Source organism: Ciconia boyciana, chromosome 2 (genome assembly GCF_034638445.1).
Source record: "Ciconia boyciana chromosome 2, ASM3463844v1, whole genome shotgun sequence".
NCBI classification, from domain to species: Eukaryota; Metazoa; Chordata; class Aves; order Ciconiiformes; family Ciconiidae; genus Ciconia; species Ciconia boyciana.
Window position 1 is genome coordinate 34,981,620 of NC_132935.1, and position 72,089 is coordinate 35,053,708.

General features: G+C 38.4%; 1 protein-coding gene across 4 annotated transcripts; it reads right to left on the minus strand.

Annotated features, from left to right (window-relative positions):
* Positions 1 to 4,047: 4,047 nt before the first annotated feature.
* On the minus strand, positions 4,048 to 51,590 carry CRISPLD1 (cysteine rich secretory protein LCCL domain containing 1). 4 transcript variants are annotated; one of them, XM_072852315.1, is made up of 15 exons: positions 51,314 to 51,590; positions 50,014 to 50,336; positions 27,559 to 27,677; positions 27,304 to 27,436; positions 25,668 to 25,783; positions 24,956 to 25,056; positions 23,712 to 23,891; positions 23,559 to 23,619; positions 23,367 to 23,433; positions 22,581 to 22,711; positions 19,341 to 19,384; positions 19,175 to 19,247; positions 16,905 to 16,980; positions 7,312 to 7,442; positions 4,050 to 5,589 (listed from the first exon to the last, which is right to left on the minus strand). In XM_072852315.1, the coding sequence occupies exons 2-15, from the start codon at positions 50,269 to 50,271 to the stop codon at positions 5,538 to 5,540; spliced, it is 1,542 nt and encodes a 513-aa protein (XP_072708416.1). In that variant the 5' UTR covers positions 50,272 to 50,336; positions 51,314 to 51,590; the 3' UTR covers positions 4,050 to 5,537. The 4 variants fall into 4 exon arrangements, with proteins under 4 accessions (XP_072708419.1, XP_072708418.1, XP_072708416.1 ...); XM_072852317.1 differs by lacking the exon at positions 51,314 to 51,590 and having other exon boundaries at positions 4,049 to 5,589; positions 50,142 to 50,285; XM_072852316.1 differs by lacking the exons at positions 4,050 to 5,589; positions 7,312 to 7,442 and adding an exon at positions 16,554 to 16,766.
* Between the last annotated feature and the right edge of the window lie 20,499 nt (positions 51,591 to 72,089).

A 72,089-nucleotide genomic window follows, 5' to 3' on the forward strand; every position in this document is an offset into this window, starting at 1 on the left:
TTATTGCCACTGGCAACTGAAGTCTTTTGTGTGCCTATTAAAAGATATAGTATTACAAACTTATGTTGTTTGGCCAGTGTATCTCAGTTCTTAACCAACAACTTTGCTGCTAGCCTTCAGACACTCACCCCATTGTTAGCTAAGACAAAACCAATACTGGATACAGCACTGGGGGCAGATACTGAATTGAATAACTAGGGTGATTATAGCAGAAATCAATGTGGATAGTAAGACATGGAGCATCATGACTGGCTGTTTTGGTTGCATGTTCTTTACTTTCCTCCTTCAGTCTCCTATTTTCCTGTGCCATATTATATTGAGCCGGTGTGGCTGGGGGGGCTTTTGCTAGCTTCTGAAAATTTAAGACTCATTATTAGTACTTTTTGCAATGTGCTATGATGGTTTAATGATGTAGGCATCTGTCTCCTAGCAAGCAGGCTAAGATGAACAAGACATTTAACACGGATCATTGAACAGCTGATGGCAAATTTCAGGTCTCACATTATCATCGTATGTTAACATGGAGCAGGAATCACATTTTATTGTATTTTCACAGCCCCCTAGTACATGACAAGGACTTCTCATTTAATAACAATAATATCAATAGTGACCATATTTAAAATACTATTTATTTCCATCATTTATTCCTGACATCAAAGACAGGCTAAAGCTAAGGCTGACAGCATGGCTTCTTTTCCCATATGCACAATGTTTGTCTTTATAACATCATATGCAATTTTCTGAATACTAATGTATGCTATCATTTGTATATCTAAAACCCTGTAAGATGCATATTATACACTGAATGAAACAAAACTCTTCAGGCTTTTCATGCCTTGTATAATTCCCTAGAGTTCCACAGATGCTATAAAAAGCCTTAAGACATAGAAGTGTGACAGTACAGTATTTCATACAGTATTTATATAAATTTTCGAACAGAATATTGCACTGTATGAATAATCTTTGTAACTTCCAAATATTTACATTTCTAAATCTGACCCTTTGTATGACTACAGAAATTGCAGGAAATAAACCTTCCCTTGTGTATTCACAGGAAGCTGGGTTATCTGAGTTTTAAGCCAAATTCAAAACATACTTCAAAAGCAATTGCCACACAGAAGACACTGTTTATGTGAGTATCTTGGTTACATCTCCGTCATATGAAGTAAACTGTTGTGCATTTTCCTGAGCATATGTATCAAAGCACACAAAAAAGCTGATGTTACTTTTCTTCTTTGAAATCCGGTGAGAATCCAAAGACAGCTGACAGTCTGACATTCACATGAAACTTGAAACCAAGTACTTAATCAGTTAAAAACTTGCAAAGTTATCCCAACCTGTGTTTCAGGCTTGGTTCCAAAAATACTTTATGTATGATTTCTAGATGAGACTGTCCCCTATGCAGAAATCAGACACAAGGAAGTCTGTAAACTCTCTAAAATTCCTCAGTATCCACAAAGTTTAGGAAATGTTTCTGTTTCCTTAGTTTATGTCCAGCTAGTACTCTGAGCTGCCTGCTGACGTGAGTATGGGTCCCAAGTTCCCTAGAACAAACGTATTCTCATACAGCTATCAACATGGTGAAAGACTGTTAAAGACTTATCTGTTTGGGTCTGACCACTTTCTTTCATACTAACTCTTGTTTAGTTATGAAATCAGTTATTCCAGCTGGAAGGGATGCAGCGTAGCAGAGAAATGCCTCAATTGATCCTTACTGAAAAGCTCACCAGGCAAGTGAACTATGCTTGACAAATACTTGACTCCTCTCCAAATGATTCCTACACTTTTCTTTTGAAAAGATTCCTCATGGAGCAAGTTGTAATGAGAAATACCACAGGATCATGGGAAAAGGTTAATATTTATTCTTCCCTGCTTCACGTACACTTTCAAGGGCCTACTGCATTTAGTGGGCTTACATTTGTTGATATTTTAGCCCTTTAAAAATTACAAATGGCAGATAACATACTAAAACAGCTTTTTTTTATTTTGTGGTTTGATTTTTTTTTTGGCAGACGATTGTTATGTATCAGTTGAAATAATTCTTGTTGGCTACTTATAGGTCTTTCCTGGGAGGCAAGCTAAATATTATGAATAGCATGAATTAAACTTTACTTTCTTTTTTACTTCAAGTTGAGAACATAATTTTGTACCTGTTTGGTTAACCAAACAATTCTTCAGAATTTAAAATTTGACTTCTATATTTTTTCATTAGGCTACAACAATTTTTCTGATACTGCTAGTTACTCACTGGGGCTTTCTGTGAATTAGTTGTGACCATCTGGCATACAGTTGCTTCTGGTGCAGATAAAAATACCAATGTGTAGCTCTCAGTCTACAACTGCCTGGAAATGTCTACTCATTGACTCATTACTTACAGTAAATATAGAAGAGAATTTCTCAAAAAGCCGATGTTAGCTGGAATATTTATAATAGGACAGAATCATTGCATGTGGAAGAGCAACAGGACTCTAAAATTTGTGCAACAGAAGATGTGAGGAGAGAGAGTTACTCACCTCCATATCTTGTCACTGTGTTGATTAGTAGAGCTGCTCACAGCAACCATACATACACATTGCAGGTAGCCTCCACTTCTCCTCCCACCAAGCACTAACTTTGTTGTTACGGCACCAAGGGGCCACCCCTGCCCCCTTGCACAGAAACTCCCAGCAAATGTAGGTAGGACTTTACAGATGAGAGAGAGGAGAGGAAGCAAAGATACGCAGCAGAACAAAAAAGATGTCAGGAACAAATGGAGAAAAAAGGCAGAAATTAGGTGTGGTAACTGTGTTTCCACATGGGACTCCAATCACCCATCTACCCAAAGTGAGGAAGTTGTGGTTATGACTGAAGGTGTGACTGTCTTGTTTTTTCCCTCAGCCCAGGCTCTGCTCTGCCCAAAGAAAGCGGTGCACCCTACTGCCTGGTCAGCATAGCAGGGAGCTAGCTCACCGCCCAGGCTCTGCAGCACCCAACAGGCTTCCCATGGGCTCCTGAGGCAACTGCTGGGGACCACGGGCCAGGCAAGGGGACATGGAGAGCTGCTGGGTGGCAAGGCCAGGCTGCAAGAAAGTGTCCCACCTGTGTGGAAGGGGACACTACAGTTGCATTCACACCATTTTGTTTCAAATGTCTCCCTCAGCAGTTCTGCGTGCCCTTAATTTCAGAAGTGGCCTTACTCCACTTTACATTCTGATAACCCCAACTATAGGTATCGCAAGGCCTTTCTGTGTTACTGCTTTGGTGCTTTTAAGGAAAGGCAGTGCAAGTCTATCTCAAGCCTTTGAGTGACTTGGAGTCCCGTCATAGTAAAAGTCTACTTGCACTTTGGTTTCAATTCTGAAAAATGGTTAATGCCAGTATTGCAAAATCTATATAAAGCTTTTTTCAATACCCCCCTGCCACCACCTGCAAAAAAAAGGGGTTATATATTAAAGACTGTTTGTCATTAATATTTAATTAATACCTATTAATCACTATTTAATTAATCACTATTTAATTAATCCCTCATCAATTAAATAGATTTCCCAACTGGAACTCCCAAGCTGACCATTATTCTCATGAGGCAAAAAAAGTATGTGTAATGTAAAAACCTGCTTGTTCCCAACAAATGTAGCTAGGAACATTTGCACTAGAAACATTTACCGCAACAGCAAAGAGCTGGACTGAATAAAAGGTGGTGGCTTTTTTATAACTACTTCTTGACACAGAGTTCCCCATTAAAATGAGAAAGCAATCTGTTCCCCAAGACCCTGGTCAAAACTTGAAAAAATGACCAGAGATTTATCCATAAAATTCCCAATGCAATTAATGGAAGTTTTGTGCCTAAATTGCCTTTACAGCTCTTAGAACCTCAGACTATGTGTACTGCTTGGTTGTACACTTGCAATGTTTAGGTCAGGAAAAAAAAGTAAGTTTTGGGTAGCTGTTGTTTTTTTTCTTCTAGAGGCAGGACAAACAATCCAAAATAAAGGCTGTCAAAGGTACTCTTACTATGTAAATTAATTTTATTCAAAACAGATTAAAAAAACTTACAAAGCTTGCCTAACTACATGAGGTAGTACATGTAGCAAAACAGAAGGCAGAATATAGTATTCTGAAATACAAAGAATACAAATAAGTTTACAAGTTGGAAGGTAATAAATTCAACAACAGAAACAAAAAATACCAAAAATAAAGTTTAACAGCTTTTCAGTCTTAAAGCACCAATACACTTTTCATAGAAAGAAACATAGTATCACCACTACATGTTCTTCATATACCATAATATGGTAAAATTAATGCACAAGGTTGTTCACCATAGATGAATTTTTAAAAATGGTGAAGCAACAAATGACATAATCGTCACTGGGCTCCGTACCACTATACTTCCTGGCCTGCAGGAGTATTTGCCAGGTCATGAGGAGCAAGGTTAGCCTTTGTTACCATTTTCTTTAAGATTTTCTTGAACATTTATCCTCATATTAATGTATAGTATACGGATACCATGCACAGCTTAAGGCCTCAAGCTTGCAAGTTTTTATGTATGTGTACAATCCTACGTTTTTGCTGAAACTCAATTTAGGTAAATTGAAGGAGTCACATGGTAAAAATAAAGCATGTATGTGTGCAGAGCTGCATTGCAGAACTGATGGCTTATTCCTTAATTTCAGGTTACTCCACTTCTCAATATGAAAATTTTCTCAGATTCTTCAAGGTTATATATGTCTATCTCTCACTCACACATCCCAAGATAGCTGAATATCTGTGAAGTCTGTGAAGGACTGGGCCATAATGAATTGCTTATTCGAACTAAAGAGCTTAGCAGCATCCAATAAACATTTTATTTATTAACATATTTAAGAAATAATAAACATGAATGGCCCAGTCTCTTAAAAATATTTCTTTAGAGGAAAACAAGCTAATATGAGCCAGGACTTCCCTATATTTTACATTTTCCTTTTTACTTCAAAATAGGTATTTGTACTTATGATTAGTGTGAAATTGAAAACAGTCTAGCTCTTCATTTATGCTTGCATGGCTAATGCTACTGTAAATCATCAAAAAGTTATATATATTTTTATTTTACTTTAAGGCATGATTTATTATATTGAATTATTGGGATGGCTTCTTTTATGTACATTGGAAATAAAAACTCAGGCCTCCCTATGGTATAGTTTTAAGGTTACTGTTAGTGGCATATATAAAGCACCATACAATAATATATTCAGATGAAGAAAACAAAGAACATTTATGAGCTTTGAATTAACTGTATAGGAGTAACTGCTAAGAAAATATAGCAATATTTAACACAGGATTCAAAATAATGTTATATATCATTATAGATTTTCAAATTAATTTTTCTCCCATGTTTACTTTTACAGATTTTTTTCATTAAGATATATATGTAATTTAAACTTTTTGGTGGAAAGCAGTATACATCTTCTGTACAATAATGTTACAGCTTTATACAAACTTCAGTAATTATAAGAAATGGCCTTTATTATTCTCTTCCAAGTGCTCTGTTTTCACTTGCTTGTTTTACATTTTACTTGCTAGACTCAAACAACAGCAAATACTCTGAACGCCTTGCTTCCTGGAGGATTCTGTAAACTGAAACATAAAAACATTTCTGATGTTACTTTTAAGACTGCAACACTCCAATGACTCAAATTTTCAAATTGTAAAATACAGTTCTAGGATCCTGCGACTCTTCCTGTGACTACTCATAACTTTAACTATCTAAGAATTTTTTTTAAAGCTGTTACAAATAAAAATTACATAAATTTCAGATTAATTTTTCTTCCAAGCGGCTTATTAGGAACAAATCATAACACAAAAAAATTCAAGTAATCGTTTGTGATGAGGGATTCTCGTTTAAAGGATAAAGCTCTATTGAAGCAAAATACTAAAAAATGTTTTTAGGAAAAAGAGAAAGCATGTATCTTATGCTCACTATTCTAGTAACTATATTCGGATAGAACTTGCAGACCTAGGACATCACTTGTTTGTTAGTTGCTTATATTTAATTGTCCCATTGTTTTCTCTTTTGCAAAGCCTGTTTGAGGCATATCAGGGAATGAAAGGGAAATGGAGGTGAAAGTAAGGAAGGGCACAATGAAACAGGTTGCCTGCAATGGCATTACAATCCATCTTCTTCTGCTTTACAGAAAACTTGCATGGGACTGTTTTCCAAACCGCTGACCTTCCAAACTTTACCAAGACGGTAAAGTACAAATAATGATTAAATTTGCAACACTTTTCCTGGCTACATCTCTACTCAATGAGGAGATTGAGATGGAGAACAAAAGTGTCAGTAAGGAAGCACTCTTTCTGAGGGAACTGGATGGTCATGTGGAAAGGCCAAAAAATGTGTAAATTAAGTCACCCACTAAGCAAAGGAAATCTGTATTTTACAAGTTTTCAGGTTTGTTGAAAGGTTTGAGGGAAAGATGCAGGACATCCCCCCACCCCCAATTAAAAATAAGAAAAAAATATCTTTTCCTACTTCCAAGTTCTCTACAGAAACTTTTGGAGGTTTTTTCCCACACAAATTTCGTGGAAAGCCTGTAGTTTTACAGGTTACAATCATTCTTAGCTTTACAGGACTAAAAGAGTGGTACAAGGTTTTTTTTAAGGTAATTTCTCTTTCGTCCTTTAGAACCTGGAGAACTCTTTCCGGGATTAAATTTAATCTGCAACATGTAGCCATGCGTTATCATCATAGAACACATGAATACACTGAATACAGCTAAATGAACTTTCACAGCATCTCCACATCTTTCAGAAAAACACTGTTAAAAACAGTCAAATCATTAAAAAAAAAGAATTAAAAAATATGTTTTAATGATTGTGAATTTTAGTGTTTGTGAATATTATTTATGAACCAGGCTCACTGGTTCAATACCATGTAAATCAGTAATGAACATTTCATCATGAACTTGCATCAGCTACTAGTCTATTGCAGATCCTCTAACTTGGACAGAATAAATCACTAATATTAATTTTAAAAAAATCCCAAAGAAAGCAAAGGCAATTTTCTTATCAAATATTTTGTTAGTTGCAACAGAACCAGGAAAGTAAACAAGAGGGTCATTTTATTTCACAAGCAGCTTTTTAGAGTAATGATATATGAGCTTAGAGGAGGCAGGCAGCTCTGGTACCACAGCTTCTCCAAAGTCACCACAGCTGTTACAAAAGCTCTGTAAATCATCCACGTTGGCCTGTTTGTTTGGTTTCTAGCACTGCCCCAGGTACAAACAGACACAATGCAAGACTTTGTAAATCTTATCGAGGTGAAGGGTAAAGCGTAATCTTTGAAACTGGGCTCTGTACCTTTCTGAATATATCCCATTTTGAAAGGAAGCAACGTACACCTTTCTTTTGTCTACTGGCATAACATCAACATAACCGCCCTGGTTGCGGACTACACCAGCATGTACTGCTGCCCGGCAGATACTGGATATCTAAGAAAGAATGAGGAGAAGATTAGTTTTCATTCATCCTTTTGTTTCAAAATTGTTTAGAAGAAAACTAATAAAGACATTTAAACCAAGTTCTAGGAAACATAAAATAATTATATTTATTGCATGACTAATTTTATTAATCTTACAGTATTTAAATCCGTTTCATAGCAATTGCCATTACCGAAACTTGGTTGGATGAATCCCATGACTGGAGTGTGGCTATTGATGGCTACAGGCTGTTCAGAAGGGACAGGTGTGGAAGGAGTGTGAAGGGAGGGACAGTTCAGAAGGGACATCAGGAAATGGATGGAGTGTGAAGAGCTGTCTCTGAAGAATAGCCACGAGCAGGTTGAAAGCTTATGGGTAAGAATTAGAGACTGAGGCAACAAAGGGAACCTTGTGGTTGGTGTCTACTACAGGCCACCTGATCAAGGGGAGCCTATTGATGAAGTCTTCTTACTCCAGCTACAGGATGCATCACACTCGCAGGCTCTCATCCTGATGGGGAACTTCAACCACCCCAACATCTGCTGGAAAAGTAGCATGGCAAGCTGTAAGCAATCCAGGAGACTCCTGGAGTGCATTGAGGATAACTTCTTAAGCCAGACAGTAGACAGCCCCACCAGAGGGGATGCGATACTGCACCTGATGGTCACCAAGGCAAGTGAGCTAACTGGTGACGTCAAGACTGGAGGCAGCCTGGGCTGCAGTGATCACGCACTGGTGGAGTTCACAGTCCTGAGGGATATGGGCCAGGCGAAGAGTAATGTCAGGACCCTGAGTTTTAGGAAAGCAAACTTCCAGCTCTCCAAGGAGTTAGTCAATAGGACCCCCTGGGAAACTGCCCTCAGGGACAAGGGAGCAGAACAGAGCTGGCAGACCTTTAAGGATGCTTTCCACACAGCACAAGAGCTCTTGATACCCAGGTGTAAGAAATCAGGAAAGGAAGGCAAGAGAGTGGCATGGCTGAGTCAAGACCTGCTGGTCAAACTAAAGGACAAGAAGGAACTGCACAGACAGTGGAAGCAGGGACAAGTGTCCTGGGAAGAGTAGAGGGACACTGCCCGGTTGTGCAGGGTTGGGGTCAGGAAGGCCAAGGCACAGCTGGAGCTGAACTTGGCAAGGGATGTAAAGAATAATAAGAAGGGCTTCTACAGGTATGTCAGCCAGAAAAGGAAGGTCAAAGAAAGCATACACCCTCCCCCCTCCCCACCAATGAGCAAGACTGGCAAACTGGTAACAACAGGTGAGGAGAAGGCTGAGGTACTCAACAACCTTTTTGCTTCAGTCTTCACTGGCAACCCCTCTTCCCACACCTCTCAAGTGGATAGACCACAAGAGAGGGATTAGGGGAGGAAAGTCCCTCCCGCTGTAAGAGAAGATCAGGTTCGTGACTATCTAAGGAACCTGAACATACATAAGACTATGGGACCTGAGGAGTTGCATCCCAGAGTCCTGAGGGAATTGGCTGATGTAGCTGCCAAGACACTCTCCATGATATCTGAAAAGTCATGGCAGTCAGGTGAAGTCCCTGGTGACTGGAAGAAGGGAAACATTACACCCACCTTTAAAAAGAGTAGAAAGGATGACCCTGGGAACTACCAACCTGTCAGCTTCACCTCTGTGCCTGCGAAGATCATGGAACAGATCCTCCTAGAAGCTATGCTAAGGCACATGGAGAACAGGGAGGTGATTTGAGACAGCCAGCATGGCTTCACCAAGGGCAAGTCCTGCCTGACCAACCTAGTGGCCTTCTATGATGGAGTGACTACATCAGTGGGCAAGGGAAGAGCTACGGATGTCATCTATCTGGACTTCTGTAAGGCCTTTGACACGGTCCCCCACAACATCCTTCTCTCTAACTTGGAGAGATATGGATTTGATGGATGGACTGTTCGGTGGATGAGGAATTGGTTGGATGGTCACATCCAGAGGGTAATGGTCAATGGCTCAATGTCCAGATGGAGGTTGGTGACAAGTGGTGTTGCTCAGGGGTCCATACTGGGACCAGCGCTGTTCAAAATTTTCATCAATGACATTGATAGTGGGATCGAGTGCATCCCCAGCAAGTTTGCAGATGACACCAAGCTAAGTGGTGCCGCTGACACACGTGAGGGATGGGATGCCATCCAGAGGGACCTGAACAAGGCCCATGGGCCCATGTGAATCTCAGAGGTTCAACAAGGCCAAGTGCAGGGTCCTGCACCTGGGTCGGGGCAATCCTCAATATCAATACAGGCTGGGGGATGAAGGGATTGAAAGCAGCCCTGCTGAGAAAGGCTTGGGGATACCAGTGGATGAAAAGCTGGACATGAGCCAACAATGTGTGCTCACAGCCCAGAAAGCCAACCGTATCCTGGGCTGCATCAAAAGAAGCGTGACCAGCAGGTCGAGGGGGGTGATTCTGCCCCTCTGCTCTGCTCTGGTGAGACCCCACCTGGAGTGCTGCATCCAGCTCTGGAGCCCTCAGCACAGGAAAGACATGGACCTGCTGGAGCGGGTCCAGAGGAGGGCCACAAAAATGATCAGAGGGATGGAACACCTCTCCTATGAGAAAAAGCTGAGAGAGTTGAGGTTGTTTAGCCTGGAGAAGAGAAGGCTGTGGGGACACCTTATTGCAGCCTTTCAATACTTAAAAGGGGGCTTATAAGAAAGATGGGGACAAACTTTTTAGCAGGGCCTGTTGCGATAGGACAAGGGGTAATGGTTTTAAGGGAGGGCAGATTTAGACTGGATTTAAGAAAGAAATTTTTTACAGTGAGGGTGGTGAAACACTGGAACCAGTTGCCCAGAGAGGTGGTGGATGCCCCATCCCTGGAAACATTCAAGCTCAGGTTGGATGGGGCTCTGAGCAACCTGATCTAGTTGAAGATGTTCCTGCTCATTGCAGGGGCGTTGGACTAGATGACCTTTAAAGGTCCCTTCCAACCCAAACCATTCTATGATTCTATGATTCTATGAATTATGCCAATTTATAGCAGTACAGACACTTCCTCTTCAAAGATCTCCTGCAGCATGACCCCAAAATCATTTATTTCAGGCTGTATCAGTTCAAGGATGAGGAACGTGTTTGAATTCTTGAACCTTTCAAAATGAAAGGCTCTATCAGCCTTCACTTCAGCAGCAGAGAGGGAGTAAAACTCAAACCTTAGTCCCATTAATTATTAGAGAACAGGAGATTCAGTTTAACCTCCAGCCACAGCCAAACAGGGGAACTGTAGAACAGCAAAGGCACGTTGCAGTCATGTTTCTAGGAGGATGTCCTACCCCAAAGGTGAGAGATAGACTGCAATAATTCCATCTCTAGGTGCAAAACCTCAAACAGCAGTGAAATGATCCATATTCGAAGGGTACACCACAATTTCCTATCCAGGCATGGGCAGATATTAAAAGCTAATTAGATTAAAGGTATAATCTGAGCATCAAATAGAAGATAGAGGTCTAAAATCATCCCTTAGCTATGACAGTTGATTAAGGGCAGACTAATGGCTTTAGCTCCTTAATTCTGAGTGAGGAAATAGAGTCAGGAGGTAAAGACTTCAAAATTGCTTCAAAAGAAGAATTTTTAAATCAGGGACTAATTCCACAAACTTTACACAGGCAAAATTCTCTGTGAAGTTAACAGCATTTTTATCTGAGTGAACCTACATTCTCTGGTCACTAATTCCTCTCATGAACCTATGTAGCATAAATAACATCCACACAGGATTGCTCAGTGACAATCTTGATAATGTTCATTTAAATAATTGATTTAAACTTGCAGTCCTCTACTACTCTTTCAACATTTCAAAAATTAGTCACCAGAAGAATAAAACTTCTTAGACACTGCAGAATGTAGGTCCCAATCTTCAATACACAGCACAGCAAAGTGTAGTGCCAGCTACAGTGAATCTCCACTTGAAGCCAAGTTGTTTTGTGGAAAAAGTCTTCAATACAATAGGTCTCTCCTCAACCAACCTTAAAAACTTAGCCAATATAAATATGAATAGCTAGTCACCCAGACCACTATTTAAACAAGAATTGCATTTCTTCCAGTTGTATCTGTTACCGTAGCCATTTTGTAATCTCAATGCTCTATAAAATCAGGAATTTAAAATAGCAGTGATTTTCCTACTCTCATTCCAAGCACAGAACTTGCCAGTTTCACTGTTATATAGTTTGTCTTTTAATGTTATAGTATTTCTAGGAGGAAAGATTTGAAATTGTTTATGCAAAGAATCTTTTGCAAAGATGCTTTAGAATTTTTCTCTTCACACTGCTGGCTGCAGTTTTTGAAAATGCCAGAAGGGATGTCGTTTATACTCCTCTGTACTTTTTTCTCCTCCTCCCAGGGCTACAAGACTTTTGTTATATCCTGAACACCAGTAGTCAGCTTATTTTTAGGATTATAGCATCCTTTATGTACTCCTACTATGGGAGTAAGTTAAGATCAGATTGATCATGTGCAATTTCAAATATACAGGGGGAAAAATGGCCTCTGCAATACAGGATTACAGTCTAAAGAAACAAAAGATGAGATTTACAAGCAATTAACTATGGTGAAGAACTAGGACACTATTAATTACTAGTACTATAATACAGTAGTAACTTTGTTTTCAGTTCACATTGGAGATATTAAAAAAGCTAGAGCTACAATTGGGGAAAAGAAAGATCAAAGTTTGTCACCTTTGTAATAGTAACCAAAAGGCTACACTTTATGTAAGTCATTAGATAGGTAAATACCTTCATAATTACGTTTGAGGGTAGCTAAGATCCTGGCTGTTCCAATGTTATTTGGAAGTTTCTAGTCGAGTAAAAAAGAAAGGAAAAGTCAAGGGATGGAGATTTTGACAGAAGAGTCTGACTGTTTTTTGGAAACTATTTCCAGTAAAGGATGGGGTCATTGTTAGCATTGGTACCACAACTGGTTCCTGGATCAATGAAGTACAGCTAGGCTAATGCACAACATTTTAAAGCTAAAGGGAAGACGCTTATATGGGATATGTGAAAAAGGAGAGGTCAGAAGAATGGTGTTCATGAGGCCAGCTCAGAGGCTATTATCAGATGAAAAATAAACTGCTATTCTGATGCTGCCTTCCAGATGAGATTGGAGAATAAATGTGCATACTTTTTGAATAGATGAACAATTAAATGAGTATAAATTCATAATTATGAATTAGGTCATAAGAATACAGATGAATAAATGCATGTAGTTTTATCAATATATATATAATATAATTTTTTTGAGAAAGTATTATCTGCTTTGAGCTTTCAAGAACTTCTCATTGGCTTGGCAATCTTCATCTAAATGAAATCAGATTCCAGTACTGATGCCATAATATTTCCTGTACTTAATAATATTATGTCATCCTGATCACACTTCCTTGAACTGTTAAGGTGAACCTCCTGTTAATTTAAGCGGAGCAGGATTTCACACTTAGGTCTATCACAACTTTCAGCATATTATTGGTATTTTACATTAGCAGCCTTATGTCACTTTCTGGAAGTCTTCATCAGAGATTTGGGTTTGGTTCTTTAATTTTGATGAACTCACTCCAAAGAATATATAAGGCAGTATTTTTAAGTTAACATAAACAATTCATATAGCATTATATGACCTTGCTTTATTGCTGTGCTGTGAACCCTCTGAAATTTGTTAGTATTTAACAGGTCATAGAATCTGAATACCAAGCTGCTTAATTATTTTCCTTCTTCAGCTACTCAGCAAAATACCAAATATCTACCTCAGCATAGCAGTACTCTGCAAAGGCATTTTAACCACAAGCATCTCTCCCTCACCATCACAGGACTATAGAACTATTTAATAGCTTTTTTACATCATATTGTTTATAGTTCACCACGGCAGAGAATTATGAATACTTTTACACAAGTATTAGGGAAATATTTCCATATATGGTTACTGAAACAAAAATTAATATTGCCAAAGTTCTCAGATGGTATGAAATTATACAACTCCATCAAATTCTTTAGATAAAAGACCTTTGTTGATCTCTAGCCCCCAGAAGGAGGCTGAATTTTTTTGTAGAACTGCTCAATCAACACCCATAATGTAGAGTCACTACTGGTAAGAGATTGTCTTTGGGAAAATGTTGCCTCCTCTGAAAACAACAGGATAAATACAAACCTTAATCTCTTTAGAAATTCTTATAAGGCAACTGCAATGTGGTTAAGAATTTCTACCATATACATATCTAAGGTGTGTCCATTGAAATAAAATTTTACCAAAAAAATCTGCAAGTGAAGGAATTTTCAACTGAACTGTTGTAGCCTCCCCTTCTCTCTGTGAAAATGTTTGTTATTTTGGTACCTTGATGATCCAGGGACTAACAGCAACAACAAAGGACAATCTCTGTACAGGCAGGCGCTGCAAGATCATCTCCAACAGAGTTCAGACAATCACATCGGGCCTGACATGATTCAGTTCTTGGGAAGTTTTTTATTTTATTTTACAAATGAGGTTATATTGAATAGTGCTTTAAAAATACAGATATTTTTTAAATGCTTGTGAACATGACACGATTCTGAAATTCCAGAAATAAGAGGCAAAAAGTTTTAGACAAAATGGATTAACCAGAGTTGAAAAGTGGAACCAACTCTTCAGCACAAGATAGGAGGAAACTTTCTTTTTTTCCAGGTCTCCCAACAAGGCAAAGCATTGCCATGTGGAAACCCTTAGCAGTGGGACCAGCAGAGACACAAAGCACAAAGGTGGCAATGTGTTTGGGCCATATGCAGAATGAGAAATTTGTGCTTCTGTCTGCTGAGAATGACCCATACTACAGTTCTTATTCATACCATAATAGGTCTATTCAGAAAATAAACTAATTGTACCATACATGCAGAATAAGAGATATTTTTGTTTTAAAGAGCTTGCAGCCTACCTCAAGACAAGAGAAACAAAGGGAGATCAACTAAAAAAATAGAAGGTATAGAGCACAGGGGGATGGGTATTACAAGAAAACTCCCCACACACATAAGTTTAGAGATGCTGGCTATATGAACCATGGCTGTGATTTATCTGCCACAGACAAAGAGACAAGAGCTAGCAGACTGGGAGAATGGAGGATTAAATAATGGGGGGTTTTGTTTCAACTGAGTTAGGGACAGTCATTGCAACGTCAAAGGAAAAAAAGAATGGGAAGAAAAAGGTAAAAATTCTGTGGGGCACTACTGATAAACCAGAGAACAACCCTTCTCAGGAACAGGGAGGAAAAAAAAGTCACTGTAAAATATGAAATGAGTTTAAGAATGAATGTCTGATCAGACCAAAGCCAGAAAAGAAGTTTAACTAGATTCTCATGAATACTACAAAAATGGTCTTGTAAACATCTTTTTGCATTAGTGACATCTATTAAAGTTATTTTCTTTTTATCTTAATATCTCTGCAAGATCTTCTTCATTTACTGAATGCAAGTGGCCTAAGCACTAGTGCAAATAAATAGTCATGTGCATATATGCATACATCCATACACATATATATGCATTTTTGAAACAAAAGAATTTGCAGGAATGTCACAAAAAAAAATCTGTTTGTGGAATCAACCAAGTAGATCATGGACTGCAATTTCAAATACATTTGCTATAAGTGGGCAACTGAATTCTCTATATCTATGAACAAAACTGTCTGTGAATACATGAGAAACTGCAAAAGAGATTATTAAAACTGTAAAATAGATTATTCTCTATAAATACTTCACCTGGAACTAGTTCAATAATAAATTATAATACACAAAATAATCATATTATTTAGTGAAAATTTCAATAAGAAGTAACTTTAAAATAATTTAAATGTTAGCAACAAAGGAACATTGTAGAAAATTTCATAATGCTGATACCATCGATGGGATAATCTATACAAATATAGGTAAGACACATCTGTCTATATCTAAGCTAGGTGCCCTAGGACCCTTCTGTAAGAAATGGAGAGGAATAGATGTCTCTATTAGGCAATTCATCTCATACTGAGGTAGACGCTCTGAAAAGGTCAAATGAATTCTGTTATGCAGATGCCTATTTATCTCCTTTACCACTATACTGTATGTGCTACAAACTACTATAAACAGAACCTAGAATAGCACCTTTGGTGTAGATAACTACCCTGACAGCATCTGAAGTTGATAAGAAGACTCCCATCCCTAGTTTCTTACCTGTATTTATGTCCATTTTTTCCTAAAAGCAGTATGGCTGCACACATTTCTATACAACGGAGATGAATAATGAGATAGTACATCTAGAATAATTTTAAAGCATAACTCTATAATACTAATTGAAGTAATCTGGGACTTCTCCAACCAAAGCAAATACATATTCTGAGATGTTCTCCTATGTAAGTTAAACAGAAATGGGTCTTCTTTCTCCCACAACAAGTTACAAATCCTAACCCTACAAGTCTTTTCTAACTTTGGCTGTAACCTTTGATTGCAACCACAGGACTGAAAGAAAATTGTTTTCCACAAAATGAACTATCACTGCATCTATTTTCAGTGCCCCTCTTAAACGCTTTAAGGACCCAGTTCCACATGCACAAATCAATTTACTTCCTGAATTGGAAGTACTTTTCACACATGTAACACTACTCACAGACAAGAGTGTTTTCGGGACAAGTTACTCAGGTAATCTAATGGACATTAGTTAGTTTCAAAATAATGATGAATAAATATTTGCATATTATTTTCACACATTTCAAAGTGCTGGAAAGTAGTGAAAATCATCATGTGACCCAGCTGGTTGCCATACCATTCCTTACGACAGCTAAAAGAGTTAAAACAAACCGTTGACTGGCAAAAATGTGAACTGCTCTCTCTGCCACTACATCCTGGCTTCTCCATAGAGAGATGACAAAGGAGAGGCATAAAAAAGAACTTTCTTTTCATTATTTCTACCCACTTCAGAACTAAACACTATGTAGAAAAGTCAGGGAAAAAAAAGTTGTCTAGGAAACAGAACGACCAAAAAAAAAATCGCTCTGTTAAAATAATATGACGTGAGATACTGTACACAAATATATCAAAATCTTGCTGCAAATATTTAGCTATCTAGACAGATAAGAAATATCCAAAATAATGAGACTGTGGACATTTATTTTCAGAATAATTTTTTTTGGCTAGTTTAATTTGACAGAAGTTATGGTTGCATCAGGGTCTAAAGAGCCAGGGTTTAAATGAGTATACACTGCCAATACTGAACAAATCAGTGGGAATTTTGATAAAAAATTGAAAATATGGGTCCAGAGACTACTGCAGTCTACGCTGAGTCTTCAAATAACTTTCCGTTATCTTCAGCAGCTGAGTACTACTAACTTAAATGGGAGCCTCTGAAAAAGAACTTCCAAAAAAACTGTGTAAAAAATCAGCATATGGAGGAAAACTGGATATCTTTATTATATCTTATTATCTTTACATTATAGCTTTTCATAGGATTTTATATTTTATTATGTAATGCAATGTAAATCACTATACTTACATCGGAATAAATTTGTGTTCCAATTACACGAGCATAGTGTGGATTTGCCTGCATACAGTTGCGAGGACAATACACCCTGAAATATCAAAAATTAACCACACAGAGTTAGGAAGAACGATATCAGAGTATTACTATATCATATTCAACATCAACATTATTGAGTATAAATCAATTTGATGATGCATACATATGTGTCCATGCTGATAGTAAAAGGCTGTCAGTTCTTGAGGCTTTGACAATATGTGTGAAAGCATTGCTGATGTACGTTGTGGTTCATAAGAAAGTGCTTGAAAACATACTTCAAGAGGTCTGGTCTTCTTCCTTTTGGATAAGCAGATGGTGTTGTTCAACATATGTGAGGCCAGTAGAAAAGCCAGTGAGAAGAGAGACTGTTCAGTCTTATATTATTATCTGTTTCTACAGCATGCTATACAAACTGTACAGTTGAATACCTTCACAGGAGAGGCATATCTGAATGAGGACCTGCTATGATGCTGGTGACCTGGTGATGCAAGCCAATTTAGCAGCTTATAATGAGGGTGAGCACCTGGCATCTGTGGCTAAAATGAAAAACTTTGGAAGGTAATGAGATTCCTAGCTGATTCTAGGAGATCAGAAAGCTACTGAAACAAAGACTGTCTTTATTCAACTGCGTTCTGTTAACCTTTGAGAAAAACTCTCTCTGTGATTTCTGCCTGCTGTAGCTCCAAAATGCACAGGAAAAGCATGTGGGAAGCTAACAATAGTATAGAAGGTATCAAGCATCTTGTTTGGCAATTGTGATATGCCACAAGGAAGAAGTACCAGTCAGCTCCAGATCTACTCTGAGCTGTTTCATTTAAAAAATGGGTCATGCCCTAATGGCTTTGGAGCCACCCTACACGGGGCAGCCCAGGGCAAGCGTTCTTCTCCAGGACCGTATCCATGCTCTAATTGATATTCGGCACGTCACACCACTTGGGCATGCTACAGTCTTACCAGATGAGCAATTAAAACAGGCTGATGCAGCTAGGAAAGAGATTTTCGTCCGAAGGAAGCAAGATGTCAAAGAGGCCTTTGATTTATGAAGACCTGCTGATTTATGATTAGGGCATGAGAGGGAAAAATGAGGTTGTGCAATCAATGCCATAGCTGATTACTGCTTTTAACTCCTGAGACTACATTTTCAGAATTAAGTTAAGAGCATGCACAGAATCTTGAATGAATTGCTGCTCTTGTGAAGTTCCTTAAGTTGATGCATCAGAATTAATCAGTCATTTTAACCTTATTTTTATTTTTAAATTTTCTTGAAGATAGACCCTATTTTCCTCTTAATGAAGCTAGTTTTAGTTTTAATAATGAAGAAAAAAAGAAAAATATAGAAATATGACATTGTACCCATCCATTCCTGCATTCCACTCCTTTGCTTACTTCTCCACATCTTCCAGCTAGAAAGCCAGGACTCATAGCCAAACACCAAAAAAGTCTACGGACCCAAGTGCTACACGACGGGATGTTTTCCTAGCAGTTCTGGCTTTGTACTTGCTTCCTGTATTGGCTGTAGGATTGCTATGAAAGTAATCCTGTGGATATCTCCAGCTTAGTTTGCGGTAATTCATGCTACAGTGTATTTACCTTTGACTCATCTATGGCTTTAAGAACTGTTACCAATTTCCTTCCTCAAAATACTGCGGCACAGGCTCCTTTCAAAGAGTTAAAAATGTAGGCTTCAAATAAATGGTGCATATTCTTAAAGCTGTTAACTGACCTGCAGACCACACCTTACCTTAACAACACGTATTTCAATTTTTTTGCAAACATATCTGCTCACTCTATCCTCCAAAACTCACAAACGAGTTGATAACTTCTATGATAAATATATGTATCTACGATAAATATCTGTATCATATCCTTTTATTGTATCTATTTTACAGGCAAATAAACTGAAATAAAGTGTATTTTGCCCAAGGTGCATAGATTTAATAGCGGACAATGAAAAAGAAAAATGCATCTTACTTCACACTCTGGTTTAACCAACAACAATTTCACTAAGATTTGCCAAGGGACCAAAGAAAGATCTTTATGGGCAAAAGAAAGTGAGATTCTCCTAATGAAAAAGCCTGTAGATCATCTTTGCTTATCTTAGACCAAAGACTAAAATATCAGTAAAACATTTCTGGCTTCACTTTTACAGCCACTGTTGTCACCTTTATCAATGACAACTATAGATAATTAGTAACTGACAGAAAATATGACAGCACTTTGAATTAATAAGACTCAAAGAATTTTACCTTGGGCAGTGTGAGGCTGGTTTTTGAAATGGGCACAATTGTTCCACTGTTGTTTCACAGGTGATAGCTTGAACTGAAGAAAGTAAAACAGAAATGAATAAATGTGTGCCATTTAGAAAAAACATAACTCAAAGTAGTACTGAGTTTACAAGAAATAAATGCTAACCTGTTACTTTAGAGACAGTGAAGGAGTTAGCAGACTGGTATTTTCTGAAAAAGAAGTAATAGACTTAGTCAGTAAATAACATCTCTCAATGATTTCTTCTAGCGAGAATTGTTATTAGAGAATCTAGAAAAAAACTCAAGACATTGTCCCCAGTCAATTTTAACTCACTGCACCCCCTCTCCCCAGTTGTGAATCTATTTAATGCAATGACACTTTACTTTGTATTCCCAGTGAGTCTGTCTGAAAACCAGGAATGCATGTTAAACTCTTTCAGTAATTTAATTTGCTAAGAGAATAAGTGTGCTAGGAACAAATTACGCAATCTATTTGTCCCTCAAAATGTAGCAACCAAAATCTGTCGCTGAGAATTGCTCACAACCATCCACCTACCAGAAGAGATCATTCGTTCCCCCCCAAAGGTTCATTCCTACAAACAGCTCCAACACTGGGAGTTTCTCCTGGCAGCCTTTTTGAAAAATTTCATTAAATTTTACTTTTGGATCTTGTGTCTATGTTTATCACCAGTATCACTATAAACCCAGTATAAAATGTAACAGTCTGTTTTTCTGACAGACTCAGTACATACGGTACTCAGATGTATCTGTTTCCTGTTGTTATATAAAGTCAGGTACATACATTCTGTTGTTACATTATAATTGATAAACACTTCTATTTTACTCCTCTTTATCTCCTATTTTACTCCTCTCTTACTCCTCTTTTAACTCATTCTAATATTTTTCATCTGTAACAAAGAAGCTGATGATGCTTTTGGCACCCATAAAGTTATTTATTATTTTAAAAAAACCCAAGGAACTGATTCCCTATTCACCTTTGCAGCAAGTTACTCCTGTGTGCTCCATAGCACTGCAATTTGTATTCAGAAACTATGCATTGGTTTATTTAGTTGTATCGCCCACCAATTTCACATTTGCTCATTTATTGGATTCCAATTTGCTTTCATGGAGTTAGCTCATACTTCTGTTGCCCTAGCATTGTCAAACACTGATATGGGAATACTTCACTGTATTCTATTGTTGATTAGCTTGCTGAGATATTGTTAAAAATGGTATTCTATACTACAAAAATGCAACAGTTGAAAAAACATCTGTATTAGCAATCCTGATTATAAATCAAAGGAGCTGAAGATTAGGAAATTTGCTATATGTTACACTGACATTCCCTTTTCTGCCTTTCTGTTTTGCAATATGCACTAGAGGTGAGATCCACTTCATTTCACCTATTCATTGAATAGATACATAGTTTATGTAAGGCTCCACCTAGAGACACTGGTGATAGTCAGGTAGCTGCAAGGGATCCCCAGCTTTATTGATGGGCCTTTTGAAGGTTGAAACTTTGGTAAACCATCTTTATTTATCTCAAAGACTTTGATTTATATACTGACTTATAAAGCTGATGCCTGATCACAGTATTTTGTAAATTCACTCTAAAAGGTGATGTCTTAAATACTATAGGACATTAACGAAGAATTATGTCATCTGTGCACACACATTGAAGCAGGAGTTTCCTGAAATATACTTGTACATAGGAAGGTATAGATTTGGTCCTTTAACAGTCTTTTATGTATAAGGCATCTAAATTTTTTTTACAATGTCTGAATCACAAAACCAAAACGGCCATTACTATTCAGCAATGATACAATTATCCATGCCCACAGAAAACAAAACCAAGTGTTAACACCTCACTCTGAGTTCCGATTCTCAGAGGATAGGTGCTAAACACACTTTGTAGACTGGACACCTGTACAGTTTTGTCTCAGATGGCATAGAAACACAGAGATTTCAAATGATGGGAAATCAATTTCTTCTAGTTTGAAGATTTTCTACAGTTTAACTACTCCTACATTTGTAAGAAAGCTGGCTCCTAATATGTTAGTATTGATATAATCAAGATTTACTTCTCTCTTTGTCTCAAAGCATTTAAAAAAGAGAGATTTGTCTGTATCTTCATTTTTAGGGGGGGTAACTTAAACCACAGTCAGCTCATTGGATGACCCAAAGAAACTGATATCAATGCCTTAAGTGCTACCCAGGTAGCCCAAATTATAGGCCACTGAATTTAGTCTACCTGGTCAGTGTTTTTCTCTATCCTGGATTAGGTAAATCTGTTGAAAAGAGAAATTATGAAAGGTGTCATAGCACATGGCATTTGTTTGCACAGCACAGAGTGAGAGCACAGCCTCTAATGATTACCTATCTCCTTACCCTCTGGTTCACACCTGAGCCAAATATATCACTCAGCAAAATTCTGTTTTCTTTCAGTTCGATATTACCCATACATTAACTGTTACACACATACTACTATTACACATATACTAACTATAGACAGAAATAAGGACAGCAGTGTACATCTCTGCAGAATACATTAAGATATAGTGAAGCATAATTTGCAAATACTAATAATATCTTCGATTCAAACATACTAATACCAATGTTGTCCTATCATTGGATAATTATGTATGGAAACAGCCAAGTATTCTCCACCTTAATACACTGTTTTTCTGGTTTTTCTTTTAGCATGTCAACAAGTACTTGGACCTGTTTTCACATACCAGTCTTAGGGCAAGCACCTGAACAGTGTAGTACACCTCCAAATGACACTTCCACCATATGTGATATTATTCCATCACTGGCCAATGCAGAAATTGTGCAAAATATTGGCGTGAAATAGCATATGTAAATTGTGGAATTGTGATGAAACTATTAAACATACAGGAAGAGGTGTACTTGCTACTTGGTTCATATTATTCATATGCACAGTACAAGAGGGTCACTTCCAAACACAAACTTGAAAGATTATTGCCTTGGTAGCTGTCATAGATTACTGTGTCCATGGGCCAACCCTGGAAATATTACCAGCTTTGTCCAAAACATGTAAAACAATCTAGTTCAGTGCCAGTATGTACTAACACTTACAAATGAATTAACTGAATACTCCAAATATTGAGATTATTCAACTACAAATACTAACTTACTGCCCAAGTGATTTTGTAAATTATTTCACCTTTTTTCGCATCATTATTGCATCACTTTTCTGTACACCATTAGACACTGGCTAAAATTTCAGAATGGATACAATATCTGTATATCCACATGCCTTTTTATAGCATTTTCATATTCTTTATGGTAAAAAGTATGAACAAAATGTTATTACTGTGATATATTTTGTATGAAATAAAAAGAAACAGGTGAAAAACTTTCCATACATTTTAAGAAAACTTACCCAATTGACTGAATGCCATTTCTGTAGGACTTGATAAAGTAATTTTTCCTTCCTTGCCTAGTGACATCAACCCAACCACCTTCATTGTCTAGGATGCCATAATGTATGGCAGCTTTACAAATACTGGATTGCTGAAAAACAGACCAGGAAAAGCAGTGCCATGTCAGACAAAGCCACTATTTCACATTGTAATTTATTTGTGAAAAAATCAGGTTTTAATTACAATGTGTCATTAAAAACTTGGTAGATAATCTATTAAGTTCAATGTGGTCTATGTAGGTATTATTTCAAATTAAGAAAACACCACTTTGCCTCACTCAGAGGCAAACTATACTCACTTACAGTATATTGTTCACAGTAGCTGTTATTTCCTATAGTGTTTTTCAGTTCTACAGAGTAAATGATATATTTTCAGCTAGCATTAAGCTTACACAAGTAGGCCTGCCTTACTGAAACAATTTATATGAGTATACCCACAAATTGCTGTTTTTCTCCTTAAGTCGCACCTTCACGTATTTACACCCAAATATGCAGACACAAAAATTCTATTTCTGTGCATGTATAAGAAGTATGAAATACATTTGGACAGTACATGCAGAATAGCAGATGCAAACTTAGATCATCTATCGGCTAATGCCATCTTAAACATTTGGTGTAAGCTTTTATTTTTGGTGAATATTGATTTCTTCAAAATCCATTCTTAATATGATTTTAACTAGTATTCCAACAGAAAAGAAATTTCATTAAACAATCTACTGATACAAAATCTAATTTTAAAAAGTTTACCATTTCATAATGTACACTTCCAATAACTTTGGCTTTGCTATCCAAACAGCCAGCAGGACATTCATACCTAAGAAAATAAAATACAACTTGGTCTTAAATCCTGTGATTACAAAAAGGGAAAATATTCCAGCTCACATACAAATATAGCCTTTTATAATAATCTCAGAATGACAACTGTAAAATTTACCATACCTATTGCAAGTTGTTCCTTTGCACTGATCTCTTAGCCTTACTTCACATGAAACAATCTGAGCTAAAACAAGCAAAAAGCAATTTCACTGCAATGAATTCAATACTATATAATTCAAATTTGTTGACCACTTGCAAATCAGGTAAATTCCTTACACATTTGCTGTGTGCTTATTACTTCATTTTTCTCACTGTCATCACTGCCTGTGGAGCCTGAAGGTGAATGAGTTCTTGGCCGGCTTTGTGCCGTTGCATCCTGGGCTTTGGATCGCTGCCGTTCAATCTCATTGGTTTCCTCTTCTGGTTCGTGGGGAGAGTAAGGCCTTTCTGAATCCTCTGTTTCAGAAAACGGGCAAAAAATAATCTCTCAGGCAAAAAAGTTCAGTGTTTGTGGAATATAAATTCCTTACCATGTTTTGATAACATGGCTTTGTTTTCAAAAAATGGTGGGTGAATACAAGCAAGAAAGCAAGGAAAACTTCCCACTGCTTCATAAGATGAAGACCTCCAGCTTAACAATACATCTCAAGTATCTTTCTGATGCTGAAAAAAGGTAGAATTTTTCTAGCACAGGCAGCACAACAGAGGTATGAAAGTGCTCTTAACACTTCTGTTTTAGTATCTTCTTTATGTCATCAGAAAACCAATAAAACAAAGGTCATATTTGTTTTATACATTTGAAGAATTTTACCAAGTTCATAGATAACTTGTAATTAAAGAAGACAATTTCATAAAAACATACACCTGAAAATGAGGCCCTTCTGTTCATACATAATGAAAATAATTTTGAAATACTCATCACTGAATCTACATTTCTTACTTAAGCAAGAACCATAAGGAAAGTATTTGGGCACATTGATGCAGCTTTTATGGTCCATATGAATAGATGAATAACTTTCAAAAGTTACTAACAAAAATTGCTAAATTACTTGTACATAGAGTAAAACAAAAAGAAATAGCAGCTTCATAATATGCTGTGTTTCAATGCTATAAAATATGAATATTTTGTTCTTGATTTTTCTTATAGCAATGCACATGGCTATGTCTCTGAGATAACATGTTTCCCTATAAACAAATCACAGCATAGACTTCCACTATAATTACAGAAAGGCATACAAATAGCACACAGTGACAGTCTACATCTTTGTGTACCGAAAGCCCTCAACTGGCACTTAAATCAGCAGGAGTTCAGTACATTCCACTCCCTCTGGTGAGGCTTGGCCTCACGTATCATAAGTACATGACCTCATTCATCATAGTAAAGTAGGCCCCTACCAGGTCTCTGGGCACTTGCATAATATATTCTATTCCACTATGTTAAAGCATAATGAGGAAAGAAAGCAAAAGAAAGGTTACATTTCTCTGCCCATTTATAGTTGTACTGTTGAAATAGTACATACCTCTGTAACAAAGATTTTCTCTGCAACCTCCTCCAAAACTAGGGGGACATGCGGAACAAGGGCGGCCAGGTTTATAAGGAGCATGACCCCACCAGTTACCCCTTTACACCAAAAAAAAAAAAAAAATTATCAAAACATGCCTTAATAAATGAACATTTTATCATTAAACAGCATTTAATATGTGGAAAAATAAATGATGAAAAAGAGCAAACACTTAGACTATAACATTGTTTTGATATACCAAATGCACAAGAAGTAATTGAAAAGTTCATGAAGAAAAAACTGAAATACTGCTGTAAACTGATGTAAGATCTTTTTAGATTAGCATAACACCGTAAGACTAAATTCCTCAATTACATGAGAACAGTCTCTGCTCTCCTAAATGGAATATTCTATAGAATTTTATCTTAACCATGGGCTTCATGTTACACATTCCTTAAAGTCACAATGGGGAGATACATTTATTTTTCAGACAAATATCAGACTACAACAAAGAACTCTGATGTTGTATGCTAAAACACAGGCCAGAAAACTGAAGCTCTAGAAAATCACAAGAGCATTTGCTCAGCCAAAGGCTGCCTTGCAAACAATGCTCTACTTTGTAATAGTACAAAAAATAGAAAACCCGGACTGATTTCCTTTCAGATTACTTCCTGGATTATTATAAAGTATCTTGCCCGCTCAAGATATTACTGGGTGTCAGCCTACTTACTTAGGAGAATAATTGCATACAAGATAGACTGCTTTTGGCCAAATCTGTCCCCAGATGTTCATGTTATGACACAAATTAATTGCACAACCAATTCTGCTACTTGTAGCCCAAACAACCTATGGAAAAGGAAAGAGAAAGGCATGTGAAAACCAAAGCTGATTAACATAAAATCGAAACCATCTCCGAACTTCAACGTATAAAACTCAAATCACAGAAGTGATGTTATATTCCCCTCTGTTATAAATGGGTTGAAGTGACCTAATTACCACTGTCAAAAGGCCATTCAGTTATATCCTTATTAGAAAGAAAAGCATTACCTTGTTACAAAAGATATGGCTCTCATTTCATATAAATGGTCTAAGCATATGTTTGAAAGTGTAGCAAAATATTTACAAAACATAATCTGAAGAACTGATTCTTGGAATTACAATTAATAGATAATTGTGAGTTAGAAGAAGTTAGGTTCCTGTGCCCTGGAGTTCTCAGCCAACCTAAGGACCCAGAGGGGTTTAGATTGGTTAGACTGAGAGAATAGGTATTTGTCAGCAGTGAAAGGAGGTAACATAAACGATAAAACTATTCAGAAAAAAACTCATACACTGAAAAGATTCAAGTAAAGGATTTTAAATGAATATGCTTTCACGTCATTGCAATCTATGGTGGCTGTGCTCCTTTATTCATCTGTTGAAACCACTTTCATTTCAGATCTCAAAATAATCTGAATGGCAAAGGCTGGAACGTTCAAATTAGACAAATATGACAGGTGCTAAACTTGTATTAGTTCAAGATAAGCCAACTGTGTAGTTCCAAAAGGATTTGTGAGTTGAAAGAGATAGGTACTGTGAAGAATTAGTACCACAAAGAACTAAATATATTTATTGTAGAACTCGCATATAATGGATAAGTGTAATTAAAGGTATTTTTACAGAAATGGTAAATAAGAATATGGAGGCAATTCTGTCTTAAAATTAGATACAATTGTAAATTGTGCTAGTAAACAAACAATAAGTGTTTAAAAACTAATCATTTTGAAGTTTTCTAATATTATATTGAATATTATACGTGGATTTTAGTATAACCTGAGGATCACATATTTTCCATTCACTGAAAACGTGACTGGTTCCCCCCTGGAAAAATTCAGGCTAGATACACAGATTTCAGAAGTACCAAATAAATTAGTTCTTATGCAATTTCAAAATCTTGCTGAAGTTAAAGCAACGTGTTAAAAACTGTGGTTTGATCTGAGGAATTCACCTAAGAAAACCTTTTTTTTTAAATGTGCTGTTTCTTCAGCATATTACAGAAAGGACTACCAGCATACCAGCACAGACTAGATTATACAAAGTGCACTGAGCAGTAACACTTAGTACTGCGTTTTGTGAACTTCTTCCTTAATCCTGTTAAGGAAGTGGTATTTATGAGGATGGAATCTAAAGATTTGTATGACAACCCTACTCTATGTCACCAATACCCAATGCTTGTAACTATGGAGTCTAATAACAACAAGCCCCTTTTGTGCTTTAGTGCTATGGTATATACTGCAAGATTAATATGTTTTACATGTCATACAGCAAACTAACTGGAGGTCTTGACCTCTCTTTTCCATAGCTGACAAAAAACAAACCCACCTACATACCTGTGTGTAATGTGTACAAACAGGACCAGAGCATTTGTATGGACAATATGGGTTGCATTCATGAGGATGGGGATACGTGAAATCTCTCACTTCATCATACCATGCTTGGACATGAAATGTTGGAGGTCTGTACCTATGAAAGCCAGTAGTAGTCTGTTAGATCATTCAAAAGTTGTCGCTTCTATCATTCTACCTTTAAGCAAATTTTGTTAGATTAAAAAAAAATTTATAGTATAAAACAGTATCTTAAACTACCTTCCCCAGTGTGCCCCCAAATTCTGCCCAATTGATGGAAGAAGGCTTGCAGGCCCATGCTCCCATAGACAGGTTTCAGCCCACGACTCTGCAGATCTCTCCAGTTCTGTGTCCCATGTCTGAAATTTGAAAGAAAAGAAAGGGACATCTTCTTTGAAATACTTGGTTGGTATCTCTTATTAAAAAAAAAAAAAAAAAAAAAGAGGATTGTCCATTTTTCAAGCTTCTGTTACTGGGGCAGAAGACTGAAGAAAAAAGCGAGACTTGACAATTGTATGCCCCATTTGTGTTACATAAGAAAAAAAAATGTTTTCACCAAGAGAAAAAAAAAGTTTTAATCCCTGCACAGCATTCTCTTTAAAAGCATGTGCAGCCATGCTGAAGTGAATAAAAGACAAATATGAAACTGAAAGGCTTAGTTCAACTTTCCAAGCTAAATTAAGTGCATTTTCTGTCTTGTGAGATTTCTTTTTAGTAAGAGGCACTTTTCTTAGCCAAAAGGGTATTATCCAACACACTTTCAACATAAGGCTTTATTTCCTCTAAACCAATAGTTTATTTGAAATGAAAGTGCTTTTCTCTCCCTTTTCTATAATCAGCTTTTGTTGAAATAATACACAGTGCAAACACAAAATATGAAAACTAGAGTAAGGTTGGCATTCATTGGTTTTATGGCTAGGTTGGCAAAAAAGGAGGCTTTCATGTTAGTAAGAGGCATACTTAGGACAAGTTAAAGAAAAAGATTATGAAATATTGTTTATCACAATTATTTATCCTTATTTTTTATTCTTTAAGGGACATGGAAGAATAGCCTTGTAGCTGAAAGGCAAATGCAAGTTTCTTTCTTTCAAAAGCATACTAAAAACTACTGTTCTTGGAAGAAATTATACCATCCTGTGTATGCAGAGTTTTTACTGCATTAAGCTGGGGTTTACTCAAAGTGGTCCCTCTTGTGCAAAGTATCCATACTGCTGCTTGACTTTTAAAATCTCCTGATAGTTGCAGAAGTAGTTTCCAGATACCTGACTGTCTGATACCAACCGTCAGGTTAGGAAACTGAAATATTTCAAGGAAACACATTTCTTGATAGAAGCTCAATTATTTCATCGTAAGTTCAGACTAAGTTTCTTAGAGTGAGACTGTCTTATCTAAATGACAGTAATTCAGTATTTCCAAACCCAAATTCCCATGCAGACACTGGAGATCGTGTCTACAAATTTTTGGCACAGATTAAAGGTAAAAAACTCCTTAACACAGCCAAAGAATACAGAAATATAACAGACAAATTCCATGTGCTAGGATTTTTTTTGCTATTGATTTTGACATGCAGTTTTCACCTTATTAATCAGATTACTCATTAAAAACAAATATGTCCTTGGTTATGTAAGACCACGATTATGTAAAGACTTTAATATCACCCAGTTTAATCCTAGAATATCTGTTCTTGGTTCTCTTCTTCAGAAGTCTCTAATACATTGAATTCCATTTTGTCTGTTATTATTAATATTATCTGCAAATAAGAAATTTACAGCGTACATTTTGACTCCCAAAATGCAACATTTATTTTGACAGAATTACTCTAACAGTATAATAATGACAGAATAAAGCTTTTAACCCACATATGGTTACAAAACCCACTGACTTTAGGAAACAGTAGGAATTTTCTATTCACCCTAGTGGGCCTGTATTTAAATGTCATAAGCCATAACATTCTTTAATCTTCATATGAAAATATTCTAATCTTAAATAAGAAAGTTTTATATGATAGCTTGTATAAATCTTTTCCTCTTCCCTTTCCTTGTCACACCGTCGTAAATAACTCTTCTTCCTATTGTAACCATTGTAAAAAACAAAGATTAACACGCTTCTTCCACATACATATTTTTTTCTCATAAATTGTAGTACAATTGCTTCATCATTCTACAATGGAATCACGAGAATGTAACATTTTAAAACAAATGCCACAAAATATTCTCTTGCAAAGCACCACTCCACATTTTCAACTCTGAAAACAGCAGTCACAGTTAAATGAATTGTACTGTTGTGGGGGTCCACGCAAGTTTCAAAATATTTTATGTAGCTATTTTAACTGAAATAATGATTTTTTGGAAGATGAGAGCTAGGTAGTCAAGAGTAGCTGCTTGAATCAATTCCTCAAGCTTGTGAAGTAGTTATCTTTAACAAAATTTTCTTTTAAAGACTGATGAAAGCTATGCATGACAGAGCCATCCAGAACTCTGCAAGAATAGCCTTTTGATGAAAAAGTTAAATTAATTGTTAATCCTCCTGACAGATGAACACCCACACTCCAAGGTATTGCTGAGATTGGATACTGCCTTCAAAAAAATTCCTTCTTTTTTAACTGTTTCTCTGCCTTCACCCAAGCATAAAATATTGTCTTCACTCCCCACTACTTGCCCAGCCAGAGATAGGCACACTTCTAGGCCACAACCTTAGCTGCAGCAAAGAAATAATCTTCATGGCTGAGCAGATGGGATGCAGTGAAGCTCTTTGACTGAAGCATAGCGCAGGAGACAATATCAGCAATGAGGAGCTTGGGGTGCTTGGATATTTTTGCTCATTGCACAGTCGTTCCTGAATCCAGAAAAGGTTGGTATATGAGCGAGACAGCCAACTCCACTCTCCCCAAGAATGGGTTTGTGTGTGCGAGATTATCTCAGAGAGGAATCTGCACAATTAATTAAGGGCAAGAGGTCATAGCTTAAGGCTCATCATGAGGTAATCACCTTATTTATTTTTATGTTAGAGTTTAAATCTGTCCCATTGGTGCTTTGCAGGGTTTTTATTTACTACTGTTTATGGTGAAGTGAGCCCTATCATAGTGCACTTTCCTTGAAGCAGCTTCACTTATGACTCTGCTCTGGAGTCCTCTAACGCAGTGATATAACATCAGCCTTCCTTGGTCACTGCCCTTCCATGTCAATCGTAATGACAGGTCCAATGACAGAAACTCCAGAGAATCAGCATTTCATGACATATATGAGAGGGACGGAAGGGAATGAAGTAATAGAGATGTTAGAACTGAGCTAATCACAATTTTTTGCAGTTTTAATTGAAAACAAGTAATTAGAGGATTAAAACAAATTTTGTTTCAATTGAAATTTTTCAGTTTTCCTTTCTCTAATCAAAAATTAAAAAGTATTCTAACTAGCATTAGCAAGCTAAACAATTGTTGTTTACTAGTGTATCAAAGAAATAAAAAATCTTTAAAATGTACTAAGAAAGTCATTATTTAGCCTAATGAGATACATTGTTTTAATTTGCATGGTAAATTTTTATCCAAAAATATGTTTGCATCATTTATTCAGTTATCAACGGTTCTCTAAAAATAGCTTTAGCAATCTAATCTTTATAACACTGGAGAAAGAATATGATTTTTAATCTTGACTAATTCATATTTCAGTACCTTTGTAAAATGTCTGTGATACTGTCTCATGGGACCTGTCTCATAAATCAGAATTTAAATACGAGCATAAAATGACAGGTATCTTTTTATCAAAAATATGCTATAAAAATTCACAGCATACATTTCATACACTCATTAATTTTGATTTAAGTTTAATCACTAAAATGTTGATTAAAAGTAGTGAATAAAAAGTTTTATGATAAAAATAACCAGAAATCTATCAGTAAATAGTTGCTGCTGTGTAAGGATTGAATTCACCCAATTATACTGCCTAACCCAAACGCATGGTAGGCTGATCAATCAACAGATAACCCCAACTTCAAAATGTTATGAGATATCTGGAGTGAATCAGATGTCAAAAAACCTGCATACATATTTTGGGTTTGCAGCAAATGATGCCACATGTCTTGCTTGTCTCCCTGATGTATGTACGACACAGTAAGTCACTCCAGAGCAGTCAGCTGTTCAGGAAAGTCTCTGTGCGTGCCATAGAAGAAAGGACTCATTCATTTGTTTCTCAGCCTTTAACACCTAAATCCTGTATTTCTAAAGCCATATACAAAAACTACCTGGCATGGATATCGTGCACATATAGCTAGTATAGTTTATTGTCAGAAAACGCTGCCTATTATCCTGCCAGCCAATATTTAGTTTGATCCAGGGTTTTTTTGGATGAGAAGGAGGTCATGAAGAAATATTGACCTACAGTACAACTTAAGATTGCTTCTTCTTCATCAAGACTATGTTTGAGTTCAAATGTGCTCAAACATACAATGAGTATTGTTGTTAATGGAGCCAGTTATTTCAAAGCTACTTCAGGTATCCCAGTGCCAAATTGCAGTCCACAGTATGGAGGTACCCCAAGTAGATCACCAAGATATAGCTTAATTTATTCTTCATTTTAATTATTTAAGTATTGTTTTGGGGTGTGATGGAGTAAATCTCAAAACCATTACATATTCAGATGTAAAAAATCTATGAAGTGTAAATCACATATAGGAAACAATCTCTTTAACTGCAGTATTCATCATCCAACTGCCTCATTTTCTCATCAAAGCCACTGCTTCCTGAAGTGTCTGTAACAGAAATTAGAATTAAAATAAAACCTCTCCTAAGTTACATCAAATCTATGAAATATTCTGGAAGAAATGACCCAATGTCCCAGTTCCAAAGAATTTCCTAGAGATCCAAGTCACTTTCTTGATTGCCAGAGACTTTCAAAATAAAATTAAAAGGGGATAAAACACCAATAACCTCCTCAAGTCAGTAAAAAAGGTAGAAGGGATTAGAAGTTACAGTTACTTGGGTCTCCAACCCCTACCAAGACAGAAGCAATACAACACAACTCCAAATCATAATGTAGAAATGAAAGTTTTTCGCAGTCTCCAGGATCAATCTACTGATTTTTAATAAAAAAAGGGGAAACTGATATCCTAATTTCTGATGCAATTCTTGAGAAGACTTTATCTTAAATTTATATCTGACTACTCCAGTGATGCAAAAATTTTACACAGCTGTTAATAACATTATGAACAGGTATGGAATTTCTCAAAACAAATTAAAAACTTTTAAAAGAATTCTGACAGACTGGAATCCCGTATCACAGCTAACACAGAGTAAATTAGCTTAAAGGTATTTTTAAAGGTCATTTCTACAGTTACATGTTGTTGGAACTTAAACAATCCACAAGGTTTCTACTGCTTTGCCAACATGCCTAATCATTGCGTCAGAGACTGGATCAAGAACAGGAAGAAGCTGCTTTACATCAGCGATGCCACCTTCAGTTTTGTCCTTCTCTTCCAGCAGTTACAATAGGATATCCAAATTCCTTCCTAAATTAATTATTCTGATTGAAGTTACATGAAGAAAAACTGAGCGTGTTAATTATAAGGACGAGAAGACTGTTAATTTTAAATTATTTTCATACCAATCCAGCCAAGTTAGTTCTAAATATAATGCATTTTATCATATTTGTTCTGTGTTTGCTCACATAGCAGGCTAAAGGAAACAAACACATAAAATAAACTATATAAGTATATAAAACCTACCTCCTTACTGGAATAGGAGTTTTATTCTTGTGCTGTTAGTAGCATTCCCTTGTTTCACTTACATGATGGCAAGCTTTTAGCTTCAAACAATGAAAGCATGTCCACATACAAAGAAAGATATACACATATGTTTTCATGTTTTATTTCATAAAATTCAAAAGGCTTTTGTTCTCCTAGTGTTCCTTTCCTCCTTAAAACAGTGAAGAAAAAAGATAAAGGCAGGAAAGCAAATGTATAATGAAAGGTTTCCAAAAACACATAGAAAGGTCCATTCAGAGCAACTTATACAATGAAGAACTTCAAACAAATATAGAACTAATTAGTGAATCTTTAAAATGCCAAGGTGCTTGGCATTTTCAAAAAAGCCAGAATGAAAATGGAAGAATATCAATAGTCACAGCAACATAGGTATTTTACATCCTACCAGAAGTACGCATTTTTCATGCTTTAACCACAATGTCATTAGTGATATTAAAATTTGGCTACTGAAATATATACTGAGCTGACATAGTTCTGATGCTTTAAACTTAATTCAAAAAGTTCTTCCACAACATTCACCATCATCAGTTGGTATTTTACAGATTTAAACTAAGGACACTTCTAAAACAACTTAACTCTTTGTCCTGGTTTCGGCTGGGATAGAGTTAATTTTCTTCCTAGTAGCTGGTATAGTGCTGTGTTTTGGATTTAGCATGAGAATAATGTGATAACACACTGATGTTTTAGTTGTTGCTAAGCAGGTTTTATACTAAGTCAGAGACTTTTCAGCTTCCCATACTCTGCCTGCAAGGAGGTGCACAAGAAGCTGGGAGGGAGCATAAGCCAGGACAGCTGACCCACACTGGCCAAAGTGATATTCCATACCATATGGTGTCATGCTCAGTATTTAAACTGGGGGAAGTTAGCCAGGGTGCAGTGATTGCTGCTTGGGGACTGGCTAGGCATCGGTCGGCAGGTGGTGAGCGACTGCATCATGCATCACTTGCTTTGTATATTCTTTTACCATTATTATTATTATTATCATTATTGTTACTATTTTATTTTATTTTATTTCAGTTATTAAACTGTTCCTATCTCAACCCATGAGTTGTGGTTTTTTTCACTTTTACTCTTCCAATTCTCTCCCCCATCCCACTGGGAAGAGAGTGAGCGAGCGGCTGTGTGGTGCTCAGTTGCAGGCTAGGATTAAACCAGGACACTCTTTGAAACAATTGTTACAGAAAAAGTTTAAAAGAAATCTCTGCATAGCTATAGGCAAGGATCCTTTTGCTTGATGAAGGATAAATAAACCCTTCAAACACAATTACTTAAAAAAACAGGAGGTTGTTTTGTTTCATAAAAAGGGTGACCATGTCTTTTGAAATGTAGGTGTGTGTGGCACCTGATTCCTCATCCACTAGTTCCTCATTCATGCGCTGACATGACCAGGTTTCAATGAATTTGCACTGTCCGATTTCTTTGGTAAATACAGGGTATCGATGGGAGCACAAGAAGATGGAAGTGCAACTAGAAAGCTGATTCCCAGGTCTGACAAGCATTTTGACTGGCAATTGTTTGTTACTACGTGCAAGATAATTCAACCTGTTCATCAAGAAAAAGTATTGCTCACATTGGTGGAAAACTATATATGGTCTACCTTTTGGATAAAGGATCATCATGAGGGTCGGCTTTCTAGATTGAGATGGAGAGACAGATAGACACTGAACATATCACCAACTGCTCAGCAACACAAACCTACTTGAAGCTATTCCTTTTGTTTCACAGAACTCTGTTAGAGTAGCAACAAATGTATAAGGAGTTGCTAGTGTGTCTTAAATTGAAAAATGTCCTTCTACTTTCCAAATACTTCTTGCATTTTTTACTTCCAAGAGAAGATCACTCAGTGATGGTAATTATAAAGACTGAAAGATGTTACCTAGCAATGGGAAGACACAGTGCTACTACAGAGATTGGGGGAAACTAAAGAGGTTTTTTGCCCTTTCGTCCATCAGTAGCCGCAATGTCAAAGTGGTTGTAGCTACCAAGTTATGTACCTCTCTTTCCCTCCCTTTCATGTAGATCAAGTTCACATCTGTACCCAGCTTGAGAAATGCACATTGTACTTTTCTGCTTCGGACATAAGAGGGGCAAGACAAGTGCAAATCAATACATACTCAAGTCTAAGAAAATGGTACCATTTTTGTGCTCCACAATCTCTTCAGTGCTGTAGTTTCTTCCCTGATACTACTGAATGCAGGGTTATCATGACAAATACAGCTTTCTGGCTCATAAACTATATTTTCCCAGAGTAAAATTTTCAAGATGGCCTTTGGTTCACTGCTTTCTAACCTTCTACATACATAAATAATTGTACACCAAAATTCAAGGAAATAATGAGTGATCACCCTTTGAAATGTGAAATTTCAGTCTGTGAAAACTTGATCCCATTATCTTACTTCTTTTCTATATTATACTTAGGCATTGAATCCTTCCTAATTTCAGCTTTCACAGATAACTATTTGTATCCAGCAAATTAACTTCTTTTCAACTGCAGTACTGCAGACTTTGACTTTATCAACTTTTACAAGTCACATATATGGCTTTTACAAGTCATGTACCAGTTTTATAAGTTTATGGACCTGGCTTCAACTAGAAAGACATTAATCTCTTATATTCCAGTCTGTATCTGATGTTTCATCTCTTTGAAATTTTTCTTAGATTTTGGTCCACATCTGCTTTACGGATGGACTACATAATTAAAAAAAATACTGTTTTAATTAATCTACAGATGATGGTGTCACCACAAGTCTACATTTGCTCTGTAAGCGTACAGGTATACGTTTCTTCTGATTCACACAACTAATTTAGACATCTGGTACATTAAACAATGCTAACAGCCAAAGGGGCTTGGGTACTGTTATGCTGATAGCTGACAGCCGGAGCGTTGAGTACACACATATTCCTGAAGACTGCAGCAACAAGCGACTTTAGACATCTAGGTTGTCAAAGGCAAAGGATGATGTTCCTCCTTCATTATTGCCTGCTGGTCTAGTTCCAAGTGGTAGACAGATTCATTAATCGAGACCTTCCTCTACAGAAACAAATCATGGTTTTATTATTATAATGATTTCTTTTCTTTTGTGACATTCACAAGAGCATGTCTGTGCTTTGCTGAATAAAATGAAAAACTGAAATATTTGCAGAGATTGCTGAGTGGTAGGGTAGTGATGCTGATGGTAATTTTAGAGATGCTCATTGTGCTTCAGTTTTTGATATAAAAATTTCCAAATTCAGAAGGAGAGGACCAAAAAACAACAAAACAGGCACAGGTAATATTGAGTTTGCTGATAGTCAAGACCAACATCCTGCAAGGCAGACTTCCTCAAGCAAGTGTTATCCAATACTTAATCAAGGTATTCTCTTAGCTTTTAACCTTGCCAAATGTACTTTTCCTAAAACCTCTAGGTCATGCAGACATGACTAAGTTTCAAGTAATACCCCTCTCTATGACAAACAGTCTTTTCTTCTAATGAAACATGTACATTCAGAACAGAAGACCCAGATGCTGGAAACCAGCTTCTTAGCCATCCAAGAGGATGTATCTTCTTCTGTAACCATCCAAGAGGACATATCTTTCTCTTTAGAAAGTTACCACCATAACCACTTCCCTTTAACTCCTGTATCCTCCTGTGTGACAGAAATGGTCTACATTAACTTTTTAGGTACCATTGCTGTGAACCATGTTCCTCCCATGGTGTAATTCATGCACACACAAAAACCCTTAGTTCAAGGCTCAGTGCTGCTCTAGACTTGATTTCATCATCTATTCTGAATAGTCTGACACTGACAAGATGGCATGGTCTATAGCTCAGATGCTTCTGCTATCCAAAACAGTATAGCCACACAGTAAAAATGCTATTTCAAACTTATATTTGAGCCACTATGTACAGCAGGAGCATTGGTTAAACTTCCAGCCCCTGCAAGCATCTATTTTACAGCAAGAGAAGGAAACATTTAGCTCTACATACTTCAGCCTTACAGTCTCAGTAGGGTTATATACTTTATCTAGTGTCTTCCTGTTTCATCCTGTTTATGCTATTTCTGCTGCATTTCTTAGAGTTCACACAGACCTACTATCTAAAACATTCCCTTTCATGAAGCCAGCAGTCAGGAAAAGATGGTGATCTTTTAGACTGGGTTGCGATACCACCATGACTGAACTCAAAGTGGATTAGTTTGGGGTTTTTTTAATTTAGGTCAGAAATGTGCTTTTGAAATGAAAACTCCTGATCACTCCCACTCACTATGCATCACAGAGCACTCTTGGAGTACAAACTGGATCGTTTCCAGATAAAATGCCAGGAGTTGTGCTCCAGGAGTGCATCTAACACTTTGCAGTTGTTCATGGGTATTCAGTCCACACAGATTAGACATAGTTCAAAATAAAAACCCCTGAAATGCAACCAGCATGAATGTCAGGTCCGCAGCACCAATTCTTTTGCTCTACAAATCTGCTCCTGTTGCACCACAACACTTGCCAACACAGGCATTGCCTTTATCAGTATCTTGTTAAAACCTAGTGCACCATCAAAGACATTCACAAAGAAATGGCACTATCAGCGTTTCACAAATGTTCCATATATGCTAGATTGGCTGAGGCTAAAACCCAGGTCGCAGATTAAACTGAATGGTAGTAGCAGTTACTGACTCCAGCTGCCAACTCTTCTTCTACCACAGAAGGTTACAAGTTTTGCAGCAGGGATGTTGCATGCAATATGGATCTTCTGAATGCTTCTGGTTTACAACATGTCACATTAAAATACACCACAACTAACACCAGTTTAACTTTACAGACTGGACTACAAATTGTGGTATTTAACCTCGGTCAACATGGGGTTCAAGTAGCGTGTAGACTGAAACCAATGTTCTGCTTATAGAGAAGCTGATGTTTCAGTGAGGATACCGCAGCTTAAATTATAGCTCAACAGCCAAACTAATCACATGGGGTGGGATTAACCTTCCCTGAATTTAAACAGCCTCAAAGCAGATACCTACATCTGAGCTAATTATCTAAATTACCTTTGCAGTTACATAGACAAATAAGCATCTATAGAGGGAGATAATTTTAGCAACCCACCTTTAATTGAGATAAACTGTGTGTTGGAAATTCTCATTTTTCTCTACTAATTATAAAGGAGACTGGCTCAAATGCAGACATCTACACCACAGACATCAAAAGCTTGGTGAGATGAATCCCACCATTTGTGTTGTGTGAGTGTTAAATCAAAAGAGTACATTCTCACCCAAGGCAGACCAGCATAAGTGAGTCCACCAATTATACCAACTGGTATTGCAACAGAACTGGCAAGCCCAGTAGCTCAAAAAATGTTTTCCAGTAAAATACAAAAAAATACGGTGGTAACATTTTAATTGGAGAGATTTTCATATACGTAGGAAGACAGAAAAAAATCATATGGAATGGGACTATATGGAAAGAAAAAAGAGCTAAAATTTAAGCTCAGTAAAGATGGAAAGTTAAGTACAGTGGGCACCACTGAAAGTAAACATTTACCATGGCATAGTATAAATACTTCATTGCTGTATACATTCTAAATATAGGGAGAGAGTGGTAAAGTAAACACCACAGTACCGTATGGGTATTTATTTACTTTTTAATAGAATCCACTGTATTCTTTAAGACTAATGACACTGAGAAGGAAAAAAAGTAAAGATGAAACACAGAATGAGAAATGCCATGAGCAAATAAGCCAGAAATACACCTAAGAACTGGAAATCAGCTGCATGGCACCAGCACAGAATGACAGAAAGGTACAGCTGAAAATGACTTCAAGAGACTGGTCTTGACTGTAGTCTACCTAGCCTCTTCCACTGAGCGAGAATCATATCTGTATTATCCACATTTTTTTAAATAAAACTGGTAACAGTAGTTTCAGAATAATATTTACTGTAATTCTCTTCTGGAGTTTTATGGCTGTAAGAGTAAAGAGGATTTCCTTGGTATGCAACCTAAACCTCCTGCCCTGCAATGCTAGCTGATGTTTTATTGCCAAGAAAAAAGAAATCACTCTCTTTCCTGTAACAACCTTTATTTATTTTCCAGATTAAACAAATTCAGCTGCTTCATTCCTTCAATCTTCCTCATAAATCACATATTCTGTGTTTATAATCAGTCCCATTAATCTCTTTCATTCTCTCTAGAATGGCTAGACCATTCTTAAAAAATGACCAAAACTGGACATTGCATTTCAGACAAGGTCTCACCAGCTTCACACAAATAAGTCTCCTTTCAAAGACAGCTGCCTCATATTATTTTTTAACTCAGTGCAACTCCTGCATCTTTTTATTGCAGTGTTACCTCTACACTTTATTCCTTGTATTTTGCCTGTTTGATTTCTTTCTTACTCCATACCTTGCAGTTAAAATTCATCATGTTGATTCTGGGCATTACTTCCACTTGTCAAGTTCTTCTAATTTTGATTGTGTTCTCTAAAACAACCCGAACCTCTAACCATTTCTTTGCTCACACAAGTCATAACCTAAGTGCTTAACCAAAAAGGGACAGGCTCCAACAGCATCAACGCCTTCAACCTTCTGCCAGTTAATAGGGAGCTTCCGTCAATTTTCACTCGCAAAAATGTTGGGGTGGAGAGTGTCAAAAAGTTTCCAGAGTCAAAAATATGACACCTACTACTTCCCTCTGATATACTATGCTGGTTAATTACTGGGTCAAAAAAAAAGTAAAATAGATTGGTTTGACAGGATCTCTTCTTTATGAGACACTGGCAGTTTTCATCAGCTTGGCTTTCAGTTACGCTTAGGTGAGGCATTTTCATCTGTACCAAGGCTGCTGAAGGAAGTCCATGGAAACTAATGATAATTAGCACACCTGAAAAGTCAATAACTTGCACATGACTCAAATGCTTACCTTCAGTCATTCGAGTCTGAAAAAAATGTGTCCTCTGTCCTAGCCCAAGGTCCCTTACAGCATACAGCCGAGTGACCACAAAAACTCAGGAGTACTGAAACACCAGACAACTCCCTTTGAAAATACAAAGCCAGCCATACAACTAGTACTGATATATCCTTTAAGCACAAAGAAAGAGGACAGCTAAAATTGTTAAACTTTCCACTACCAAGAAAGTCAGGCATCCAGTTTCTGTTGGAGGACTACTGCCTGTCTAGAAATGAAATGGTAAGGACCTTACATGCTAGCATGTGGTAGACTGGAGTTTATAGAGCCTTAAACTGGGCAGAGATCCCTGAACAGACCTTGAAGTTTCAGCTACTCTTTTGGAAAAGAGTAAAAAGCAGGAAAACTGTGGCTTTTGCCTGGAAACAGGAAAGCAGTATGAGGCCAAAAATATTGTTCCTGAACACTGAATAAATTGCACCAATATTTAGGAGTATCTCCCTATTACAGTTTCATGTGTTTGAGCTTTTTGTGTTCAAAAAGTAAAACCAGGAATAGGAACCAGCAGACATGACTAATCACATTTAATTCTCTGTGTACTCTAAGCATGTTAAAAAAACTTTGCTGGAATATTCAGCTTTCCAAGGTGTTCTGAAACAGTACATGTACTTTGCTACTTTTTAAAAGCAGCACATAAAGACTTTCTATTAGAACATGACTAAAAATCATCTACTCACTTCTATATTCCGACATGAATGGAAAAGAAGCAACAGCATGAAAGCTGATTTTGATTTCTGCATTTTGTCCATTGTCAAAGTATGAATTACACACATTCATTACAAATAGTATTCATAAATATTTATAGCTAATGACAAATTGACCAGAGCACTGGTCCTCACCTCAAATCCTAGTCATGATTACCACGATAAACTAGCTCTAACTGATTGCTTTCATACAGCAGTTTTAGAGATGCTACAGAATTTCCTGGACTTTGAACAGGAATTAGCTGCAGTATCTCAAATATGTGTCAGGGGGAATGTTTGCTTTTAAAAGATGACCAGTGTGATTTGACATAAGTGAACTGAACTTACTTCCAGAGAGCACCCATTGATCATATGTGACTTGGTACTACTGTTAGAAATATGTTTAAATAAAAGCTAAAAAAAAGAGAGTTGGAAAATGTATTAAAGGACTACCTGAGCATTTGAAGACCCAACAGGGAATTCAGGACAAATGTATTGTGATATGTATCAGGCAGCCAAAATTCTGGATTTCATGAGTGAAATAGACTCAGTTTAAGAAACTGTTATCTTCCTTCATAACAAAGTAAAAACTGTCCTTCTCTATATGGACAGAAGATAGTCTTCTTAATGAATCACGCTTTTCTAACTATGATAGTCACTCCACTTATGCCAAATCTAAGGTTGAGGACTATATTTATAGATAACAGGAAAAAATCATATCTAGCATGTCAATGAAATTATCTTAAGAAATAAATATATTTTCTCAATTTAAAAAATCTTAAGTTAAAGAAGATTCCCAGGCAGATATCATGAAGACAACAGGCTACATGGAGTTACTTTTATAAATCTCACCAATTCTTTCAGTGTTCAGTTCGTATTTTGTATTTAAGCTCTGATTCTGCTACTACTGATTAATTTTTAACAATCTTTTTGATATGGGGGATGAAGAAGTTCTCTGACAGCAAAAATAAAAGATGAACAGTGTCTGTCCTGTGTTGTTAATTATTTTATTTTGGGAAGCTCCCTTAAACATCGAGACAGTGAGCCTTTCTGCTCCTTTCCACTTTCAGTTTCTTTACTTGGAGTTGCTTAGTTGTTGTTGGCATTACATCAATAAAAGTCATACCATGGACTTATCCACTTGCTTTCTTGGCCACTTCACATTGCACAATCTTTTGCTAAAACTGCCAGAGAGAATAAGAGGATAAGTCAACGTCACAGTGTTCTTTGATGCAGTGTCAGTAGCCTTTGAGCACAGGCAAAGGAGCTGAAGCACTTCCACCAACCTTTGAAGTGGAGCAGAAAAGTGGAAAACCAGAGGGAAAGCAGGCGGATTCACTCTGAAAAGAGCTGCTCTGTTCTTGGCACCCAAAGTGCTCTCCAGCCACTTAAGGGATTCCACAAACCAAAGTCCTCTGCTCAAAAGGAATGGGAATTGTTTTTAACCAAGCATCCCTGGAGAGTTTTGGCAAAACGGACAAGATACACTAAACAGAAACGTGAAAAAGTTTTGTCACAAAGGTCTAGGAAATTTAACAGGGCTTTTCTATTCAGCACAGAAAAAATCACCAAAATGTGTAAGTCCACTACAAGGCCTTCCTTTATGTTTCCTAATGCTGTTTCAATTTTCCTAAGTATACTACAGACAAAAAATCTCAGCTGGGAGCTGACAGATACACATAGAGAGAGAAACTGCTACATCCAGACTTATGCAGATCATAGGATCTAAAAGCATCACAAAATAGCCAAATATTTATTTTAATCCTTATTCAGTTACTATGATGATATGAACAACGTTTTACTATTATCTATGCAAGAGCTCTAACTGCTAGTGGGTTCATATGATCCAAAGTCCATCATATGATCCATATTTAAATACAGCAGGAATTTGCCTGAGGAAAAATTAAGAAAAATCTAAATGGGAAATATTTACAGTTGTTCTTAATTTTCTTCTTCTGAAGTCTTCATGAAGTTACTGAAATGGAGAGGCAAGCCTTCAAGACTCCCAAAATATAAGGCCCCACAGAAGTCACGAGTCAGTCATGGTTTTGAAAGGAATTATATGGTATCAGCACTTTCAACACATCGCTATCAAGGTTTTCAAACTAAGACCTTCAGAGGTATTATACCAACACAAAGTAAGAAAAAATATATTTCTTTTCTTCCCCCCTGTGAACAAAATATGGATCCAATACTACTGCCAGATACACATCCATAATTGTCCCTAAGAACCATGCAGCTATACCAAATAAATTATTCTAATCTGAACTTTTTAAAAAGTACCTCTAGAAGATTGTATTTTCTTCACAAGGTTTGCAAAATAAAACTTTATAGAAGCAAGGCACAGGCTTTGCAATGACATCCCTAGCATTTATCAGCAGGATCTGGCCAAAAGAAGACTAAAAATAATTAAAGAAGTAAAGACTTCCTTGCCCTAGAGGACACTGATGTTCTCCAGTTACAGTAATCACAAAATGCAGTGTGTGGCTAGGTGCCAAGAAATACCAGGTTGAAATGCATTGCTATCTATCAAGCTAGGAACCTAAACACTTTTCAGTACAGCAAAGGCACATGCATGCAATGAGGATCTCGCATGAGCTATTTGACTTATTCATTTGTTTGGGAAAATATGTATGAAATCAAGGAATGAATACTAAAAGAATGGTTTAAAATAGAATGCATTATAAATTCATTAAACAAAATTGTTTTTGTAAATTTTATTCTTGGTGGGTCCTTTTATTTTGCAGAGTACAACTGTTTGGAATATAAAGGAACTAATGACTTCCACTATCCAAATAATAATGACCATTTTTAAAGTGTTGACCGTAATACCCATGAAAAAAAAAACAGTTTTCATTAATATGTTCAGATTTCTTAAGGTGCAATGTTGCCAATGAAATTATTGGGGGAAAAAAAAGTTTTTGCAAATTCAGTCCATGATACACAAATAATGCTTACAAAAAAAAGATCAAGAGGTTAGGAAGTTGTAGGGTTATGGTGCCTAAGACAAGTTTTTCAAGTTTTATTAACACTTTACAATCTAGTAAGAATTTATTAATAATGCAATAAAACCCTTTCTAACTAAATAACATAGAATAAGGCCTTCCACATCAATCCAGTCTGAACAACAAACCAATGTACTGATTTCCTGATTTGGTCACAGTTTATTACTTATTTAAGGGTGGGATCGATGGCAGTAGAGTGCATAAGGTTGTCTAAAGTCAATCTGCCAAATAACAATCTTAACCACAGAAAGAATGTATTGCCTTATATATTCCAAGACTATTACATACATTGACAAGTATATGACAAAGCACAATGGTTCCCATTTTTATCTTAAAGGCTTGGTCTTTGCCAAGGGAGGCTGGGCAGGCACAGACAACTCCAGCACAGTAGAGGAATAGGCAGGAACATCAGAGCAGCCGCAGAGTAGCAGAGCCACAGCAGCATACTGCTCTGGTCAGACTGACTACTGCCAGCAGCAGTTGGCTTCAGTTTTCAGTACTAGCTCAGATATCTCTTCCATACAGATGTACCCCAAGTGTGTACAAGGTGTGAAGGCCATGCTCGTGTTAATGGCCCAGGGTGGGAAATGTAGAAAGCATGATATTTTATACAATGCTCTGATAAGTGTTGTTTGGGTGCTTTGGAAGGGCAGCAGGGAAACGTCATCCCTGTCTGCTCTCTTTCCAGTGCTGTTAAATTCTTGTGCACACCAAAAAGAAAATGTTCCTTACTCCTTTCTTTACTAGGAAACAATTGTGTACAGCATATGGCAGGATAAATATATATACACTATACATCTGCCATACATTTTCATAACAAACTGTTCATCATAACCTCAAGAAAGATTTTCTTCTTTTTTCTATTGAAGTCATAATGTTGTCAATTCAAAAACTCTCTCAGCGTTGAAGGAAGAGGTCTAGGAAAGAATGATCTAACATGCAGTCATAAGGTCATATAAGGCCACTGCAGAGGAGTTAACTGAATTTGTTGGACTGCTGTTCCCTACAGAGGAGCTTACACAGGTTCTCACACCAGAATCCTTCTATACGGAGAAAGAGAGAGAAGGCGAGTCAGAGGATCCATATCAGACTTAAACATTAGATGAAACTGAAAATATTAACAGCGTCAAATTGCCAGGACCAGACAATATCCTTCAAGAATCTGGAAGAACTTGATCATGAAACTTCTGAATTACTACGTGGTACACAACCTCTCTTAAAACGGCCTCATTACCACAGTAACAAAAAACAGCGCGTGGGTGTTAATATTTTAAAAAGCTTCCAGTAGATCCTGAGAAACTGCAGACTGACTTCCACTGGGATGATTTAATAAGACAAGTTAAAAAACATACTAAATATGCAGGTAATATGAATTCCTCCCAAATATATTAGACTTTGAAGGTGTCAACAACGTGGAAAAGGGTTAAGTGCAGGAAAGCTTCCTGCAAAGTTCCTAAGTTATTTAAAAATTAATAAATGAATAAAATTAAGCTATCATGAGATCAAGAAAAAAGTGATAAAAGACAGAAGACAGACTTAAGAATACAAAATCATTTTTCAAATTCCCTGCAAGATGTTTCCATGGTCCTCTGCTGTATATCTTCTTCACAATAGCCCAAGAAAAGGGAATGCAAGATGGTATTAACTACTTAAGGTAGTTAAAAACAAGATAGGAAAATAAAAGATAGAGATAGGAGACTCACTAATACCCAGTGACTGGAAGACAAAATGATAAATAGCATTCAATGTGGACGCATGCAAAATAACAAGGACGTTGCTGGAGATTACACTAACTATACATACACTGTAGTGTAGTAAATGACCTCTTAGCACATTGGAAAGATCTTGGAGCCATTGTGAATAGCTCTATGAAAATGTTGGCTTTAGTTTAGCCACAGTCAAAAAGTAAAAGAATGTTAGAAATTATTAGGAAGTGAAAAAAAGAAAAAAATACAACTGTATCAATTTGCAGTATGTCATAACTATCAACAGTTTGGTTTGTTCCCTTTGAATTAAAAGGAAAACAGAACTACAGTAGATAGAGAAGGAAAACAAAATAAAATAGCTTTTCAGATAGAACAGTTTTCAAGTAGGAGGAGTAGGACTCTTGAGCTGAAAAAGATGTGACCACTGAGGAAATTATTTCTCACAATAAAGAAAAACAAGGAGTCAAATAAAAGAAGAGGTTTAAAGCAAAAAAAAGTGCTTTTTCGCACAGTGCATAATTAAATTTAGAGCTCTGCAACTTGATGCTATGGATTCAAAGAATACAAATGGACCCAAAGCATTCAGATTCATAAAAGAAAATTCCATCTAAGATTATTGGAAACAAAAAGTACAACCGCAGATTTAGGAAGTCCCTAAGCTGCTGTTTGCTGGAAGCTGGGGGGTTTCATTGCAGACGTTTCTCTGTTCACATGCTCTATTCTTATCCTCTTACCCTAGGAATCCATTACTGCTCACCACCAGAGCCACAGTACTTGGGAAGATGAACTTTTCATCTGGTAAGTTCAGCCAGACAACCATGAGAATGTTCTGTTCATTAGACATATCTACTGTGAACCTTACGGCAGCTAGTAACTTTAGGTCTCTGCACTGTGATAGCCCAGTACCCTTTTTCTTTTTCAAGGCGTAAGAGGAGAGTGTACAGCTGCACAGAAAATCAGTAATTCAACCTTTTTGGTTTCTTTTTTTTTTTAAATAGAACCAACATCTTATATGCTGGAGATCATCCTCAAAAGCTTCTCACCTCTGCACAACTTAAACCAAAATATGGCATTAGCCCTGTGGTTCTCTCTCTCTCCTCTTCATCCCTCACACTCCTTAGCTATGCATTCCCACCTTCTTTAATCAGCACTGGTACTCACCTGATTCAGCCATGCAAAGAGCCAGTTTCATGACTCAGACTGGAAAAAAAAATTAAAAATTAAATTTAAGAAAATAAAACCTGATTCTTTAATTACTTGGATCAGTCTTATCATCAACTCAGATACGTGCCAGTGGAGGCGCAGGACGGAGGCACTTCAGCCAGAGCCGCCTGCTAGGTTAGCTTAGTTGTTATACACTATCGGTGCAATGAGACCATGCAGCCCCCACATACTTCCTCCCAGCTCCAAGCACTCTTGGAGATCTTAAACTTCTCAACTCTACGACAGACTTCTAGAGAGACACGTGTGTACCAGTGAGGCACCTGGACCTTGATCACCTCCATTTGGATTCAGTAAGACATAAAACTTCACTTCCACAAGCAGAGCTAGCTCTATTTACAACCAAAGGTTTTAGTAGTACAAGGGGCAGCTTACAGTGACATGACTGTGCCCATAGCAGGAGATTTTTTTGCCAGCATGTCTATACTAATAAAGTACCTCAAAAGTAGAGAAAAGTACTTCAGCTGTACTTTTCTAGCTCACTAAACATTAGGCAAATGTTTAGAGGAATTGTTTCCCTACTCTGGAGCACTGGAACTCACCTTTGGTAAGACCGATGTATCACCACGCAAGGATTTTTTTTTTAGTGGTATGGGTCTATCTGCTAAACTTTTTTTTTCATTAAACATCCCCATTTATCCCCATCCTTTATTTTACAAAAAATAGCCAAGTACAGTTTTAATTCTATCAATACTTGGGTGTTTGAGCTTTCTGTCATGCACAAAACTGATCCAAGGATCACAGACCCATGGAAAACCAGATCTAAGAGTGCTTATTTCTTTATCCAGAAAAGTGGAACTTGTCCGTCCTATTACTAATATGCATCTAGAAAAATAAAGTGACTACTAAGTGTCAAAACAGGCATTTGTTTTAATTATGGTCAAAAAGCTAGCGGTAACAGTTATACAGCTATATCTATCAGAAGTTATGAAATGATATAATGGAGTTTGCCTCTGTAATTTATTTCTTGCATATATGCACTATGATAATGACCAGATACTAGTTTTTCCAAAGGAATCTCATTGCACGAAACAAATCATGATTCCTTAATGATTTACTATTTTTTGCTCCTTCTTTGCTGTTCAATCTGTGGCTCCACACATTTACAATTTTGTACTCAAACTTCACTCTTATTAAACAATAAAACAGCCCTGATTCCTTTATGACACTTTGTATAGAAAAGATGGACAATCACAAAGTGTATCATAAAAATGTATGTGCAAACAATCAGAAATCCTATCATTTCTTCCTTCTGTTCAAGCAGCGGAAGGCTCCCGCTGTCTCCTAAACCGTCCTCTCTTGGTTCGCAATACTGACTCCTGCCTGCTTCCTCCAGGTACAATCTCCCTTCCTGCTCACTCCCAAGCTTAGCCTTTTTAAATAGACTCTTAGCAATTTCTGTGCTCTTAACCTCCCTCCATAAACTCCTGCTCCCAATTTTTCTCTGCCCAGAGAGTCACCGTTCTTCCCCTAACCACATATATTCATCAAATGCTCTTTCCCTCCATACCACTGATTTTTCAACACCTTCTTGACCAGACTCAGCCTCTCCCCATGCCCTTCTCATGGGTCCCTGTCCCTGAACATGTATCCATCCCTTTGACTAGACCCTTTACACAGACACTTTGCATTCACAAATCCCAAACTCTTGCCCATCCCAATCCCTGATTCCCTTGGATATTATGCCAAAATTGAATCCCACCCTTTTGAAAGCTGCTGTCCTGTTCTGAATAACAGGACATAAGAATATCTCCTCGACATTAAAACTGGGTAATCTCTTTTCCATGCTACTTGTACTCTGGGTCAGAGGTCACTGGGGAACACAAGAAAACCACCAACAACAAAACCAAAAAAACTTGTTCCAGATGTAGACCTAACACAAAGTTTGGGCCAAAGTATGTGCAGTGCAGGAGGAATCTTTGAATAATACAGCTGTAAAAAATCTAACTCCAGTGAGTACATCTAAATTCTACTTTCCAAGATATATAATGCAGGCAAATGTAGAATGCATTTAGGAATGGAAAAAGGTGCATAACTAAAAATCAAAGCTACCCTTTTGTAGTGTCACAGGAAAAAGTTTTGTGGTATTTTAACATGGGAAAACAATACAGTCTTCCCTTTTCTCATTGCACAAAAAGGCTGGACAGCTTTTTCTTAAGTTTTCCAGAAAAAAATCAACCTGAGTTACTGGGAACAAAAAGGTAACCTGTATCAAAACAAGGTCTGAAAAATTCACAACAGAAAACAAAGTTTAAGGATATGTGGAGATAATTGTAACTGAAAGGGTTAAAGGGTTTCAGATATTATCATCCCTTTGTTTAGAGGTGGAATGTGGTAGCTAATTCTCTGACAGCTCTTAGTAACACTCATATAGGTAAACTGAAGTTAAACTACCTTTATTGATGGTTTAAGCAAGCATGGTTTCTCCAGGACACATATATGCTCAGTTCAATCAGATCTCCAAGCTGAGAGACATCTCTCCAAGCTGGGAAAGATATTTACACCTTGAAATGTGTTAATATGATCCTCTGTCATAACCTTACAATGGAAAGTGTCAGGAAACCTGTGTTATATTTGGTATAAACAACCCAACCTATAGTAATGCTGTTTCTCTGGTGCCTGGACAGATAAATAATACACAGTGTGGACACAGGAAAAAGATTTGAGCTTTTCTAGAGAAACAAGAATACAGAAGAAAAGTTGCCCATTCTTGTCAGACCTCTGGACTTCTTAAAAGCTCTAATGACTTGATTTGATCTAGTTAGCAAGGAGAGACATAGTTAGCCTTGAACCATGGCATAAAATCAAAGTTCAAAAACATGGGAGAGTTAAGTCTACTAATAACAAACCAAACATAGAGGCTTCTTAAGGGACAAACACAAAGAAAAATTATGTATTACATTATTAATCTGTTAAACATAGGAACATACAGGACCCCAGTCTAGTAGCACATGCCAACTTAAATAGTTATTGTATCTTGTTATAGGAGCTTCATTTTGCTTACAAATTCCATCCAACCTAGAAGCATGGGAGAGAATCCATGTTATTTTGAAACTTCATAGTTCAGTACTCTTCTTAGATGGTAACTTCTTAGGCCACAATCAACTATTTTGAGTAATGCAATTTTGGAAATTGGCCCCTCACACTGAGGAACTGGACTTAAATTCAGGAGAGCTGTGAGAGATTAAATCCATTAATATCAGTAGAACACGACACTTGATCCACAAACAGGCATTTTTATCTCACAGTTCACTCCTGTACAAAAAAAAGACAAGTAACAAGTGCTTTAAATGAGAAAACAAGCAAGCTAAGACTGAAAGTACGCTGTTTTATAAAGTGACATTAACTATTCTAAGAACATTTCTTTCTGTATGTCGCTATCAGTTTTTCCTTACCATATATTCCATATTGGAAGCTGGTGGATACACCTGACCCCGTAATTTATTATGAAGATCCAAGATACTTTGCATATCACTGTCTGTGATAGCCCTTTTCCCTCTCTGCTTGGCGATCCACCACTCACCATCTTCATCCATGTACTTTTCCAAAAGTTCCTCTAAGAGCGTGGCATTGGGAAGAACCACTGCAGAAACTGCTTGAGCTATGAATAGCAAGGTAGTTACTCTGAGCCATTCCTGTACTACATACTTCATGATGAATGATCTCAAAATGCACAGGAGTTAGCTCCAAGACAAAGTCTTTCTTCCAGGTCTGTTGGCTGTAAATGCATAAGAAAGAGTAATGTAATTTGGAGGTTGAAGTACCGGCCTGTATGAACTTACTAAGCAACAAAAGTCAAACTGTAGTTTGTACAGAGTTTGCCACTGTTGTTTTAGGGGGAGAAACTGGGATGCTACTTTTTTTTACTCTAATAAATATACACTGTTGGTTTGGGAAGATAGCTTATCTTCAACCTTATGAACTTCAGTTTGTTCAAGTGGTTTTATATAGTACGCTGGCATGCACATTTCACTGCCTGCGTACATGAAAGCATGCTTTTCGTATCTGCCTAAAAGGAGCCAAACATCAGTGAAGTTTAGACTGTAGAAGAGGTCTTCCAGGATTGGAATTTAAGACAAAAAAAGTTAAAAGGCTTGCATTCATTGCCAAAATGCAAACTGAAAAACACAATAAAGTTGCTATGAAATATCCCCTCTTGATGGATTTCAAAATATGACTTTGATTAGAGCTTTTGTTTTATGATTTCCAAAAACCTAACAAAACTAAAGGTAACTCGGCCAAGAAAATGGGGGTAGATGGGCTTATGTTCTATTCACCAAACAAAGGAAAGCACAGATAACTCTCAGAAGTAGTACCACTTCCAAGAATACAACATTCCAGCACCGCCTATTACATGATCGAGAGCTTTAGGTAGGAAAGCCATAGTCACTCCCTCACCCTGGGTGAAAAAGCGTGAATCCCGCCACACCGACCACGCTGGACCCAGCCGCCGGGAGGGAAACAAAAAGAGGCGAAGGGGGCAGAACCGGGCTCTCCCCAGCGCGCCTCCGCCGCCCGCAGCCGGCAGCCCGGCCCCGTCCCCGCTCTCCCTGGGGCAGCCGGCCCCGAGGAGCCGCTCCCCGCCCGGAGCGCCCCGCGGCCGCCGGGGCCTGGATGCCGCCGGCCCCCGTCCTCCCCCCGCCGCGGGGCGGATGCTGCGAGGAGCCGCCGGGCGCCCGCCACCAACGCCCTTACCCCTCCGGCGGCGGCTGCCTCCTCAGTCCGCAGCCAGCTTCGCTCCACCGCCCACGTCCTCGCCAGGCCCGCGTCGCGGCCGGGGGGCCAGGCACGGCCTCGCCCCGCTCGCTGCAGCGGGCAGCCGCGGTGGGAGCGGCGTGGCGGGCGCGGACGCGACCAGCAGCGGAGTCGCGGCGAGGGGCTGCCGCCGAGCGCGCCGCCGCCGCCGCCGCCTCCCCCGCCGGCCTCCGGGTCGCCGCCGCCCCGAGGAGCTCCGCGCTTCTCCTCCTGGCTCCCGCCCCGCCGGGCATTTATCGCGGGCGGCGGTGACGTGTGGCGGACACCACTCCCCGGCACCCCGCGGGGCGGGACGCGCCGCGCTCCGGGCACCGCGCCCGCCCCCGGCCCCGGCACCCGCGCCCGCACCCGCGCCCGCACCCGCAACCGCACCGCCCGTCCTCGCCCGGGCGGGCGCGGGAACGGCCGGGGGCGGCGGAGCCCGCACCAGCTCCCCGGGCGGTGCCTCGAGTCCTGCGGGCAGCCTGGGTTGGCCGGGACCTCTGCCTCCTGCCAGAAGCTGGCCTCGGTCCTGCAAAAGCTATCGCCTAGAAACGGTCGAGGGGGGCCCCGTCCCCTGCCGCCTCCACCCGTTGGTGGCTGGCAAGAGGATGCTAAGCCAGCCTGCTCCTGCTGAAACACAGCAAAGCGAAAAAGATGGGGGTTCACACATGAGCTCCGCAAAAGTCCAGAGCGTGTGAATGTGGCCGGAGGTATCAGGATGGGAATTTTACTGTGGATTCAGACCAGCCGCATGAGACTTCTCGTTATGAAGTAGAATTCAAAAGCTTGTAACTACTCATTTTTGTTTCCGGCAAGACTAGGCATCAAATATGCACTTCTTCGTTGTATTTGTATCAAAATCTTCTAGCCTGAATTTTTTATGCAAGCTGATCGGGACAATGTTTCATTTATTTAGTATAATTTGGTACATTGAGCTAACGGCAGGATTGACCAGCTTCCAGTCTTCACAGGACTGCTGTACCAGCTTGCAAAGGTTTTCTGTATTTTCGTTTTCAGAAACTGAGAGGCTGAGGTTAAAATTCATCAGAATCCAGCTGGCTTCAGACCAGCTCTATAAATGCTTCCAAATTTCATGGGCCCAAGAGAAACAATGCTGTGCAAGTAACACACTGCTTCTTATTGTACTCTCTCTTTCTCGGTTTTGGTCATAATTTCCCTACAGACTTTGAAACTAACCTGTCTTGCAGGATGCTATAGGTACTCTGTTACTTACGCACTGTGATATGCAAAAATTGTTATGCTCTGTATTGGTTGATCTTTATGACTTTTTCTTTGCAATGCTGGGAAGTGGACTTCTGCACTCAAGTATCAGGCACTAAACTTTTTTCCTAGCAAAACTGCGTGAGGTAAAATGCCACTGTGCAGCTGGATACACAGACTAGATGTGAGTTTTTTCAGGGTTTATGCACCAGGATGCCTTAACATCTGACGCTTTTGGTACGGAAGAACGACCCTTACTTATAGTCTGGTCATTCAAAAGAGTTTGAAGAGAGGGGAAGGAAACCAAAAATTAGAAGAACTTGATACAGTCTACACATCAAATCTGGATTTTTGTAATACTCACATCCCATTTATCTTGCTAGATGGACTTCCAGCCTCTTTAGACCTCTGGTGGCCAAGACGTAGATGCTATATCATCGACGCACAGCTTCACCATCATCACCTAATAAAGAATATGTGTCATACCAAGCCATTTATTCTGTATACAGGCACAGGTTATTTCATTATAAAGCAACAGAAAAGGTTTACTCTTATAGCCATTAATGGTTGCACACAAGAAACTGAAAAATTCTAAAGCAGTGAAGATATTTATGGGGTTCCCATCAATCATTGGAAAGCACAGTAGCTGCCCATTTCTGTCAGCATTGGACATCTGCTGGGCTTCAAATAGGTGATCAAATATCACCTCCCATCTTTCATTTTGAGTATTCATCATACTTTTTAGAAAGCATTTGATCATATTTGGTCTTTGTCAGATTGAAGACCTTATTATGTTGTAATGCAGGTTTTAGATTCAATAAAATAAATACTAATACAAAAAGAGATAGGCCTTATTGAAATTGATTTTTTTGTTTACCGATTAATTTATCAGCAAGTGAATAAACCCTTTACACTCTGTGACTGTGCCCTTTGTATTGGTTTACGGCTGTATGATTTGTGACCACGTAAAAGTGTTGTGACTTTGACAAATGATATTTTGACCTATCCACTAATTTTGTGTATATAATTAAACGTAATTGCCTGGATCTGTTGCTTAATCAGCTTGGAGATCCTTTCCTCCTTTTTTGTTACTCTGGATTGGTTTAAACCCCTGACACTGAGGATATAACTGCCATCCATAATTTAAAATTGTTATAATAAACAGTTAAGCACCATTACATCTCCTGAAACTAAAACTAACTATCCTCCCTTCCCAAAGGCACATGCAGACAAGGGCATATGTAGACAGACAGATTCACTAACTGTTTTCTGAATAGCTGTACCAGCAACAACAACAACAATTGCAACAAAAAAATCCACTTGAAAGAAATCAGTAAGGGGTCACCAGGTACATGCTGGGCAAGCACTGACAATATAGCACTGAGAAAATCCTAGAAAGGAAGATTTTTAGCCTAAACTTTGGATAAAAAATTATTTAAAGTTTGAGGGAAAGAGTATCTTCTGCTGTTTGGGTCTTCCTGGGTTCGAGGAGACAGAATTCCAGCAGTCATTGTAAATAAACAAGGGCCTGAATGAAAGGTATTTTAGTTCATCATCAATTTGTTTTCCTAATAAAAATAATACACAGGGCCCCCAAGTGTGGATAATTGGGTTCAGAAAGAGTGACACCACCAAGTAAGAAAGACAGAGAGAGAGACTCTAATACATATAAACACATATTTAGCAAATCTGCTAAATTATAAGAGCTGGGCTTTTAATTGAAAACAGAAGGAAAAAGAAAAATCCAGGCCATCTTTCTGTTGATTTTAAATGTCTTTACTTAATATACCTTCCGATTTGCTGCTTGACATTACAGTATCACAGCACTGCATTGGCCAAACAGAACTATTAAAAAGTCTGATCCATTACAGGACTGTGGTGCCACTTTTTTTCCAAAAATTAGACCCACAAAAACAGTGTTTAGTTGTTGCCTGGTCCTGTAGGCAACTAATAATCATGGGAACAGTTTTTGCCAGAAAAACCCACTGTACACCTAAAGTTCAGCCCCTGGAGGTGTACATTACTGCGTATATCACAAATGTGCTGACAGGCACCTAAGCTCCAGTGACTCACCCAAATCAGGGACCCCCCTGCCTACCTGTCCTAACAATGTGGCTAATTGCTCCAGACTCCCACAAAAATGGCCAAGCAGGAGACTTCAGAAGACGTGTCTGTAAGGTGGGAGACCAATTTTCAAATTTAATCTGTTCCTGATGTGGAGCAGGCTCTTGAATGCTCCTTTGCTGGAACCTAATATGCCCACCATGTTGCTGAGCTGTCTGATTTGATTTTGTGTTTGGTGGCTTTTGTTTAATCTGTTCCATTTTACAATTAAATATACATAGCGCTAGAAACCCCAAATATATTCATCTGTAAGGTGGTGGCTGAAATGGAGGAACTGTGCTCAGAGCCTTGCTTTAAGCTTTTGCCCAAACTGCCTCTGCAGTCTTTTGATTTTCTGCCTGGTCAGGTTTAAAAAACTGTCTCAAAAGGCTACTGGCAAGGATAATAAATGAAGTAAAGAGATGATGGGTGTTGGTATTTGTGCTATTCTGGGTGTGGTGCAAAACCTTTATTCAAAACAAAATTATTCCAAGGTTGCGAGATCTTTTGATAGATGGATTCCTTCAGCTGAAAATGTCTTGGCCACATCCATTGTTGAGGACCTCGTGAACTGTTTTGTTCTCAAAGAGCACAGCTGTATTGGTAATTTGGAGACAGAACTCAGCCAAAACAAAGCAATGGGACATAGCTTTCCTATGGCCAGATTTACCAGAGTAAAAAGATGCATAAAGATCCCATACCATCTATCAGAAGTCATTCAAGTGCCTGGACACTTTGCATGTCCCAAGTAGCATTTCCAAGCATTTCCTGTTATCAACAGGCATCACTATGCATTCTCTAGCACAGTTTGTGCAACATGCTGTTCATTCAAGAGTTGGTCATCTTTAGACATTGTAGCATCATAGAGAAAATTTTATATCCATTGCTTTTAGTATTTCACCAGCAGAGTTCTCAAAAATCATAGTTTCCCCTTGTCTCTCTGAGCAGCTTGAAAAATACTTAAAAGAACAGGACTTAATAAAGTTACTCGTAACACTCCACAGTTCCTGGCCTTTGGAAAAAGGAGCCATACCTATTATCATGTATTATCCATGACTATGATGAAGAGCAAAATTGGCAGAAATGTTTTTCTGCACCATCTTCACCAGCTATTTCACACAAGTGACTGAAAATGTAATCACAAAGGTCTGTAAAAGTAAATAGTCAAATATAAGTTGGGTTATAAAGATACATGAAATACATGAACTAAAGTCATGCAATGATTTCTAGAACAATTATTTGAACATAACTTTTTATACTTACGTTATGAATAGATGGCATGAAGATTTTACTTTTATGTTACTAATTTAAAAAGTTTCATTTTAAAATTTGAATACAATGATTGCATGAGGACAGAACTATAATTGTATTATCATTGTATTACTTTGAAAAAGTCATTCTTGTGTATTTACAGTGATGGAAGCAATTATTTCTACTAAGGGGAGCTTCTACTTTGCTTCTAATTGAGATTAAGAACAGGGGTTTTTTTAGTTTAATTTTGTCCAAGATCAACAATGAACAAAAGTTATCAGCAGTTAACATTCTGCAACTAATATGAAATCCAAGAAAGATTTTAACCAATGGAGAAATGTCAGAGCTGCAGGCCACTGGGGAGCTGGGGTGAATGGAAGGCAGGTTATCATTAAAAAGAAAAATGTCATGATTTAAATTACTTTGAAGATATATTTTACAAGAAAGATACAGGAAATTGTTCTGATTTCTGAACTGTTGTTTATTATAAAACTGGTTAATTTGCTCCCCTTGCCTCTTAAGCGTATAAAGATCAAAAAGTATTTTGTTTACCAAACAAAAACTGCTGAAATGAAGAACAGTTGGACTCTCAGAGAAACAGTCTCTGATATTTAGATATTAGCACATATACTTGTTATTTCAATATGGCTGTTCATAAAATATAACAAAAGACAAATACATACTCCCTTTTCTTTTACACAGTACCACAAGAGATAATCAGTCAGCATCTGAAAGAGTAAGTTTCCATTTCCACCCCTCTCTAAAAGGATTTGAGCCTGATTGTCCTTGATTAATTCCCCCAACCTGTACATTACAGTGAGTCAGGATGGCATTCTCTCTGTCACTTCTATTTCACAAAATAATCAAGTATACTTTGAGCCAGGAAGATGTGTAGTAACACTTTTGTAACCCAGTGACGAAGGCACTTCTGGTAAAATGAAATCACACTGAAAACTGATATTTACATTTAACGTATTTGAAATAAAGAACTAATTGGGGAAGGTATATGGTACCATATATATTCTTGTTGATTTAGTCTCCTGTTTCTGCTCTCTCACAAGGTCACAACCATATGCTTCTCTCTTTATTTTTTTTTTGTTTTAGGGGGATAGGGGACTTATGAGCACACTGTTTTTTTCTGCCTGAACAGATATACCCAGACAGCTCCAACAAATTCAAGCCTTAAGCACAGAAACGCTTTGTTGTAAGTCCCTTTGCTGCTGATTGATTTGGAATAGGACTGAGAACTTTGTTGGTGGTTTTTATTGTCTCCAACTATTTGCCCCATAAAACAATTTAACTGAATTAAATGTTGCTCTTGTGCTCAATGTTGCTGAAGAGACAGGATTGGAGCATTTTGCCCAAAACCAAATTTTACTTCACAATAGGTGGATTTTGTCATGATAAGTTTTGAACAAAACCTAGTGCTGAACTGCATGTATTTTTCTTATGTTTTTTATATGAAATGTGTCTGACAATTTATTTATAAATTTATATGTGTGAATCACTTGAGCTGCATGTATGAGGGAGCAAACCAAAGTTTGAATCCCTTCCTGCCAGTTAGAGCATTTAACTTTGCAGTGGCTTAACAGTTTAATTGTAATGGTGCAGTCCTGTCCAGTTTGACCCTGTGAGAGTCATTAATTCCTTGTTTACTCTCTAGAAAAGAAATGGCTTGACTTAGCCATATCAGCCTTTCTAAAGTTAGGTGGGAAGGTCAGTATTTTTTCAGTATCACTGTGAAAAGTAGTATCTTTATCAACATATGAATTACAGCAAGGAGTCAAAATAAAAAGGGAGAAAAATGTTTGAAAATGAGAATTTATGGAGAAGTATATCCCTGGACCAAGACCTTTCCAATGAAAATGCTCAAGATTTTTTTGTTTGTTTGTTTTTTGTTTTTTGGGGGTTTTTTCTCCCAGGGAGTAAATTCCATCTGCCCAAGCATCCTGATTGCTTGTCTGAGTTGGCTGGCACAGAAACAGTATCACAGAGATGCTATGAAGTTTAGGCAGTTAGAAGCATTTTTTTTCTTCTGAACATCTAAATCTAAGCATAGGAAATCTTTGAATAGTAAGAATAAATGAAGGACATAAGGAGTGCCCTGCTGGGTCAGAGCAATGGTCCATCTAGCCCAGTGCCCTGTCTCCAGTGCCAGCCATAGAGGAGGCTGCGCAGGGAGCGTAGGTGAGCCAGCCCCTTTCTGCTGTCTTTTCCCCTTGCAGACTGAGCTGCAGCCCAGCAGAGGCCAGCCAGGACAGAAGGACAAGCCCTGCCCCACTGCCTGTGTTCATGGCAGAGCCTGCTGGCCACAGCAGCACAGAAATGGAAATCCCTACTGCCTCACTGGGGGCTGAGGAGAAGAATCAAACATTTACCATCTGAACCGCTGCAAGCACTGTCGCTATTGCCAGGAATGATATCTCCTGCTACACCTAGACTCCTCATTTTATCCCCCCTTGAAAGGGAAGGGACAGAGAAAAGTCCGTCCTGTTGACTTCTGTCCTGTTCCCCCCTTGCTTCACCTTTCTGCTTTGCTCCTGAGTATCTAGGTAAATTTTGTTTGTTTGTTTGTTGGGGGGTTTAAGGCAAATTTTTACCCTCATTGATCATCTTGTCTTGTGCCAACCTGAGACCCACACAGACATTGCGGAGAGGATGGGGCTCTCAGCTGTGGTGATCATTCTCTAAGATGTATGAGAAGATGGTCTTCTTTGTATTGGGGAATAACACCCTGACAGCAGTGGAGAAGGAAATCTCCTTCTCCACTGATACTATAGTGATACTGTAGTGGATACTATAGGATACTGTACTAGTGTATAGTATCACCATCCCCTTTGAGTCTCTATGGTTATAAGTGGTCTTCATCCCCCTTCTGCCTTTCGTCTTCTCCTGCCCCCATGCTGCCCTTCTCCTTCCCTTTTCTAGCCTCACTAGTCCAGTTTCCACCCCCAGCCCTCTCCCACCAGGCTTCAAATACCTTGCCTTCTACCACATGCACTCCTTTTGCCAGCAAAACATCATCCAAATGCCAGTGGCAGCACACAGTGTAATGGAGAGGAATAGAAATGTTCTTTGTCACCCTTCTTTGTCAAGGAGAGATCCCTCTACTCAGTGAACTGTTCTGCGAGAGTAAGTCGGTGCTATCCCTGCTGGCTGTGGGAGTACCTCAGGAGGGACAGCCCTTTGGTGCAGCAAGGAGGAGCTCCAGTGCCCCAGACAGTGGATAGCACTGACTACATCATTGCTGTTGACTCACTTCAACTGAATGTCACCCTTCCTTTGTAACACTATCCAAAGAGCCCACCCAGGTGCAGAATCAACCACCTACACCCTTCCCATTACACCCAGTAAAGCAGACTGGAGATGACAAAGCCACACAGGGTCCTTGAACAGCAAACTAGAGGAAATCGTGTGTCTGGCATGGAAGAGGATCATTTCCAGGGGGTGCACCATTTCCTTCCTTCCCCTGTCTTCTGATCCTTTCTCTTTATACATGGCCATGTAGTCCTCAGTCCAGATTCCCTAGCCAGTTATCTCAGGGAGAGGGACAAAACCAGCAAGTTTAAATCATGGACCTAGCACATTCCTCACTAAGGTGGGAAACATCTCGAAACACCTGAGCAGGTAATCTGTGGGCCTGTGGCTATGGCCCAGAGATGGCCCAGGAGGTAAAGCTGGCTACAGAGGCACAGAGAGTGGCAGGGAGCAACTCCTCTGCTGTTCCGCCAGTTGTGGAGCTCTTAGCTGGGGAGGCCTCAGAGGTGGTTCCCTCACCGATGCATCCTCAGCACTTCCACTCACCACTGAGGCATTGACTCACCAGCTACCAGGCATTTGTCTTCTCTGACAGGGAGGGACTTGGCCTCTTTAGGGAGGCTGGGGTTCTGTAAAAGACACAGGGGGAAGACAACTCTTTCCATTGGGCCTCTATCTTTTCACTGTCCCATCTTCGCCTAGAGCATCGAGGTCATGACAGTACCTGGATGTGATGCCAACGTGGGGGCCCACCATCCCTACTCCTAATTCTCCAACGCCTGTGCTGTTTTAGCAGCACAGGTACTGAGGTTTCCATGCCCCTAACCTACAGCCAAGCTTAGCCACAGTGGGGGAGCACAGTCTACTTCCACCTCCTGAAGACATCTCATGGCTCTACCCAGGCCATGCTGGTCACCTGCTATACCACCAGGCCCTGCTATACCACCACAGATGGATCAATCATTAATTTGGTGGTGAGAGTTTTGTAGACTTTATAGGTTTCTGGCACGACCCATGCAGCTTAAAGTGTGCACACTTGGGGCACATGCAGTCTGCAAGTATCAGCCTCATATGTTTTACCAGTGCTGATGTTTGCAGGGCCTCATCTCTACTCCCTGTTGAAAGTGTTTGGATACATAGGAAGAGCAATAAACTGGTAACAGTACATCACTTGTAAAGATGAAGAAATCATTAGTGGGTGGGGAAAATGATACAGGCATCTGTGCTGAGATATTCTGGCCATTGAACAAACTAGGAGGCCCACTGACAGTGAAAAAGATACTGTGGGTACCTAGAAGCCACCAACTTTAGATTCCAGATACAGTATGTGAAATGTGCATTTTGCTTACTGGAAGGAAGGTAGAGATCCATCAGTATCAGACTTGATGTCCTATTAATGTTTGCCTGCTTTATCCTTCACAATTGCAGTAAGGCAGACGGTGACAGACTGTAACTTCAAATGAAATTGTCAGATTTCAGCAGCACTATCACCCTGCAAAACTAGAATGTCCAGTCTCTGAGAAAAGCAGCAGCTGAGAACCACTGTGAGTTACATAGCACTGGTATGACCAGTGCTGTGAGGTACCTTGAACTAATAGCAATGCAGTGCTCCAAATCCTGCAGGTTCAGGTCTCTTGTGAGTGAGCTGGGAGAGTTGCATGGCTGGTTACGGGTATGAGAAATATAGGAAGTAGCACTGCCCTGACCCCAGAGCTAGAAATGGTGCAAGACGTAAATGTTTGACTTTCCTGCTGACAGAAATGCTTGGGTCTGGTTTGTTCCCGGTTATGTACATATTTGTTTGTTTTTTTAAACCAAACACATATGAAAAAGGACCTATGGAACTGCTTCTACACAGGCTGCTCTTCTTCTTTACTCACAGTTCCCTGCAGCATAATCAGAGGACTTCAGATGTCTTGACTGGCCTGGAGCAATCTAGCTCTAAGAAACCCATTTTCACCCTGGGACAGCCTCTGCCATGATTGTGCCCCTGTGCTGGACTCAGCCTCTGCTTCCCACATCATCCTGGGACTTCAGAGCTGTGTGCCATGTTGAGGATGAGAAGTGGAGGAGAAGAACAGGCCTACTTACTTACACCAAGCTTCTTATGACTGGAAGAGAACAACAAATGGGGCTGACAGTGACACCAGTAGAGCATCTTCATCTGAGAAACATGTTCAGGTGCCAATACAGAATTGTCTGCATCAGTATCTGTAACATCTCACACCACCCATGCCACCCTAGTAAGTGGATCCTTGGCAGCAACCTTCCTCCTAGAGATCTGGTACATCCAGCGCTTCTGCCTAGGTACAGATGTTCAATATCAGATCCTGCAGTGAAATACAGAATGATGTACAACTCTCAGGCCTTGCTTCAGCTGAATCACATGTCTGTTTAATGTGGACAAAATGAGACACAGGCATCATAATTCCACTGATCACAGGTAGCATTCCCCTACAGAAAGGATTGATGCTTTTAAGGCATTTGGGGGGCAGAAGCCCCCAGGGGCACTAGAAGCCACAGGAACGAAGGAGGTACTGGAGATCATGCCTGTGGTACAGCTAGTGCATCTAGAGCACAGGATAGTTTTAGGTAACACAGAATAACTTATTGCACAGTTAATCCACTTTTTTTTTTCTCCTGAACAAATCTGAACTAGTACAGGTGTATAGATCAGACAGAAAAATTGTATTATTTAGCTATTACAGTTCTGAGTTGGTGCTGGGAGTCCATGATACCACAGCCTAAAGGTCAGGTGAAATTACCCTTATCCACATCCTGATAGTGCAACTGGAACACTCTGAAACAGGACTGTTCAAGGATCAGTAAGAATATTTAATTCTGATTTTATGTTGGCATGACTAAACATGCTAATTCTTCTATTATAGGTTGTTAGTAATTCTTTTTTCTTCTATATAAATTACTCATACCCTGCTGTGCAAAACAGGGTCTTTATAAATTATACCAGCATGGACAGTTATGATCCACTTATTAAGAATTAATTTATGTCATCCTACATATCACCTCATTTTTCAGTGTCAACTCATTCTAGATGGCAAAAATCAACACAATGTTTAAAACAAAGATGTTAAGATTATTAATTTTTATTATTATTATATTTCCTGTAAATTTCCAGATAAATGTAATTAAATATATGATTCCACAAGCACATGAAAGGAAGGAATGGTTTAAAAATTAATTCATAAAGGAAGATTTAATTAGAATTACAAAGGACAATGAAAGCAATGAACTTTGTCAGTTGGAATATGGCTCTTTCATAAGTAGATCTTTGAAGAAGGTGCTCATTAGCATATTTCTATATTTTGCCCAGGAGCACTTCAGCCAGACTTATTCAAGTTTCATTAATATTTTAAAATTTGTGGCAAAAATGTAACTTTAATTATAGGGTTGGATTATTTGAAAATTAAAATACTGCCTTTAGCTGTACTAAAAGAGCACTCAGAAGAGACCTTGTGAGAATCTTATTTCTCCTTAAATCCCACAAGATGGAATCAATTTCTATTTTAATTAATAGCTTATTTGCCAGTCATTTACAATTCAGTGCATAGCCTTGACTGTTAGCACCTCTAAATACTCATTCCTCACAGTGGGTACATTATTTTCCAGTATCAGGAAAAGGTCTGTGATGCAGTATCTTTTTTTTTGAGGCAATGATGGCTTTGGGAATGGATCCATGTGGCACATTTGGTTGTATCAAGGAGAGACGGATATGATCATCGGAAGGGTACCGTGATGCGGATGGGCTGCCACCCTCACCAGCAAGAGCAGCTTCCAGCTCTGCACCTGCAGTGCAGGTGGTGCAGGAAGAACTGTTCTTCCCGCATTTCTTCTTTAAACTTAAGTGTCAAATGTTGTTTGAATGAGATCAGCCAAGCACCAAATTCTCCTCTCTACTTCCTTCTGTCCCAGTCCCATGCTTCCCCTCTTCCTCTGCTCTTCTGCTGTGTCCTTCCACCAACAAGCAACCAGACCCCATACTCTCTCTCTCTCTCACAGCAAGACCCAGCCCTTTATTTTCTGCCTCTTCAACTTCGTTATTGCATGTACTTACCTGCCTCATATCGGGACCTCTGACTCCTCCTTGGGAGCAATCTCTTTACAATTCTCTAATTTCCTACCTCACCTCTCAGAATACCTGGGCACATATTTCTAAGTAGATATACCATTTATTTACCACCTTTTTGCTTGTGTAGTGTGGGTTATGCATTAAAAAATTCATTTGGTAGCAGTACAGACATGGGTATACAGGTAGCTGAAAAATATAACAGGATGTTTATTAGAGAACTCCTTTTTCCTAGGAATCTCCCATTTCATCAGTCTTCCATAGCCTGCTGTTCTGCATCCAGTAATCCCAACTCTCTCTTTCCTCTGACCCACAATTAAAACAGAGCACTTCTGCCAAGGACTGGGGAATATGCTGCATTCACAGATGCTGCAGTGGATGGCAAACCCACACAGCTCCAACTCCAGCTACATCTACAGCTAAAGGAGGATATGTGAGGATTTGAGTTGCTGCTTTGAAGGACTTGCACCTCTAAAGGAGTGCAGGTTATACACATCAAAACACTGACCTGTTCTCTGAATGCTTATGTTATAATACATAATTAATTGCTTACAGAATGTGGGGCCTCAGAAAAGGAAGTTCAAGCAAGCAGTATAGTAAATGTTTTGCAAAGAAGCTTTCAGATTTGCAAAGTCTATTGGCGTTTTCCAAAACGGCGTCGCCAACGTCAGCCAGGTAGGTGCCATTGAAAACACCACCAGGGTAAATACTGAAAGGTCAGCTTCCCTTTTGTGCCAGTTGTGTGTGTCTGTTCTTCAGCCTTCTCGCTCTAAACAGACTGATATCTGTATGTGCACAAATATTAAAACATACATTCTTACACTGGTGCCAGTGTCTGTTTTTCTTAAAGAAGCAATGTTTGTATATGCAAACAAGACGGTTACAGAGAGTATGGACTGCAATATTTTCACACCACAGTTCCTTCTTGCCTTGAAAAAAAGGGGAAAAGGAACAGGTCTTTCCTGATGTGGATGAGAGCTTTGGGATCTTGGCATCTTTGCAGTAGTACAGTACCTGACCAATGTGAGGATAAACTTTGTGAGCCATATGGTCTTTTGTGACTGGTCCTCCTGAGGATGTTATAAAATTTAGTGCAACCAAGTGGAAGCAACAATGTTTACTCAAAGTTTGCTTCCTTTGGAAAAGAAATTTGATGTGGCTTCATTTTAATTAGTTTGTACCATGCAAGAAATACACTGACTACAGAGGAGGTGTGAAATGTTCAAAATGCAGTAGGGCTGCTGGAATCACAGTCTGGATCTTGCAGGGGACAGGGAGTTAGAAGGCTTTCTCAGTTTTTTTGGCACACATCAAACAGGGTGCCAAGGAGTCTGTGGCTGGCACGGTATGATTGTGCAACTGAGACGTATATCTGGAAGGGTCAGTGAGCTGGACACTTGTGCTACATGGGAAAGGTATCACTGTCTGCTTCTATTATCACTAATATACTAGACCTGTAACTTCATTGTCACTAATAAACTAGACCTGTAATAAACTAGACCCACAATAAACTAGACCCACATGAGAGTGCACAGCTAGAAAGGGAAGATTTCGATTCTGTCATTTCCTCTGTGCAAATCATATTGATTCAGTAATGGAGGAAAAAAGGACCTATCCCTCAAATATTGCTGATAGTCTGTATGTCCTTTGCAGTTAGCAAATCAAAATACTGCTGTGTTTGTGTTCTCTGCTCTTGCTTGTCAGTGTTGTAATGGAATAGCACATAATTTCTGGTCTCTGGTCTAGCATTAGGAAAGTGAAGTTTTAATATTTGAATATTTGGGGGGTTGTAATATATTCTGTAATAGATCTAATAAGTGTACAGCAGGTTTGGGGTTTTTTTAAATCTCACCATAGCACTTTGAAAAATAGTAAAATGGTAAAATACTGCCACTTATGTGCAAAGTTGTCAGAGTGCATACTAGGGAGGTTTTATTAAAAGGTGCTTATGCCTGGGGTAAATACTTCTCAGAAAATTTTCAGAGGTTGAAAGTTTTTTCGGAAGATTGTGAAACCTTATCCTTGTGGTTTCGGTGAAAACTTGTGGATGACATTTTTTATGTATTGTGGCATTTTTCTCCTAAATATTTCATATCACATGAATTTACAACTGAATTACATAGTATGAATGATAGCATACCACATACTCAAAATAATATTATCATAATAAAAAGCCACACAGTATTAATGTGGTGACCCACCTGACACTGGACAAATTTTAACTCTACGCACTTTCTCCCCTCAGCCAGGTTTCCCCTTCACAATCACTTTCTGACATCAGGACCACCCACTCACTGACATATGATAAGGTTTTGAAAAATGACCTATCAGCAAGACTCACATCTATACTTAACTAATCATGATAAAAATAACTGAAATTTCTAAGGTTCCTAAAGTATACATTAGAAAAAATGCTCTGAGGGAGCTATATAATGCATTATTTCCAGATGTATAATAAATAGCATGTTTCTTTAAAAAATGCTAGGAAAGCAGTTTCTTCCAACTTTTAAGAGAGTTTAAGGGACAAAGGCACATAAAGGAAACAGCATTAAGTGCAGGAAAGATGGTTTGGCATTGGTAATGTCTATAGAGATTGCTGTAAGGAAACTAAAGGTCAAAGTCCTTCTAATTTTAAAGCTTTTTAAATAAGAATCTTTAATTATAATGTATATATTTCCATGTGTAGAAGAGTGATTTAAAACATCCAAGTGAAAATATTTCTGTTGTATTTCACAATTCCCATATCCAACTGCTTATCCAACTACCATACCTCGCTAGGCTGCTGCTCTCAGTAGTGTCTTCATCAGTTCTTAGAGGTATCTCCATGCCTACTCCCAGCCTTCCCTTCCATGTGAGATGCTACTCCCAAATATGTTTGGGAAGCCTTTATGCTTTCTTGGACTGCAGAAATTCTTCAAACCAGGCTTTGGACCTCTGGTGGTTCAATGTTTCCCTAATCTCATGGTACATTTGGTAGCTCAAGCCAAGGCAAGCTGCACAAGTCTCCTGTCTAAGTGGAAAGTATCCATTTGTCCTGGAGAACCCTCAAGAAGGCCAGCTGGCAATTCAGATCTTGTGAACAACCATCTATTCTTGATAGAGCCTAAAAAAATGCCTAATCAGGACTGATATATTTTCAAGCATTTCCAGAAGACTTGTATAAATAACCCATGAACAGTTGCATACCATCTACTGAATACAAGGAATCCACTAAGTTTAACTGGAATGTATTGAAATTTGTTTGTGCAGTATTCAATACTATACCCTATACATTGTGCACTTACAACCATCTTTTATCAAATTCAGGATTTTTCTCCAGTTAGCCCTTTAAAAATATTTTCCACAATTTGCTCACCACAATATTATTGCAGCCATTTGTTGCCTGCCAGAATGAATTGTCTCAGTCTCTTTCATTTCACAGCTTTGCTTTCCTTTTTTGATCCTGAATTCTTCTTCCCTGCTGCCTTTCTTATGCTCACTGTCCTTTTCCTTTCTTTCTTGGAACAAGGCAGGCATATGTTTCACTGTCTCTCTTTCTTCAACTCCTCACTAATTGTTTTCACTTTCCTCACCTTTATTTTATCATCTTTTCTCCACTGTCTCTCCCTCCTACTCCACCAGCTTGACATGGTAGTTCAGACTAACACCATTGCATTAGACTCAGGAAAACATGTCCTCTCCAGCTATAAGTGCCAAATACAGCAAAGGCAGAAGACAACCAGGTCATGTTACACAGATTAGATTTTTAGTAAAAGTTTGATTGTTAAATGGCAAGTGCTTTTATTTTCTTTTTTTGATGTCTACTTTTATCTTTACCCTTCAAGATGCAATGCAGTACAATATCAATTAAATGTCACTGCTACAAAATAGTTAATAAAACAGAAGTAGAAGCTGCATAGGATGTAGGGAGGGTATGGAGCTTCTGACAGATAATACTGTGTCTCTCAAGTACAATCACTTTCTGATGTCATGCCAATTCTCTTTACCTCCTTGTTTGAGACCCATCTCTTCAGTCTCTCACTTGGCTACAGAATATAATATGGATCCTGGCTTTGATGTTCTTGATTTTTGTTTTTGGTCAACTCTCATTTTGCATCATCATCTTGTTTTCATACCTACAAGAAGAATATTTTCCTCCAGGTCAGGTGTGCTGGTTTTGGCTGGAATATAGTTAATTTTCTTTATAGTAGCTAGTATGGGGCTATGTTTTGGATTTGTGCTGAAAACAGTGTTGGTAACACACTGATGTTTTAGTTGTTGCTGCACTAGTCAAGGACTTTTCAGCTTCTCATGCTCTGCCAGGTGCAGAAAAGTTGGGAGGGGACACAGCCAGGATAGTTGATCCAAACTGGCCAAAGAGCTATTCCATACCATATGCCGTCATGCTCAGCATATAAAGGTGGGGAAGAAGAAGGAAGGGGGGGACGTTCAGAGCGATGGCATTTGTCTTCCCAAGTAACCGTTAGGCGTGATGGAACCCTGCTTTCCTGGAGATGGCTGAACACCTGCCTGCCCATGGGAAGGAGTGAATGGATTCCTTGTTTGCTTTGCTTGCGTGCGTGGCTTTTGCTTTATTTATTAAACTGTCTTTATCTCAACCCACGAGTTTTCTCACTATTACTCTTCCAATTCCCTCCCCTGTCCCACCAGGGGGGGTGAGCTAGTGGCTGTGTGGAGCTTAGTTGCCGGCTGGGGTTAAACCACGACATCAGGGCTGTACTATAGTTGGTAATTCTTTGTAGTTTAAAATAAGAGAAACACTCTTGTCTCTGTCTGTCACTGTTCCTTCCTGGAGTGCTGAATAAGACACCTCATTTGCATTTATTAGTTGGTGCTATTTCTCTGCCTTTCTATTCTGCCTTTCTGTCTTCTTTTATATGACTTTTTAATTAAATCTTATTCTGTCCTTTCATTACTTATTAATGTTTTCATTGGGGAGGCATGGTTTTCACTCTCCTCACAAAAGCAGAGTCAATTTATTTCAATAACCTCATTTAGACTTAGTTATCAGTAATAAAACAAATAATCCATTTGTTAATTATGCAAATTGAAATGACAATTTCAGAACACATATTCTTAACAATATCAAATGGTCACACCTGGAATGTGGCTTCTGCTTCATGAACAAATGTGCTGACTATTAATGTGACAGCATCTGTTAGAGGTTATTCACAACTTCTAAATGGGAACACTTGATCTAGGTAGCTAAGTAAGGATGTTCTCACTATTTCATCAGTTATGACAAATATGTCCATTATGAAGATGACTTTGAACATCAAAGTTAACCTCCTCATCTTGGCCAGCCCTCTAAAGAAGCCTACATTGACTATACAGGAACTCAGACTCCTAGTTTGGGTGTTTGAAGTTAGGCAGTGCGAATAACCTCTTTTCTGTCTCTGCAAATAGCCAGATCTCATTAAACAAAGTATTCGCAAAGATGGTTTTACCGTAGCTCTTGTTTTAGCCACATTCCCATGGAGCAGTTTCCTGGTGATACCTCCAAACTTCTGTTACCTGCAAACCTCCATCCACATTTCATCCTGACTGCTACATTTCTTGTAAATTTGCCTTCATCGAGTAAAGGTTTAAAGTGAATGCCAGCATTTTTTGTACTTTGTCTCGGTTCCTCATCTTCTTTACATTGACAGTGGATTAATTTCTAGCACTTTTGGTCCTACCATTATAATCAACAGTAGATTGCAACATCTACAATTTCTTTCAGGAAATATTTAAAGAATAAAATGTGAAAGCACCTCATTTCGCGTACTTCCTTTGGTTTTCTGGTAGCTTCCTGTATGCAGTGAGCAATTCAAGCAACATAATTTCTTCCAGTATTGACAAAGACTTAGCTTTACTTCTAATTCTTCATAATGCCATAATGCAGAAGAGTACAGGTGAGGGATTGCTACTTTTTTCTTGACTTGCATCATATGGCCTAGATCAAGGTTATAGGAAATTTTAGCAGTCTGACATCTGTCACGTAGCAACTGATAAGCAATGATTCCAATGGCTGCCAGGTTCACCATGGCTTACTGCGACATCAATCTGAAAGGAAAGAGCACATACAAGATAATTTGCAGCTAAGAACCTCTTGTTTTCAGAGAGGCTGCAACATAACCCTGAGGGGCTGTGTGTGGAAGGGATGTACATACTTTTGCCACCCAGAGACTGAGCTCGAGTACCATTAGCAGCTTTACAGCTGTAATCCAAACCAAAACAGTCTGTAGAGTGAAATATAAAAGTAGCTCACATGAGTAAAAAGTTGCTGAGTATTGTTGAGGTATGCAAGTGGATGGGTATACAAGAGGAAAGGATTTGCAAAACAAAAGATTTCAGTGTTTGCATGAAGGGAAAGGTGAACTTTTTCAGAGAGGTTATTGGAGCTATGAACTATCCTTTCCATCTGACTCAATGCTCTGTTTCAAGCTTCTCCTCTTCCGTAGCTTACTGGATCTTGACTAATTATAGGTTAATATGTTAAGAAGCAGTCACACAGAATTGCCTTCTGTATATTGGATTTTACATGCTAGCCTTTGGCTGCTATCCCCACCACAACATCAGGCTGCTTGTGTAAGTTGTAAAAAAGACACACTGGGCAGGGAAGACAAACAGTAATCACCACTGCAGCCACAGCCCCACAGTGGCGCAACCACAAAACTAGCATTCATAAAATAAGGAGCTACATACAAGAAGCTGCCTACGCTGAAAAAATAGACTTTTCAGATGCTAGAGGTGTTAAAATAAGCGTGAGCACATTTTCACCAGGGTTCCACAGGAGGTAGCAGTGATATCTCAGTAGCTAAAATACTGTGGTGATATGACATTTTATGGCATATGGCATTATAAGACAACCCTTTTAATTTATTTGCTTTAGCTCAAAAAGTGATGTAGAAAAGTGAATATTGAGAAGACACGTTGCATTTAATTGCTATTTCTGAGAAAAACAAAGTTTCCCAGAGAAGCAGCTGCACTCTACTTATTGATACTGTAGTGCTCTCACTTTCCCAGAGGCCCTGTGTATAAGACTGCACACGCTGGGTCATGTATCAGTACAATCAGGTGAACACGGGGTCCCCCAAGTGTGGGGGGGAAGTTTGGCTTCTATAGTGTCACGCATGATGTAGCATCACATCATCTCTTGTGCTGAGGCACTGTCTCTCCGGTGGGATTAGTGGTAGATGACAGAGCCAGCCAGGCAGCCACGCTGGGACGTGGTATTGAGGAACACGAGAGAGGAATTCACGATTCCTTACTGAGACGGTACAGAGCCTGGTGTGGTACAGAGATTGCAGAAGACAAGCATGTAGAGAACTTCTGAGCAGGGGAAGAGAGCAAAGAGCCTTTGACAAAGAGCCTACTAGCTTGGTAAAGGTTTTGATCCTTATTTCTATTCTTCTGTTGTTTTAATTTGTGGTTATAAAAAGTATCTCTTGCTGAGAACATTTTCCTATATTATTTTTGTGTTTTGGTTACTTAATTTGCTAATTTAGGAGGCATTTAACCTGAATTTTACGAGCTGTTGTGTGGGTATAATGGGAACACGAAGGGTACCCAAGTAAAAAAACATACACAGCTATTACATTTTACATGTTCACATCAGCATCTGTCACTGATAAAACACAAAGCACAGTTTTAACCTTTTGTGATTTTGCAAGGGGGAAATGCATTGCACCAAAATAATATTCCTATTTATTAATTTCTTAATAAAACTGCAAGTACAAACACAAAATTACATCAATTTCGAAAATATTTTCAACTTTTCTTTAGCAGAACTATCAAACAATAGATTTACTGGTATTCCTTAAACAAATTTCTTAATTTGCTGACACAGCTCGGATTTTTTAAGCTTAGTACAAACTAATTACTTTTTAATATTTTCTTGCATTCATAAAGACATACCTCTCTCTGATTCTAGATAGATTTTTTTTTCAACCTTTAAAGTGTCCACTCAGCCTGATTTGCATATGTATAGATAGTTTCTTTATAGTCAGAAGAGAATGGCAGACTCCACCCAGGAAAAGAAAATAAAAACAACAAATGACAAAACCCAGACCTTTATAGCCAGCAGCAGTTACAGTATCTGGGCAGATAGATATTTTACTAGTTTCCAGAAAAAAAGAAGGATCTGTAACACACATTTAAAGTAACACAGATGTAGCATGAAGCCTTCATAGTTGTATACATCCCTTAACTGTATACTGGTCGTCTACTAAGTGAATAGAGTTGTTTCCATTTCCTTTTTCCTTTGAGCTCTGATTGAGTCATCTGTCACATGGTGAAAATGTGGAGCCTGCAAGCCTGAAAAGAAATCTTCCACAAATCCTCAGAAAATATACTATGTCTTGCAAGTCCAACCATCATTTCTACATGATCCTGGAATTTCTACCTGACTCAACTTTTACTCAACATGCAGCAATTCACACTTTTCCCTTCTGCTTTTCATGATTTGTTAAGCCTTCAAAAAAGTGCAAGCATACTCTTTCACTTCTGCAAATAAAGTCAGTGATACCTGTGAGCACTCAGCAGCTCTCTCGTAACACTGTGACAAGTTCAAAAAAAACCCAAAACAAACCAAACTGAGATATTTCTTAACATAGGTCATATTTAAGCTATGAAACTCACCATCATGTGGCAGTTTAGATGACAAGAGTTGTTATGGGCTCGAAAACTGAGTTGGCAAATTCACAGAGGAAAAAAATATCAAAAGATATCAAACACAAATATATCTCTCATGACTGAGGAAGTCTGTGAGCCACAGATTGCAAAAAACTGGGAAATTATATCTAGAAGTATATATGGTTGCCTTGCTCTTATGTT

Excerpts from the sequence above, each read along its gene's own strand:
- CRISPLD1 (XM_072852315.1), bottom strand. The coding sequence starts at position 50,271 with ATGAAGTATGTAGTACAGGAATGGCTCAGAGTAACTACCTTGCTATTC. Across the intron at positions 23,434-23,558 it reads AAAGGAACAACTTGCAATAG|GTATGAATGTCCTGCTGGCT; the intron begins GTATGGTAAATT and ends TTATTTTCTTAG. Across the intron at positions 19,248-19,340 it reads CACTGTCTCTAAAGTAACAG|TTCAAGCTATCACCTGTGAA; the intron begins GTTAGCATTTAT and ends TACTTTCTTCAG.